Here is a 72089-nt window from a genome sequence, read left to right on the forward strand (position 1 = left end):
ATTTTGAACGGTTTACCACAGGTAACAAAAAAACACACATTGGACTCTTTCTTTTAATGCAAACAAATGTATGACTTAAGATTAATTTTAATTGAATTACATGTTTTTAATTTTTTTTAATCTTTAATAGTATGTGTGTCCACAGTCTTGGTTGAGGACAGAAGACAGGTTTATGAAACGTTTTTTTACAAAGCCACGCAAGCCAGTGCAAACTGTCCTTTACATGGCTTTTCACACATTTTGGAATGTTTTGTGTTGGCTTGCTTTGTGTTGTGCAATGCAAAAACTGTGCCTTTGATTGCTTTGTGAAGCTTTGCACTACACAAACACAAATCAAAAATCTGGGAAATTGGCCCAGGTTTTAAAATATTATATAAATATTTTCTTGAAGTACTCAATGTGGACATATTAAATGTAGGAATTATTATTATTATTTTTAGTAGTAAGTAGTAGTAGTAGTAGTGGTAGTAGTAGTAGTAGTGGTTGTAGCAGTATTGATATTACTATGTTTATTATTATTATTATTATTATTATTATTATTATTATTATTATTATTATTATTATTATTATTATTATTGTTAGCACACAGATACCCAAGTAGGGTTTCCTGGTTCTGAGCAAGAGACGTAAAAGCAAATTACCAATCTAAAATATCTAGGTCTTCAGATTTTTATGAAAAGCAGGTAAAGGTGGGCAGTTTCTCAGGGCAACTTGGAGAGAGTGCCAGAGTTTTGGACCCAAGACTGAGAAGGAGCTTCCACCCATCCGAACCAATTCAAACCTGGGCACAGTGCATAGAGCCAGATTCTATGATCTCAGTAAACATGCAGGCTGATGGGGCAGCTCCAAATCCTGTACATAATGAGGGCCGGTTCCAGCTCTAGCTTTACATACATAGCACAGCACTTCAAACTGAATGTGCTTTGTAACTGTGAGCCAATGAAGCTCTTGAAAAAGATAGGAAACAGAAACATGCTTCAGGAGGTGAAACAGAAGTCTTGCCTCTGCATTCTGTCTGGAGGTGGAAGATGGAAGCTTGTCCTATTCCTAAATAGAGGATATTACCATAGTCCAATCTGGACAAGATTAGGGCTTAAATCATTGTCTTTTGGGCTGACAAGGGAATCATCCAGATGATCTTTTTCAGCCACTTAAGCACAGCGAAACAAGTGGTCACCTTAATCACCTGAGGCATCAACAACAGATTTTCAACCAGTACAAAGCCCAAATTCTTGACCTTGGAGGACAAGGAGGGAAGAATCAGTATGCAAGGGGGCGTGGCTAGGACGCCACCTAAGATGGCTGCCTGATTGCGGAGCTCCTTGCCGCATCGGAACTTCGGGAGGCTTTTCCCGATTTTTACTGATTCAATGGATCAACCTAAAACATGAACACTGGATGGAGTGATGCCTGCAATAACTTATATTGTTTTTGAAGCGCATTCAAGGTATTTCTGACCTTAAAAAACGCAGTTTTGTTGCTTGAGTGACTTTATTTTTCTGTCACTTCATGAATGCCTTTTTCATTATTTAACGCTCTGACATTTATGTTCCTTCATCATGTTTTTAAATTTTTTACATTTATAATGGATATTTAAAGGATGGATATTTATTTCTCTGATTTTTCTTGAACGTACACTGTGCATTTTTGGATGAATGATTATTTTTGGTGAACTTGAACCTTTTCTCTTCAAACTGAGTCGGGGGTCTTGTTGGTTTGTCTTTTACGTCATTTGCTTTGAATTTTTCTTCAATATTTGACATTTATGGGAAAAAGCAAAAAATGTTTGCAACATACTAACACTCCCTTGAATATTGTCTTGGGTTTGGATCACCCTTTTATGTTTCCTTTGATGGAGGCTTTAATTTCTCCTGCTGACATGGCTCAAGCGAATTCTCCTCGTCCAATGATTTCTATGCTTCTACTCTCGAAGTTGTCATTATCGTCTTTGGCAAATAAAAGGCATAAACACGATCCTCCTTCCCCTCTGAAGTCTACATCTCTGGTTTCCCTTGATAATATACTAGAGGAAATCAGGGCCTTACAGCCATTTCTTGAAGAAACTAATGATCAAATTCAAAATGTGGATGATAAGTGGTCCTCTATGGAGTCTAGGATGAGTTTAGTGGAACAAAATGTCAGCTCTTTGCAGGAATCCTCTTCTCGAATTGCATCTCTAGAGATAGATGTATCAGCGTTGAAGAAACATGCTGAAGATCTTGAGAATAGAAATAGACGCAATAACTTACGTTTATATGGTCTTCCAGGGAACATTGAAGATGGAGAGCCAGTTTCTTTCTTCACTTCTTTTCTACCAAAACTGTTGGATCTACCTTCAACTTCTACTTTGAATATTCATCAAGCCCATCAGTTGGGCCCCTGACTCACTTCTTCCTCAGCCCCAATAAGACCTCGGGGTGTGATCATTTTATTTTTGAAGTTCACAGACCTTTTACAAGTTTTAAATGCTGCCAAAATGAAAAAGCAACTTATATCGTCTGGAACAAAATTATGTTTGACCTAAGATGTGTCTTCTGCATAGAAAGGATTTTCTTGATCTTCGTCCTGCATTGCGGTCTTCAGGTGCAAGATATGGGCCCTCATTAAAACCCTGGCGGTCAAAGACCGCCAGGGCTGTTCTGGAGGTTGTACCGCCAACAGGCTGGCGGTACAAACTTGGCCCTCCCACCAGTAGGAACCGCCATGAAAAGGTTGGCGGAAAGGGGAGTCGCTGGGCCCCCTGGCACAGCCCCATGAAGCTTTTCACTGTCTGCATAGCAGACAGTGAAAAGCGCGACAGGAGCAACTGCACCCGTCACACCGCCGCAACACCACTCGCTCAATTTAGAGCCGGCTCCCATGTTGCGGGTAGCATTCCCTGCGGGGCTGTCGAAATGGGCACTGCGGGAGTGTGGCTGCATTGGTGGCCGCACGGCGGTTACAACTTGGCAGGCGGTGGTTGCCGCCCGTCAATGTTGTAATGAGGGCCATGGTTTGTTTCATCCTCAAAGTTACTTTCCAGAAAAACACATCCTCTTTTGAAGATCCTGCGGACCTCAGAAAATGTATCCATTATTATTCAACAGACTTGATGGACATTGCAGGCCCCTCAACTTCAAGATGAATTGATTTTTTATTCTAATTGTCTTTATTCTTGATCCATATGTTTTAGATTAATATGTATTAATGTTTATTACTGATTCAACCATATTTCTTTATTCTCTTTACAGAACATTGTGGTCTCATGTCGTTGTGTACCGTGTGCTCCCATGTGAAGTTCCAGTGTGGCCCGTTCTTCGTGTTGGTTGTGCTGTCTCCTGTGTGTTACCACTTTCCATTTCCTTCTTGTTTTCTATAAGGTACATTGTTCAGTCATCGTTTGACAGATACTGTCATCTCTCATTGTATTCAATTCCATTTTCCTCCCTTTTTCTCTTTTCTTTTCTTTTTCTTATTTCCTGTATTCTTCTCTTTTTCTTTTCCTCTTTTTCCTACTCCTGAAAGTTTTTTGTCTTCATTTACTATTTTTGCACTTTTAAGGGTCGTGCAGTTTTATCTTTATTCTCTGTCGGTTACATTCAAGGTAATATCTTGGAATGTGAAAGGATTTGTTAATCCTGTGAAAAGACATAGAATCTTATCTCATCTTGCCTCTTACAATCCAGATTTAGTGCTTTTTGTAAAAGACTCATCCTACGGAAAAGAAGGCATTAAAACTCAAGCGAAATTGTGTGGGATCAGTTTTGGTTTTTCCCTCCTCTACTAAGAAAAATAGAGTAGTTGTTCTATGTCACAAAAAGTAAAAAAAAATTGTTGTGTCTCAAGAAAATGATTCTGAAGGTAGATGGTTGTGTGTAAAATTACTTATAAATGATATTCCGTTAACTTAGTGTATATGGCCCAATTCAACCAGATCTTTTGTTCTGGTGTAATATTGCTAAGAAATGTCTTCAACATAAAGATGTTTTTTTTATTTTAGGTGGTGATTGTAATCAGATTATAGACCCTTCTATGGACCGAAGGTCTCAAATTCGTTTTCTTCCAAATAAGTCGCATAAGCAATTCCACTCCACCATTTCCCAGAATTCTTTAGATGATACGCGGAGATTATGTAATCGCACTGTTCAAGAGTATTCATTTTATTCCCCCACACTTGGTTCTCTTTCTCGCCTAGATTATATTTTTTTTATCAATTCCTTAACACAGAACCTTATCGCCGCCTCTATTGAACCTATAGTCATATCCGACCATGTCCCTGTTGTTGCCGATTTAGATCTGGTTCGATCATATCCCAAATCTCCTAGATGGAGATTCAATAATGCTCTTTTGTTGGATCCAACTTTTCCTCTTCCTTTGTCTCTTTCACTAATGGTTTTTGTTTCAAACAAAAATATGTTTTTGCTCACCAGCAGAAACTCTTACTATCTAATATTAAATGGTTAGAATATACATTTTATTCAGATTCTTTGTTACATCAACTAATTCAGGCAAAATTAGCTTTTAATAAAACATCAACTGATGAAAGCTTCCTCCGTAATTTTACATAGTAGTGCCCGTTATTATGGTGATCGTAATAGATCAGGAAAACTTTTAGCCAATTATTTGAAAATACGTAAGAAGCACTCTTTTATTGAATCTACTCATCAGATGGGAGACTTTTATATAAAGAGGGTGACATTTCAACTGAATTCACAAAATTCTACAAAAATCTATATACTTTGGAACATCCCATTCATTCTACTTCTATTGATTCCTATCTTAACTCTGTTTCTCCTTCTTCCCAGCCTTAATTGATTTATGATCTTATTGAAGCTGATTTATAAATTGTAGAATTACTCAAAGCCCTTAACTCGATGAAAAAAGGGAAGTCACCTGGCCCAGATGGGTTTACTGAAGAATTTTATTTATAATTTTCCAGTCTTTCGATGCCTAAACTTTTACAGCTCTTTCAATTTTATTTCCTTACTGGCAAGGCTGGTGCTACGTTTCAGGAAGCTACTATCTGCTAATACATAAAGATGGATGAGATCCTACACAATGCAAGAACTATCGCCCTATATCTCTTGTTAATGTAGATTATAAAATTATTACCCAATTATTAGCCCTTCATTTTTAATCCTTTTTGCCCATATTAATTGGTAGAGAACAATATGGTTTTGTTAAAAGTAGATTAATCTCAGATATTTCTCGTTTCTTTTTTAATGTATTAAATCAAGCACCTTCTCTTTTATATCCTCTTGCAGCTATTTCTATAGATGCTGAAAAAGCCTTCGACAGAGTAAGCTGATCTTTTTTACGCAATGTTTTGAAATGGTATGGCTTTGGACCCAAAAAGATATCTCTTATTTACTTGATTTACACAGATCATCAGGCTGCAGTATTAATTAATGGTTGTGTATCTCACTATTTTTCCTTGAAACAAGGGGCTCATCAAGGTTGTCTTTTATCGCCTCTTTTATTTGTTTTAGCACTTCAACCTTTCCTCTCTCAAATCCGTGAAAACGCCTCTATATCAGGTTTTCAGTATGGTGATAAACATTTAAGGCTATCTGCTTATGCAGGTGATATTCTTCTTTTCCTTTCTAATCCTGATATTTCTATACCTGCTTTACTTAAAGAAATTTCAAGTTTTTCATCTGTATCTGGTTACAAAATTAATTCAGAGAAGACCGAAATGATGCCCCTTACAAAATGTTGTACTAAGCATTCCTTTGACTCCATTGGGTTTCATTGGAATAATTTTCAAATTAAATATTTGGGTATTTGGTTTACTAACTCCGTTGTAGAATCTGTTAAAATAAATATGAAGGATTTTATCAATAAAATTGACAAACTATTGCCCTCCCGGAATCCTCTTTATTTATCATGGTGTGGTTGTAAGGATTCCATTAAAATGATGATTATTCCCTTTGTTTTATACATTTTATATATGACTCCAGTTCATATACCAGATATTTACTTTAAACAAATTGACTCACTTCTCTCCAAATTCCTCTGTAATAAGAAAAAATCTCGAATTTTCCTTTACTTCTTAAAAAATCTAAGGATAATGTAGGGGTCAACTTTCCAGATTTTCAGACTTATCATAAAGCTTTTTGTTTGAAACAAGGTACCAAATGGGTTTCTTCATCCGGTAACCCAGTGGTGCCAGGGTACACCCAAAGACCTCGGGTACTTTCCTGATTCAGACCACAGAAACTCAGAGTCTTCTAGGTGAAGTCAAAGATCGAATTTATTGGCTGCAACCAAGTAACAAGCGTCCTAGAAGTACAACAGCACGGTTTGTATGTTCTCAGGAGACTGTGTTTCAATGCAAAGTCAGGTTTCCTTATATACAGTTTTTAAGCTTCAGGCAAACATTCTTGACATTTTGGTTGGTCATTCACATGTTTTCACTACAAAGGAAAAAACAGTGTCATGATGAAACCTCATATTTCATGTCATCCAACCCATAATAAATTACCCGGCAAGGCCTAGTATTTTACATCAGATAAGTGTGGACCCCCAATAAAAACGGACACCTCCCCCTCGTAAAGTAAGAAGAAGAAAAGAGCAGGTGCAGGTGTGAGCAAGATTAGGCAGGGTGTGTGAGCGATAATAAGGGTTTTATGGCATGGTGTGCCTTGATGCTATCTGATTCGGCCACTGGGAGAGGGACTGACCAAACAGGTTTGGCCTGAGGCAATGGTTCCAGCTTGCCCAGGTCAGAGAAAAGTCAATCAAGGTGTACGTGTCCTTGGAATCAAATCTGACTGTATTATAAGCCTATGTGAGGGCAACTTTTAAAAATGGCTGCCGTGTATAAAATGGGAGCCACGAGTGCAGGACGAAAATGGCGATTTCGAGGTGAAAACGCTGCTGGAATTGAGCGAAAATGCTCATGCTTAGTGTACTAGTCATTATCGGTCTTTTGATACTAAAATCGTACTGCTGTGGCAAAGTAAATTACATGGGTCCAGAATTTTTAGAACCACAAACCCTCCTTTTGCCCTTACATAGGCAATAAACCTATTCTCATGCTAATCTGAGTCCAGGTCTATGTTTCTAAAGTCGTTGAGATGTTGCTGTAACATCATCCTAGTATTTAGCTCGTCTCTTGGTGCATGTTTCCTTATGCATGATGTAACACAGAGGCCACATATGGCAGGACAAAGTAAGGAATACCTCTATCTGCAGTAGGTGGCATAAGATCACACACCCAACAATTAGTGATGTTCACTACTAACTAGTGTTGATGCAGAAGCTGTACAAAAGAATTGCTTACGAATTCTGATCTTCTAACCTGCTCATGTTCAGGAAAAGGGTGAAAAGAGTGCAAAGAAACAATAGTAGGAAAAGACATAGGTTGGGAAGTGGGTGCAGAAGTCAATTGAGTAGAGAAAAACAATCCCACCCATAAATGACAACGTCATGTTTAAAAGACACTAGAAAACACGTTATTAAGAACATATAGACAACGGGAGAAAGTAGTGACCACTATTACAAATGAAATAATAATTTTTCACAACCCTAACCAAAAAGCAAATCCTAAAATTATCTAGTAACATTTTTAGGGCTCCTCTGCATTTCAGTAATTTTGGTATGTTCAGGTGGAACAGTGGTGACTCTCATCAATGCTCTAAGGTGAAAAGGGGGTACTCTTTCCACAGAAAATGGACTTTATTCTGCTTTTACTAAACAGAATAGTACTTTAAAACAATGCCAGCAAAACAATCAGTCTCCTAACACCTAGTCTATACAATCACACGGAAACCTCTTGTGAAACCAACTATGCCCAGAGTCCGTTCAAAAAGCCTCTCTGGCAGGCTTCTATTGTCCATCAAATTTTCTTTTGTTGTTTTCTTTCGCATGGGTCTCTCAATTCAGGCCTCTTCGTGAGAAAAGTACTGCTTAGTTGGAGTGCCCTCCTGGCAAACACCCACAGCTCACTCGAAAGTCTCAATGTCTTAAAGCAATGCACCAGTGTCTGTCCTCTGTGGCAGACACTACAAACAATGTGCTCTTCATTGATCAAGGGCACAAATCATCTCGTGCAGACCCAAGCACCATTAATTGGGAAATAGCTCAAGCTCAGCAGCACTTTCAGACTCCAACACTCATTATTTAGTGTCAGAGGACGCTCATGCTGCTCTTTCATGGGCACCACAATATAGTGCCTTTTTCCTAACTTGAAATCTCCGGTGCACTGCCCTTCTTCCTTTGGAGCAAAGAAAAGGGGGTGTGTGGTCAAAACTCAGGCCAAGGGGCTCAAGGGATTGCACACTGTCAGAGGTTACCAGCACATGACAGGTAGAGAAATGAAACCTCAAAACAGCTCTGCCATCAACAACAGGAATCCTTCTCTTTAGCTCTTTTACACTGAAACTTTGGTTTTGTGATGTCCAACGCCGTCTGATGGAGCAAGTACGATACCATGCGCTGGCAATCGCTGTCCAGCTTTGCTACTTTCTGGGTGCTGAGACTGTAGGGCCAAAACGTCCGTCTTTCATCTGTAGCTGTCACTGATGGGAATTAGGCTTAAATCAATGTCCTGCAGGTTATTATGACTTGATACCCGCAGAATCTAGTGACGTAGGAAATGTGCCACAGTTGTTAGTTCCCTTCAATTTAGTACAAAAACAGTTCATGGTTTTTAACAAGGGGACTGTAAGCAGGTGGTCTGCAATCTTCAAAGGAGTAGCCATACACCATGGGCATAAAATACAAAGACAAAGGCAGAAGGGCAAAACAGGGTCTCTAGCATCTTTAATTGGGTTCTCTCCATTATTCTCTGCCATCTATAGCTACATGAGAATTCTATCTGAATGGATTTCCTCACACAGTGGCATTGTCTAATGGGGTAAACACATATTTTCCTCAATGATTAAGTCTAGGTGTTCCTCCTTATCTTAGAACATCTCAATAGAGAAATCACATGATACCGATTATCAGGGACATGTAGAAACCTTCCTTTAAAAACTGTGCATCAGGTGCACTATGCAATACACAGGCTAATAGTCAAATGTGCAAACAAAAAGACAAGAACTAGAGGGTCCTGATATTTGCATGATTAGGACACATCTGATCCCACCAAAAATTAAAGTAGCAGGAACAGAAGGGAACCGAAAACCAAATTAAAATAGACATTGAAAATTCGTCATGTTCAAAAAGGTAAACATAAGATATCTCCTATTGAGATGGAAAACTTGTCTTACTATAATATTGAGTCAGTTAACCAGTCTATCGCTACCCTGACAGTCAGGCTGGAAAACATTGAAGCAGGCCTAAGGCAAATTCTTGAAAACCAGTCTGGTCATACCAAAGGGAATTATACATAACATGGGGGTCCCTGGTACATCACTGCAGTCTGGAAATGTGAACCTGAACAATACATCGATAATAATAAAAGGTCTGACTGGTGAAAGGAATTTGAAAAAGAGAAACGGGACTAGGACATAGCTAAAATCTCAATAACTAAGCATGATGCGACATTGGTCAGGGGAAGTAACAAAAGAAAAAATCTATAGGAAGAACAAAAAAATTATTTGGGTGATAGTCAGGCATGTGACACAACACCAAGAGTACGGGTGATACACAAAGGCCAAAGTTACACAAATTTTAACTCTACCGTTGGTGACTACACCATATACGGTACTCCTAGCTAATGTTTCAGTTCCTTCTTCAGGAAAAAATGAAAACCTGGTTTTATTTTAAGGAACAAAAGCCATATGCTACTTAGGAAACAGAACATCATTAACTAATGTAATATAGAAATTAGGCCACCTTGAGTCACAGATCTATAATTTCATCCTTAGGTCCAATCAAGGCTACATAAATGTAGGGCTGCCTGTTCCTTTAAGGGAAGGGGCAGTAACGTGACTAACTGCAGGTGACACACTTTGATCCTGTATATCTCTTTTTATTTTCCTTCAATACCATTATAGCCAAATAGACATGCACTGGTGAAGTGTTGTCTCTTATGTTCACAGCATGAAATATCATTATCTGTGGAATTTAGTAACCAGAACAAGTTCAACCAACTGTTGCGTAGCGATGGGCATCGTCATGACCATCCCCTCACAACACAGGGGAGCTTGTAATAGTATCAAAAGCAGCAACAAACATGCAAAAAAAACAAATAAAAAATAATAAAAACGCACAAAACGTCAAGCTATCATATATACTTGCTGTGTATCAAACACAAAAAGCATAGACAAAACAATAGCATGTGTGAATAAGCGGTGACACACAACACCATGTCATGTACTTTATGCACTATAAACCTGCAGCCCAAAACCCAATATTTGGGCCTGTTTAATGTGTCAGGTTTAAAATCCTTACCCTCCTTTTGACAGTAGATCACCAGGCAATGGAAATCTGCTGTCAAATATAACTTTACTGTTTCTCTTCTAACATACAGGACCAGCAAGAACAATTCATGATAGGACCAAATACACGAAAATAAATTTCCATTACTTAACTGTTACCCTCTTGTCAGTTACTTCGCAACATCAAGCCACCTTAGTTTTACCTTTCTAAAAGTAAAAATGTTTACACTGACACTCCATATTAATTTGGCACCTACAATTTCCACTGTGAAAAATAAGTCTTAATTGGTAAATCGTTCTCATTAAGGCATGTAGCCTTCAAAATTTTAGAAAAGGGCTGCATCTTATTTTCTGTCTAAGACTTAATGCAACACTTCGTTTTCTGTCAAATAAAAGCAACTAGCAGGCATCATTTTATTTGTTTAGAGCGGAGACACAAATGTATCAGTTCTGCAGAGCATTTAACATGATGTTGGGACTTTCGAAGAAACCCCTTTTTTCTATATTTTCCCTTTGGAATTAAGTTCTTTAATTGTATTGATGTTCTTCTGGAGAAACCAGAAATCCCACTTTTAGAGGCCCGGTAGGGTCATTCTGCATTTCACAGAGACAAGGCCCTAATTTAAAAGGTCACAAGTGTCAACATGACAGCCTCCTCCATTGTTTATGGGAAAACTAAAGATAGCATCTCAGCAGTGTGACTTGAGCCAGCCTCTGTAGCTCTCCTAGCTTCTGCCACTCTGAATCTGTCAAAGACAGTAGGCCTTCCTGTTTTCCTTCTAACCTGCAATAATTCACTCTATTTAAAAAAAAAATAATTTTCCTTTTTAGGCGCTAAAAAAAATGATCTCTATTTCCAGATTATTAAACTACATTTACTGTGAATAATTCACAAACCTTAATAACACACATACCAGTTGTTAGAATAAATGCTTGTTGCAATCCCATGCAATGGTACATATTTCATCAACCTCGAATGAATGAACGTCTCAGTAGGCCCAGCTGAAGTTAGAACCTTCAACCTCGATATTAAAACAAGCCTTTGTACTGGCACATTGACTCATTGAATCATAAGAAGGCACAACCTGCAAATATATATCAAACCTAAATGTATGCATTTACTGAAGCCTGAGACACTTTAAAAAGTACTCTGAATGAAAGAAAATGCAGTTTAAACAGTGCTTTTGCCCAAAATCGACTTTGATATTTTAGGCATTAAAAATCAGTATCCTACAATTTTCTTGCATAATATGCATTACCAGAATGTCTATTACACAATCCATGAGTCAGCCATTGAAAATATTAACTTATACTTTATAGAAATGAGCTTGTTTGCTCCTGCGCCAAGGGAAAATTGCACATACAAATGTCATTTTAGCAGTGCAACATAACTTAAATTAAATGTTAATGCTAGGAGGTCATAGTATAGGTATTAAGCTTTATAAATATTAAAAAACGATTTTGAAAGGCACTTATTTTTTAAATAATTTTTCCATAATTAATCATTTTCTTTTTTTTTCAAAAAAACCAATTATTCTTTTTTTTGTGATAATTCCACATATAAAAGAAAGCTGCATCCCTTGCCTATTATTTGGGATACATTAACTCACAAGCCTAAGCGCATAAGCCTAACTTGAAATGCGTCACATTTTTGCGCCACTTTCATTTAAAAGGAAGGTTATGCAAAATTCCACCCGTGTTTAACTGGGAAAGTGCTGGCTGAATTGAACATTCCTATCAAATATACTGCAGCTGAAAAGTTTGCCTGTGAACATCTAATACAATGCATCTAAGAAAAATGCTGTAAATGTATTTTATTTTTTGCAAAAATCGATATTTTTTTTTTTTTGGGGGGGGCCCTATTTATATCTATTGAATGTGTTTTCTAATTTATTAAGCATTTAACGGCAGTTTTGTATATGTGCACAATTGCTCATTCTATAAATTAAAGAGCAACATATAGTTATGTTAGCACATCACATGGTTCATTTCTGGATTTATTTCTAAGTTTCTACTTAATATTAATTAACCAACATTTTACTTAACAAACTGAAAACATCAAGAAGACCCACAAACACACATTGAGCTCATTTCAGATATAAACAGAAAACACTCAGGACACACAATACAGCGCGCTTTAGCCATTTTTCATAAATAGCGCCGTCGCAATTTACTTACAGAACCGTTTGCAGATCCTAGTTATAAGTCATATTTACAAGAGAAAAGAAAACTTTTCTCAATAGTGTTCCAAAAAACTGCAAAAACAGCCTCACAGACATTTATTTCCAAGAATAGCGGACCCATACTTTATTAAACGTGATGGGGCCAACTCCGTGCTTCACATATAGTTCATAAGTTGGAGTTCCAATCGGAGGAACCGGACATGAGTCCTCCAACCGGGAGTCCCTTTTACAACCAAGACAAAACAAATTTCCAAGTCTGCTAAGACCAGGCATCTTCGCTCACTAGTCTAGCTTCAAACTTCAAAGGATTATCGTTTACGATAGTCTCGTGAATACACGAGTCCTTCGGCTTTGGTACTTGCAAGTTCCAAATCAAAGTGATCCCGAAGGGATACCAAACCAAATGTCCAACTAAGGACCAAACCAAGTGTCCAACTAAGGACTGGGAGACGCTCCACCTATACTTAACTGAAAATATCGATGACGTCACCAGAAGACTCGTCTTATCGTTTCGCTCTACCAAACATCAAGGGTCCAAATCAGGGCGATAGCCAGGGCAGCAATCCTTCGTAGCCGTCGGGAAGCGGGGAACCTTGCAGCAAAGACTTTCGGACCACGTCGACATGCAGGGGTCGATGAAGTGGCGGCCTTCCTCCAGAATTTTCACACGAAGCTCCCCACGGACCTCAGGCTTGGACCGGTACCACTGGTTTCGCCCCACATTGGGCGCCAACTGAGGTACTGGGTTTTTCAGAACCGGTACTGATCCGGTAACTCAGTGGTGCCAGGGTACACCCAAAGACCTCGGGTACTTTCCTGATTCAGACCACAGAAACTCAGAGTCTTCTAGGTGAAGTCAAAGATCGAATTTATTGGCTGCAACCAAGTAACAAGCGTCCTAGAAGTACAACAGCATGGTTTGTATGTTCTCAGGAGACTGTGTTTCAATGCAAAGTCAGGTTTCCTTATATACAGTTTTTTAAGCTTCAGGAGAACATTCTTGACATTTTGGTTGGTCATTCACATGTTTTCACTACAAAGGAAAAAACAGTGTCATGATGAAACCTCATATTTCATGTCATCCAACCCATAATAAATTACCCGGCAAGGCCTAGTATTTTACATCAGATAAGTGTGGACCCCCAATAAAAACGGGCACCTCCCCCTCGTAAAGTAAGAAGAAGAAAAGATCAGGTGCAGGTGTGAGCAAGATTAGGCAGGGTGTGTGAGCGATAATAAGGGTTTTATGGCATGGTGTGCCTTGATGCTATCTGATTCGGCCACTGGGAGAGGGACTGACCAAACAGGTTTGGCCTGAGGCAATGGTTCCAGCTTGCCCAGGTCAGAGAAAAGTCAATCAAGGTGTACGTGTCCTTGGAATCAAATCTGACTGTATTATAAGCCTATGTGAGGGCAACTTTTAAAAATGGCTGCCGTGTATAAAATGGGAGCCACGAGTGCAGGACGAAAATGGCGATTTCGAGGTGAAAACGCTGCTGGAATTGAGCGAAAATGCTCATGCTTAGTGTACTAGTCATTATCGGTCTTTTGATACTAAAATCGTACTGCTGTGGCAAAGTAAATTACATGGGTCCAGAATTTTTAGAACCACAAGCTCCTTCTCTTTTTACTTCATTGTGGTTTGACATTGAACTAACATTAGTTGCACTTTTCTCTAGTAAGTAAATTTTAATGTTTTCTTAAAAAAATAACATTTCCTCACCGCTTTTTAAACATACCTGCTGTTTATTGAGTCCTTATTATCAAGGAAAAATCTCATCATGAGTCACTTTTTTGCAATCTCAACTTTGGTATAACAAACACATAACTCTCAATAATAGACCCTTATATTGGAAATCTTGGAGAACAAGGGGAATTATCTGGGTTCAAGATCTTTTTGATGGCCTCATCGTACCTTTCCTCAATTCCAAGTGATTTTTGACTGCCCTTGATCATTTTTGTCCAAATTTTCAATCCTTATGGAGGCAATTTTAGAACTTTTCTGTTTGTTCCCATTAGAGTCCATACCTCTTTCACCTTCTCCCTGAGATTCACTTTTACATTTGTTCTCTCTTAACCCTGAAGCATCTTTTCTATACAAATAGTTTCGATCAACTGATCGTTTTCGTCCTAAAACCAAAGTAGAACTTTCTTGGGAAGCTGATTTGGGTTGTGATTGGACCATTCTTTTCTGGAACAAAATATGTTCCAGAATCTCTAAAGTTTCAAGATCAGCCTCTACCACTCAATCTATGTTTTTTCTTTATCATAGGCTATATCATACACCAACATCCCTAGCCAAATTTGGTATCACGTCTAGTCCTGCCTGTTAGTCATGCCATTACTCGAAAGGTGATTTGCTCCATATCCTTTTTGTATGTCCCCCTACTGCCATTTTGTGGCAAAAAGTCTGGGCCCACCTCTCAGTTATTTTTAGAATAAAATGCCCAATGTCAATTATCTCAATTGTTTTAGGTAGTCTTTCAGATAAAATTGAATTATATGCCCATGACAAAGGATTATTTGATCCTATGTTAGCCTTAGCTTTTCAACAAGTTACAACTAACTGGAAATCCTCCTCTAGCATATTCTTTGCAGCTTGGTGGAATAATGTTTGCCATTATCTTGTTTAGATACTATTTTTGCTTCTGTTTGTAGACCTCTGGTGAATAGTGATTTGCATTGGTCCACATTAATGAACTTTCTCAATAATAACATTAAACAATGTGACCAATCCATTAGGTCAGACAATTTTAAACCACCGTCTATTTTTTTTATATCTGTTCTTTTCTCAGAAACATGGCTCTGATTTTTCTCAGTATGTTTATATATTATTATATCTAACTTCCTAGTCTTCAAATGTTGAATTGCATTTCCCTTCCCCCTTTTATGTCCTTTCTTCTCCCTTATAATTATCAAATTGTAAACAGCTTTTCTCTTTATATTACTTATCAACTTTGTACTGTTACTGTTTCCTGTGTTGATGGAATTTTGTTGGATTTTTTATATATTCCATAATAAAGCTGATTGAACTTAAAAAATAACCAGTATGCAAATCACCATGAGTATCCTGCCTAAAACCTGGCATAATTGCCCAAAATCGTCCAACCACTGGAGCAACCAGTCCAACCACCCTTTATCTACATCTTGCTTTACTCCTTTCACCAATTCATGTAAAGTGTCAATATGGGACTGAATAGATTTAGAGTGGTCTGACAAATGAAAACAGCACATGCTTTCAAATTCTGAATAACCATGATCATGCTTTAAAAGTAAATAGTTAATAGCAGATCTGTTTTGCAATACAGCTTTTCTAGTACCTCTTATCTCTAGCAATAATTCAGCTAAACCAATAGAAGTATGATTGATATTTTTAACCATTAAACATGCTAACTTATTAATCATTTGAGTATTATAAACAGGTAGTCTGGGTACGCCTACAATAGAGAGACTCAAGCTTATATATTCTGACTGGGATAGTAATAATTGAATTTCAGAGTCACAGTCCTCACTTAATTGAATGGTGTCCCTTGGATAGTGAGTATGTACGGAATGAAATGTAAACATCATGAGTCCTGATCATGTAAAGGTTCACAGTACACTAGTTATATTGGCAGGAATGTATGTGAAAGTGATATTTCCACAGGAAAATACCCATCCCACTGGTAGTTTGACATGTTTGATGTGACTAGCGGCAGTCAGAAAGTGATGGCAAGACATGTATCCAGATATTTTTGGTCAAGTGCAGTAAAGGTGGCGATCGGCGTGGTTGATCAATCATTACAGAGTTGAGGGCTTTTGGTCCCTCCTGACCCCACATGCACATGCCCGAAAGGAGATCACAAAGCATAGCCAGCACACTGACACCTCGTAGTAAGATCTGTAAAAGAGATTAGCATGATCATTCTCGCAAATAACTTTTGTCAGCTGGTACATGTTCCTACTTCTCTTTCCCAGGCTTCACAATTAACAATATGTTGCTCTTCCTCTTGGCAATGATTTCTGCTGGTTCATGATGATGAAGGGGGTTTCCACCCACCCTTTAGCACCATGGGTTTTGTCAGTTGACCCAAAACCTCCCTCCGCATGCACTGTAAGAAGGGTTGGGGCGTTCCCCTTTTTGACTATTCCTCCATACACTGGAATAATTATCATTTGGGCAATCCTATCTCCAGATTGTATCATCAAATCAGTGTCTCAACTATTTTATTTGAGTTCATTCGGTCTAGAGATCTAGGCCATTTCGAGTAACAAAGATAACAATCATACATGATAAAATAGTATTTGTTAAAAAAAACAAGATAACAATATAAAAACAGTAATAATCAGGACAGTATAACAATAAGATCAACAAGACTAAGTATTTGATTGTAGATAAAAAGTACAATAAATAAGACATGGCTAAAATGTTAAGAAGAAAAAGGATAAAAGCTAGGATATAAAATTCTGTCTAACATACCAATGTGTGCAATTGGTTTCCCGTAACACTGACCCTCGTCAATCCTCATATAGAGGCAAAAAATAACAGTTGAGACTCCTTCTGTCGACTAATGTCGGGATGGCTCACATGCCTTTTGAAACAATAAGCCTACGCCGGATGTACCAGGCCTCAGCTAAAAATGTGGTAACTGTAATAGCTACCACGGAGGATGTCGTATGTACAGATTCTGGTGGCGTTTGCTCTATCATGTAATGACATATTTTTGCAGAGGGGAATGATCCACCTCCCTCTGGGACTTTTATACAGAGGGCAGAAAAATAGTATATGCTCTGTTGTTTCTTTACAATTTTGGCAAGAGATACATCTATCATTTGAAGCGATGTTAGATGACCAGTGAGCCGTAAAACCATTAATAGGCAGTGTACCATATCTTAGTTGGAGATATAAAGCACGGGCGTACGGAGGCATGGGAAGGTTCAAGAAGTTCTCAGGCCAGGGCTCATGCTTGAGTTGGAGAAATTCCATTGTTAGCCTGCCCGCCCCTTTTTGGTGCAAGGAGTCTTCATTAACTTTCTCCCAATATCTTTTTGTGACAAGTTTCTTTGCATTGTCGGGGATTTGATCCGGATAGTTCCAGTAGGAAGGAAAACCTATTTTGACCCAGGCAGATTTCATTTCCTTCAGCCATGGGATTTTCTCCAGTGCCTGGGGGGTGGCTATGAGCTCTCTTATAGCCAGCCTATGTGGTTCGAGTTCAACAGATTTCCATAAGCGAATCCAATAGGAGAGAGGCCTTAGGGCTGCTGTGGTTTTGATACTGTTTAGACCTAGGTCTAGCCTTAGAGGGGTCATTGGAGAGCCCATACCTAGCCGGGCAATCTGTCTAAGGAAATGGTTTTCCTTGGTTTGCAGAGTATCAAGGTTTTTGTGGGACCCCCAAAGTTCCGCTCCATAGAGGGCCGCTGCTCTGATTTGGACATTGTAAATCTCTGCAAGTATGTTCAAGGGGGGACTCGGAGCCTTTCTCGATCTACGGACAAGGGCCCCACCTCTCTGGCTTTTAATGAGAGCCCCTTTGTCAATGGCTGCCATCCATTTGCCTGTGGTCGATAGTCTGAAACCCAAGTAGTCGAACTCATCTACTTTCTCCAATGGAATCGAGTTCATTTCTATGCTAACGCGCAAGCGTTTCTTGGAGGTACTATATATCATGAGTTTTGTTTTCTTAATGTTTACGTCCAGACCATAGTCACTACAAAAAACACAGAATTGGTTGATCAGGTTTTGGATTGACATTGGCGATTTAGATATCAAAATTGTGTCATCTGCATATAGCAGACACGGGATTTTTTTCCCAACCAATTTGGGTGAATCATTTATACAGTTCTCTAAGTAGTGGATGCAATTATTGATATATAGCAAAAAAAGAGTGGGTGCCACAACACATCCCTGTCTAACTCCTTTTTTAATAGCTACAGGGTCAGTCAACTCGCCCCCCTGGCCACATCTAATTTGAGCGAAAGTATTTTCATGCAGTTGAGCAATGAGTTTCAGGAGACCAGATGGTACTCCCATGTTTGATAATGTTGACCACAGCAGGTTCCTGGGGATCAAATCAAATGCGGCTCTGAGGTCTATGAAGACCACATAGAGATTACCCCTCCCCAGGTCAACATTCTTCCATTTTATTGACATGAATCTTAGGGCTTGGTCAACTGTACTCACTGCAGGTCTAAATCCTGCTTGTAGGTCAGAAAGAGCTTCGGACTCCATAATCCATTCCTCAAGATGGAGCAAAAGATGCTTTGCATAGATTTTTTGGGAGTTATCAAGGAGACTAATCAGACGATAATTGGCAGGGATGTTCGGATTTCCTTTTTTAAAAATGGGTACTATTTCGGCCCCTTTCCAAGTGGGTGGAGCGGGGGCCCCTGCTGCAATAGCATTGCAGATAAGGTTGAGATATGGTGCCCATATATCTGGTCTTGATTTGTATAGATCGCCTGGAATCTTGTCTGGGCCAGGGGCCTTTCCCCATTTCAATGAGTCTATTGCTGCTCTTGTTTCGGTTAGAGAGAATGTGATCGGGGTGGTCTCATGGTTTATTGGGGCATCAGGGGCCCACAAAGATGCTTCAGAAGGCCCTTCGTATAGTTGCCCAAAGTGCTCTACCCATGATGCTGAGAGAATTGAGGAGCCAGGTGCGGCAGGGGGGTTGCTACAGTCATCAGTTATTAGCTTCCAGAACCTAGATGTGTCATTAGATTTAGCAGTCTCCAGAATAATAACCCATCTGGCCTCTTCCCAACTTCTGCGTGCCTTAGAACATTCCTTCTTATAAACTTTTCTGGCTGTTCTTAACAGCCCAACATGGCCATCTTTTATTGCTTCCAGGAGAGACAGTTGTGCTTCTCTGCAACAAGTGTCAAACCAAGGAGTGCAGTGCTTTTTGTTAGGATTATTAAGAAACTTTTTTGTAAAAAGATGCTTTAAAGATTGGAACAAGTCAGTGTGGGCTGCTAAGACTCTGTCACCCTCCCCATTCTCATTTAGGCGGATCATACACTCCATCTGGTTGGCAAGCAGGTTGTAAATAGATGCCAGGTGTTTAGGGGAAGAATTAACAGATTCCCATTTTAGGTTGCGTCTGTTATTAGTTAGAGCCAGCTGGGAGGCATGGCTCTTGGAATAGGGCACAGTAAACAAAGGAAAAAGTCCTCTGGTCGATAAAATCAACGGGTCATGATCGCTCTCAATTTGCTTTTGGACCCTCATATCAAACATGTGGCTCCACAGTCGGATGTCAAGAAGTATATAATCAATACGACTGCTGAGCCCTCCGCGTCTAAAGGTAGCTTGTAAATATACATCCGAGCGTGAGCGACCGTTGCAGGCTCGGAGGCCATGGGCTAGTGTGATGTCGGCCAGTTAGCGCGCAGATTTATTCAGCCTTGGTCTTTTGTTGGAGACTAGCTGAGGGATGCCCCAATGGGCATCCTCTTCTTTACATATTCCTTGGACTAGAGGATTAGGTTCAAAAGTGACATTAAAATCCCCTCCAATCAAAACAAAGAAGGAGGGATTGTTTTTAAGAAAACTGTCCAAAATGGACAGGACATCAGAATCAGTGTGGGAGCTCACATTCCTGTTATAGATATTAATTAAAAGTAACGGTCTCTCTTCAGAAATCATTATTAATAGGACTTGCAAGTCAGGGCAACCCGTATCTATTTCTTCTATCTTGCACCTAAGAGAAGTGTTGATCCACACAAGCAGCCCTCCCGATGGTCTCCCAGAAGAGGACTTGCGTGCTGGAACCCAATAGCTTTTAAAGCCTAGTCTATATTTGGGTTCTAATGCCCACATTTCTTGGAAGAGGCAGATCAGGTGATCATCAATAAGACTGCCCCATCCTGGTTTTTGTAATTTGCTTTCCAACCCTGCTATATTCCAGCTGAGTACCTTATCGAGATCCTCTGTTTTTATGGACCCTGCTTTATTCTGAGGATATTTCCTACAGGGGGAGGAACTGCTAGGAACCATACTAATTCCCTCAAGTATAATAGGACCAGTGGCTTTCTCGCTATGTGCCATGTGAACCTCGCTGGATGTGGCCCCAGCTATATAGGAATTAGGTAGGTTGGGCATAGGAGTGGACCCCAGAATGTATGGAACAATTGACAGGGACGGAATACATTCCTCGCTGACTTGACTCGTGGTGCTTGTGGGTGGTCCCTGGTTAACAGGATCTGCCAAGGTCGAAGGGGCAACAGAGTTAGAGATGCTGAGGGCAGTAGGGTGAATGTCCTCGGCCTCACCATTGCTCGGAGCCACTTCCGAAAGGTCATCTCCTAGTCAGTCTGTCTCAGAAAGAGATGACGAAGGGCATCTGGGGCCAAATAGAGGGATAGACTGTGTGTGGATAGCCGGGGGAGCCCCGTATAACGTTGGCAGCTGTCTACTCCAAACTGGCTTGGGAGGTGGATAAAACACTTGTAACCTGCAAAGGGAGGCTTTTCCAGTTATAGGATAAGGTCTATTAGCGTTTAAAAAGAGCCGTTGGACAAGGTCTGGAGAATTGAAGTTGATAACTATGCAGTCCCCTGAACCGATCTTCGCTAGGGAACCCACCCACCCTACCCTTCTCACCATCAGTATTGAGGGTGTCATGGAAAAAGCGAACCCTGCATTCACGTGCAACCAATGAATAACCTTGTTTTTAAGTTTGGTAAAAGATTCAGTGGAATGAGGTTTGAGTTCAGGAACATTCGATATAATGAGTACATAATGACATGATTCTGGTGGCAAATGGAGCACTTTTGGATCTGGCAGACCCCTGATCTTGTCCCTCTTCTGGTGTTCTGTTTGCAGGTGCTCCCAAGTGAGGTTGCCATCTCTCGGATTAGTTACTGGGTTATTCCATGGGGCGGTTCCTTTTAAAAGGGGAACTGGAACCATATGTGGCTTATTCATTAAAATACTAGCTGTTTTGACGGAGCTGGACCAATCTTGGTTTAAAGAGGAAAAAGGGATTTTTGCTATTTGGCCAGTGGGTCTGTTGGCAGTGATGAGGTCATGGTTGGCAAGGGGAAGGGATTGAATATCTACGGGAGGAGCAATTTTTGATGGCTGACTATTGATAAGGCTTTCCAATTTGTCCTCAATCGATTGGAGGCAGGTTAAAATTGGAAGAAGTAGTTTGGAAAGCTCATCTCTTATGAAATCCCTGGTGTACTCATTTGTATGACACTCGTTTGTTTTGTGTGAGGGGATTGATACCGTATCCTTGTTAGAAGGTTGGGCCATGTTAGAGGGGCTCAAAGTCCTAGATCGTTTGTTTTTAAAAGCGGGTTCCCTTCGTTTCCTTTTTCCTTTGGTATTGGAATCTGCTAAGGTGAGGGGGCCTTCGTTTGGGGGACTCTGGGCCAGCAGAATAGGTGCAGCACGGGTGGTAATTACAATTGGGGTTTCGTCCTGATTCTCCTGGGAGTTTTTAGAGGGGGAAGGGAAAGGGTAGTCAGTACAGACTGTAATTCTGGTCGCGGGGGCTGTGGGGCTGAGCTATCATGAACTAGGCTGTTGGTTGAAGAAGGGGGGGCAGCTAAGCGTCGCTGTACTAACTCTATTTCTTTTTCAAGTTCCCCTACAGCCTTTTGCAGAAAACCATCTAAGGTTCTGTTAGAGTGCTGCTTTCCTTCCAACCCACCCCCACGTCGGCGGCCCATTATTCTTTAAATCAGGGGCCTTTAGTGAGCCCCCGGCTTATAGGGGTGTGTAGGCCTTTGGGACCCAGCCACTGACACTATAGTGTGATTAATAAGCTTCTCAGACCCTACTGTTAACAAATCCCAAAGACAAGACCACAGTAAGACGCCCAAGCGTATATATATAAAGCCTGGCCCAACCACTTATCGGGCACAGACAGGCGCAGAGCGGGTAATGAATTATGGGCTCCTGCCCTTGGGAGAAGAAGAATGGTGCCGCCTCCTTCCACCTTCCAAGAAACGTGATTCAATAAGCAGTTATATGATGAACTGAGATAAATTCAGCTGAGTACACGGAAAAACCTGCAGGTATCCGGTTTAGGTTAATAGTTTTCCACGTGCTTGATGGGGCCTGGGGCTCTATGGGAGGACTGCCCACGCACCGAGCAGAGGAACTTGAGATCTCCTTCAGGCAGCCATAGACAAGTTTGCTGTATGGTCCACGTCTTTGGGTAGATGTCAGGGGGGTGGCCCTGCCCTGCCTCTTCCTGGCAATGACGGGCAAGGACGGGCCCGCCCTTGGCCCGGGCTTCGCCCGGGCGCCGCCCGCGCGCGTCCCGCGAAGATAGTTTTAAAGGGCTCCTGCCCCTGTGACACACCTCCCGGCAGCAGAACAGGGCTTCCCGCGACGGCGGGAGCACGAAGATAGTTTTAAAGGGCTCCTGCCCCTGTGACACACCTCACGGCAGCAGAACAGCGCTTCCCGCGACGGTGGGAGCGCGAAGATAGTTTTAAAGGGCTCCTGCCCCTGTGACACACCTCCCGGCAGCAGAACAGTGTCTCAACTATTTAGGAGGATAATCTTAATCTCTCTGTGGTAGTCTGCATCGATCACTCCCCCCAAGACCTGAATACCTTTGAGTGCCAACCCAGATCTGGGAGCAATCAATACGAAATGCTCCAGGGGAATCTGTATTCCAACACCTGTCTCACAGAGAGCAATGTCGCTTGGTTTCAATGTGTAAGCTTTTAATGCATTTACATCAAGACCTGCAGATTCTGGTGTGGCTCGGTAAGGAGCTAGGGCTCCTGGTTTTATTTTGCAATACATGATGGTGTTGGTCGCTACATGAGGTTGTATCTGTGATGCCAGAGTTAACATTCGCATTAGTGGAGCCTCTGCATTTGTCAATGGTCTGTTATTCAGAATTTGGTGGGCTTCATTTAGATGCTCTCTCCAGTTTTTCAAGGTTCCATCTGATAGTTTTCCTAATTGGGCTTTCAGCAAGCTGCTCATCCTCTTAATTAGTCCTGCAGCTTGCGGATAATAAGGAATGTGATAAATCCACTCAATATTGTGTTGTAAACAATAGTCTTGTACCAATTTTCCTTTGAAATGTGACCCATTGTCTTTCTGGACCTGGAGTGGTACTCTATAATATGACATTAACAAGTTCAGAGTTTTGATTGTATTATACTGAGTGGCACATTTTCAAGAGATGACAATGAGGTAACCAGAATAAGTGTCCACTACTGTGCAAGCGTATTGACACCCGCGACTGGTCGATAGTGCCCCAATGTAACCAATTTGCCATATCTGCCCTGGTAACTTCCCTCTCTCCAACTGACCTCTAACAGTTTGAGGGACAGATCTTTGTTGTGTGTTGACAAATAGGACATTGCATGATCACAGTTTTTATCAAGTCTGTGTGAATGTGCATCCCTCTAATCTCTGCCCACCTGTAAGTAGCTTTCTCTCCCAGGTGTCCACATTTTTGGTGCGCCCATTTAGTCATCCCCACTATCAGATTTCTGTGTCCCCACCTCTGCCTCTGAGAATTTGGCTTTGTCATCTGCAGGGGAATTGAACCAGCATTCCAGTGAATCAGTGGGACAGTGGACATCTACCTGATACACAGTGACAGTACTTTGTTCTACCTTTTCCCAAATTTCCTGCCACAACTTTTTGCCCCACACCTCCTTTGAATGTATTTTCCAGTTATGTGCATGCCATGTGGGAAGCCAGGTGGCTAACCCATTGACAGTGGACCAAGAATCAGTATAAATGTGACAATTCCAGGTAATTTTTGTTTCAATGCCTGTTACACAGCATACAATTCGGCATATTGACTACTCTTCCCTTAGTGGTCAACAGCATCTTGGTGATTGGGTCGTATGATACTGCTTTGCAATGTCTTTTGGCCTCCATATACTGGGCTTAACCATTGGTAAACCATATATGATTACTATCCTCAGGGGTCAAGAATTCAAATGGCTCACCCATCTCACTGGTGACTCTTTTATTTGTGGTACCTCCTGCACCCTCTCCTCATCCTGCACAGTGACTTGTGACACCTGTTCATGGAGAGCTGCTGTGCCTGCTGGTCTCACTCAGGCCCTATCTTGTATGTAACATTTCAAATGTATGATACTAGCTTCTTGTGCATGTCCTCTGCGGTGAGTTTTAGGGAACCTCATCACCACTATATTATTGGAATCTCAGGTCTCAAAATCACATTATGACCTAGGGTAATTTGCTCAGTATCCACTAGAGCCCAGTAGCATGCAAGTAACTGTTTCTCAAAGGGAGTATATCGCTCTCCAGCATGAGGTAGCTTTTTAGTCCAGAAACCCAGGGGCACCCTCGTTCTTCCCTGTTTTTGCCACATGCTCCAATTTGCATATTGCCCCTGAATGGTTACATGCAACTCAAAGTCTCTTTCCTGTACTGGCCACAAGTCTAAAGCCTGTTGAATCGCCTCCATTGCCAAATCAAACATACACTGCTGCTGTTCACCCCATTCAAACTCATGCTTTTTTCGTGTCACTTTATAGAAAGGGGTTCAAATCTGATTCAAATGAGGAATATACTGTCTTCAAAAACCAAACAGTCCAATGAATTGCTGTGTCTTCTGCTTAGTGCGGGGAGTGGAAAACTCTAAAATCTTTAGTTTTTCCTCTGGAAACACCTCTCTATGTCCCTGATTCCACTGAAGTCCTAGAAACTTCACATTCTGAGAGGGTCCCTGTGTCTTATCTGGATTAATTATCCACCCTTTACTCTGCAAGAGTTCTACAACCTGCTCCAACCTAGTGTGCACCTGTTCTTGTGTCTCTCCTTGAATCATCACATCATCAAGGTAATGGATCAATTGCATCCCTGGAATGACAGATACTTCATCCAGGTGCTCTGCCACCAGCCGGTGACAAATGGTGGGGTAATGTATATACCCCATAGGTAAAGATAACATTCTGAATTGTCTGCCACAATGTGAGAAAGCTAATTGTTCCTGACATTCAGGGGCCAATGGTATGGAAAAGAAAGCATTAGCAATATCAATGGTGGCATACCAGGTCCTTGTATGCTTCAGTGTTCTTTCAATCAAAGTGATGATGTCTGGGACCGTGGCTATCGAAGGGGTGCATGTTTATTCAGCTTACGGTAGTTGACTCTCATTCTATAGTGCCCATCAGGTTTACGCACGGGCCACAGGGACTTTTTCCATTCAGTGGTGGTTGGAGCTATCACACCAGCCTGAATCAATTCTTGTATAGTTTTACTTATTTCCCCATGCCCTCCTGGAATGCGGTACTGCTTCAAGTGGATTACCTTGATTGCAGGGGGCACCTTCACTGGGGGTATCTTCAGATGGCCAACCCTCATGGCTGCCACTGAAATGTATCTCTTTGATCCAAACTGATAACAACTATCATTCAAATACAAAATCATCCCCTTTAAATGTAAGTTCCCAGTATATATTCTAGAAGGGGTGCAATCAAAACAGTATATTCTCTTTTTGGTGTTCTTCCTATTTTTAATTGAACTGTAGTCTGCACGGCAGGGGTTTGCTTTCCACCCAACCCTGTGATGGAATAGTGCTGACCGGAAAACATTGTGGGATTTCTGTAAATTAAAAAGGCCTCCGCTCCTGTGTCAACGAATGCTCGGACCTTCTGAACATTTTTGTGCTTCTAGTGTATTTCTAAATCAACATGGGGTCTGTTCTCTTTACAAGCCCATCCCTGTACCTGAGCTTGGCCTGTTTCCTAATCTGATTTAAACCTGTCAACTTTTGCCCAAGTCAGGTCTGGATATATGCTTTCATATCTGCGAGTGGATTCTCCTCCTTTCCTGCTCAGTTAACCACTCACTGTCCAAATCTTCCTACTCTTTCCCTTGCGAAGATAAATTTTTCTCCCTTTCCTTTCCATTCTCCTGTCTCTGTGGCTGACTCTGAGTTACACGTTTATTATTTTGTTTGTTAACTCACCTGCTACCCTCTTTTTGGTCCAGACCGCTTTTACGGTACATCTCCTACAGGCTTGTGGTATCTATTCCATCAATCTGCTCCTTACTGACACCATCCTTCAGTAATGCCATAAACATGTCTCTCCTAGATACTCAGTTATTATCTGTGCAACCCTCAGACCTCAAGGCACTCTTTGGTCTGCTCCAGTCTCCCAGCTCTCCTAGCTCACGAACTGCCTCCAGCACCTCTTTTATTCTCTGCCCTGTCTGATTAATTAGGAGAGTCATTATTACTTGCTTGTAAGCTGGAGGGGCAAGGCGAATTATCTTATTTCATACTGAAATGATCAGTGGAGTCTCTAACTAATTGTGAGCTTCGTCTAATAGAACAGTAGTTTTCATGCTTTCTTCTTTAATTCTTTGCATAGCATCTCTCAACATATACCAAGACTCAGTATGATATTTTTCATTATATCCCATGACTGCCAATTGCAACCAATTAGATGCTCCTTGATTCCCATAACTCCTGAATTGTTCTTGTATTAGGGGGTCAGTGCTAAGAGTACAAAACGTCCTTGAATCTCCCACATCCAATGTCACTCTTGAAGCTTCCGTGTCAAACAATCCACCCATCCACATAAGCAATGCTTCCCCACTTTTCTTTTTACCCTGTCCATGGTGTCATTAACTTCTTGCTAAGTGCAATCTTAGAGATAATGCATTTCAACTCTTCCTGTGTTCTGTGGGGTGCCCTGTATTTTCCATCTAAATATAGGCCATCCGTGAACCATTTTTGGCTCTTCTGACTCAAACTGGCCCCCACCTTTCTTAACCTTTACATCACTAGTATTTGAAAAATCAGTACTATCCCAAATATTCATGTCCCATTCATCCAGATTCCAATCTAACCCTGCTTTGGTAATTGATAAATTAACTTTCTTTTTACTTATTTTACCTTTACGTTTATGAAATCTGTTCTGGGTGACTTTGACAGCTGCCCTTTCTGTGACAGACTAATAGGTATCCACCTTAACTTGCAATAGCTTATTCTGAAAAGACAGCATAGTTACAGTATTTTTAGTTTCAGGAAGCTGCCTCTCTAATTGCTGGTTCTCTTGCTCTAACTGCTTACATTTTTCATGCATGTTTCTATAAGCCAACAACAAAATCCATCCTCTTGAACCTAAAGCAGATAAATGACCACTCTGTTCAAAATGTACCTTTTGTAAACATGTGAGAACAACCTTAGGTTCAGCGTCACAAAGACATTCATACCAGCACTCTGAAAACCCAGAGACAAAGGACCACTCTTTCACCAAAACATTATAAGGTTCTTTATTCCACCCTGGAATCTCACATGCAACTTGAGAAATGGTTTGTGAGGCTGCTTTTGACTTCTTGCCAAACATATTTCACTTTAAAATCTTGCACTTTTCAACTTTTGCCCCATCCAACTACACCAAATTGTTCTGTGTTACTACACTAAGAGGAGACAAAATGAAAGGCATGCCAAGAATGCATCAGTCTGAGTAATTAATTTACTAAGGCACTTCCCCAGGTTCGTACAGGGAAAAAATAACGTGAATTTTATTTCAAATACATCCACACGTGCAATTCTGAAAATACTCACAGCAGTAGAATAATAATGATCATAGAAACATGAAAGATGCATTACTTCAAAAATAAGAATTAAAAATGCATCACCATGGGGCTTGACATCGACATCATCCCTTCATCTGCCAGCGTCAGGCTGAGGAACCCTCACAAGTCCTCAATTAGACAGCATCCTAAACTACATTTGAGGTTATCTAAATGAATATTAAGATCCCCCAACATCATTAAATGTCCCTAGCATAACCAGGCAGCTTATAGATCAGGGCCCTGGATAAGGTAAACTTGGATGTGATAGAAAGAGAGAAGAGCAGGGCCTCACAGGTAGGGAAAGTAAATGCTTTATTTTGCATGTACATGCCTTCTTGAACGTTATAGCAACCCCACATCCTGGCCTGCCCTGTCTAACTCTCCTAGCAATGGAGTGGCCTGGTGGCAATGTGGCAATCACATCAGGTATTGAACTATCACGAATCAAAATCTGTTAGAAACAGAGCATCGGGATTATATGCCCTCAGCAAGTTAAATATATTTTGCTGATGTTTTGGGAGGGGATGGCAATTAATACTGAGAAAGTAGAATTCAGTCATGCCTTTATTCCTTAGGTGTGTTGTGTAATTAATACTTTTTTTGTATTTTAAAAGGTAATATTTCATTTTAATATAAATTGTTAAAAACCTGCATGGTAATGGTATGAGTGGTAATGCCATACATTCCACCTAGCAGACAATCAAAAACTGAATTACAAGACAAACAATAAACACATGTAGCTGAAAAGTGTCCAGACTAAAGAAAGCTCCTTTGGAGAGATGAATAAAAACCTGAACATGTCAAAGGATCAGCATCCTACTGTAAACCAGACACAAACACCATCCCCAGGAGGAAAAGTTAACCCACTCCCACATCCAGAGTTTACATTTCCACAGAACAATGCAGAAGTCCCAGGTACATTGGTTAGCTAAAACGTAAAGGCCCTCATTATGACATTGGCAGTAAATTCCGCTTACCACCACGGTGATGGCCGCCAACATACCGCCGGGCAGCGAATATCCGTTCTCCATGTTATGACACACACACACACCAATCCGATAGAATACTGCAACGTATACAAATCCGGGATCCATCTGTCAGATGGAGGTACCTGAACCTGGCCTTCAGGAGGCCGAAGGTCCGTTCGTTTTTCTTCTGGTTTCGCCCATGTGCCTCAGTATAACGGTTCTCAGCCCCTGTCCTGGCATTCCTCACAGGGGTCAGGAGCCACGATAGGTTTGGGTAGCCAGAGTCACGTGCAAGCATTGATGGACAAACATTAGCCTAACAGAATGGTAAGGGGATAACACCTGAAGGCATACACTGACATAGAGTGGGTGGGGACTCTGGCTCACCTATTAACCACACCCTGTGCCTCTGTAGTTGGGCCATCACATTTGGGGTGCTGCTATCCTCAGGGAAAAGGCGTCATGCACCGACCCAGGCTACTTGGCACTGATGTGGGAGATGTACTGGTCCACCAGGCAAACCATTTGCACAGTCAATGAGTGGAAACTGTTCCGATTCAAGAACACCTGTTCATTCTGGTGGGGGAGGACACACGCAATATGTGTACAGTCAATCACCCCAATAATATTGGGGATATGCCCAATTGCATAGAATCCTGCCTTGACAGTGGCCAAATCTTCCACCTGGGAGAAAAAAATGTAGCTGCACATGTGTTTCATCAGCGCAGACAAAACCCTTTCCAGCACGATTGAGAACATTGGCTGTGACATTCCCGCTGCCAAGCCCACTGTCACTTGGAAAGAACCAGTAGCCAGGAATTGGAGCACTGATAGCACTTGCATAAGAGGGGGGAATCCCAGTGGGATGACCGACAGCTGATATCAGGTCAGGCTCAAATTGGGCACACAGCTTTGTAATTGTGGTTCTGTCCAGTCTACAGGTGAATATAATGTGCCTGTTCTCCAGTGTAGCCAAGTCCACAAGGGGTCTGTACACAGGGATTTGTCTACTCCTCCTATTCATCCACAGCAGTAGGTATCTAAGGGATACAAGAGTGAGTAGGTTGTCACAATTTGAACAATGGAACCACAACCTCAGTGTACATACAGCATCAATGTGATGGGACAGTGGGAATGGCAACGTATGTACAATTTTAGGCAATGATGCAGTTTTGGTATATCTGATCGTTGTCCACCACCATGAAATGGCAACTGCCTGCCGTGTATCTTGGGGCAGGTGGAAGTGAGGTAACTCCGCCGACGTTGGGCATTGTGGCAGACGGCGGTCTTGCACCACCATGCAATTTCTCATTGGCTAAAATAGGGCTCTATGGAGTACAGTGGCCAATGGGGATCAGCGCTGGTGGTGAGGGTGTACACCGCCGCTGTGGTGATCTCCATTTATCCTCACTTGTTTCCTGACTTTCCACAGGACAGCACCTAGAATGCGTGTGCTGCTTTGACCTGTGTCTGGAACCTACCATGGCCCGTGTGACTGGGGGAAAGGCCCCTGCCTTCACTTCAGAGTAGTTGGAGCGACTGGTGGATGGGGTCCTACCCTAGGATGGACTTCAGACCAACAGGTGAGTACACCCTGGGCATAATGCATGTGGGAAGGAAGCATGCAGATGTGTGTGCAAGCATTGTGTCATCGGGGGGGAATGTCTGGTGGTAGTGTACATGGTGGGCGCTGGACGATGTGTGTGCCAATGATGATGGAAACGGGATTGGTGGGCCATATGTGTGACAGGCTGGATTTTATGTGTAATGGTGTCCTCCTGTCCGCATTCCCTCTACAGGTCAGCGCCCATCAAAAGAAGGGATTGTGGCATGCCATTGCCAAGGATGTGCGGACCCTGGGGGTCTACAGCAGGTGGAGCACCCACTGCAGGACACAGTGGGATGACCTGAGACGCTGGGCATGGAAGACTGCAGAGGCCCAGCTGGGATGGCCTCCCAACAAGGAAGGGGTGCCCGTCGGAACCTGACCCCCCTGATGGCCCACATACTGGTGGTGGCCTATCCAGAGCTGGATGGGTGCTTAAGAGCATCACAGCAGCCACAAGGGGGTGAGTACAGTGGGCGTTACTATAATAATTGGTAGGTGGCATGGGATCCGGGTAGTGAATGTGAGTTAGTGGGTGCCCCTTAATGCCAGGCCAGACATTGCAGCGTGATCCATCTCAAGGGTACTGGGTGTTTGGCAAATGCAGGTAATCTAGCTTGTTTGCATTCCATGTCAGTCAGGGCTTTGTAGGTCCCAGGAGGTGTGCATCTGGCAGTGTTTGGCCGTCATCTTGCTGTGGCATCTAGCCAAATCAATGCCAGTGCAATGAATAGTGCTCAATCCTGATCCCTGTGTGTGACGGTGCTGTGTATGCCAACTGTGGTGTGGGTGCTGTAATTGACCCAGTGTTCGTTTTCTCTCTCCCTCCCTTTTTCCTTCTGTCATCCTATCCATGTGTGCATTAGCATCATCTGGCAGAGGAGCAGGGGCACCGATGACAGAGGGCGATGCATCCCACAGGACCCAGGAGGCAGAGTCCACCCACGCCGAGGGAACCAGTGGAACAGAGGGCGGGGGAGCACGACGGCAGAGAAAGGAGGTGAGAACACAGACTCAGATACCTCCTCTGATGGAAGCTCCCTGGTGGTGGCGGACACCTCTATGATCACCTAAGCTGCAGGTAGAGCCGCCACCCCGTACCAGCACTGCCCTCCTATTAACCCGTCAACGAGTTGTCCGTGCCCGCTCACCGAGTAGGGTGGGCATCTCCTTCAGCCCAGGCACCTCAGGCCCTGCCCCAGTGAGCCCTGCTGTCCTGAGTGAGAAGGCTATCGACCTCCTCAGATCCATCTCTGTAGGGCAGTCAACCATTGTGAATGCCATCCATGAGCTGGCATCCCAGATGCAGCAATGCATTCCTGGAGGGCATCCACGATGGATTAGCGGCTCAGCAGAGATCGATTCCGGCTCTGGCCTCCTCTCTGATGGCAGCCATTGTCCCTGTTCCTACTGTCCCCCCTCCAACTACAACTTCCCAGTCCCAGTCTCCTCAACCCCAACCCATCCCATGCACACATACAGACGAGCATGCACACAAGGCAACACACAAGAGTGGCACAGTCAAACACAGGCACCACACTTCATCACACAAGCACTCATGCAAACACCAGACAGTTGCACACACAACCACATCCACTGCCTCTACTGTGTCCCCCTCCTCCTCCTCCTCCACCTCCCTCACAGTCACGTCCATACTCACACCTGCATGCACTGCTTCAACAGCCACCACCAGCATCACCACACCTCACTAGCAGACACAGCCACAACATCCATGCACGCATCCCCTATGTCCTCTCCCACCCTGTCTGCCCCCCTAAAGGACATAAACTCAGGCACTCAGACACCCAACAGCCATCCACCTCACATCAGCACACTACCCATGCACCTGCACCCAAGTCCAGCAGACGTACTCCTCCAACAACCACTCCTTTAATCTCCACTCCCATCCCTCCTCCCTCATCCTGCCCCACTGTCCCTAAAATGTTTTCCCTTGCCCAACTTGACCTCTTACCTCCCCCTTCCCTCCCCTGTCCTGCCCGAAAGAACACGACCCAGCCCAGCACCTCAGCCAAACAGTCCACGGGGACAGTGGAGGCACCTCCTAGTTGTGGAGGCAAGACAGTGAAGGAGCCCACTCCACCAGCCAGGAAGGGTAAGGATCCCTCACCACCAGGCAGGAAGGGGAAGGATCCCACTCCACCAGCCAGGAAGAGGAAGGAACCCTCACCTCCTGCCATGAAAAGGAAGAAGCCCCCACCTCCTGTCATGAAAGGGAAGAAGCCCTCACCTCTACCTGAGAGACAGCAGCCCTCGCCTCCAACAGAGGCTGTGCAGGAGGCCCCTTCCCCTGCTGAGACACAGCAGCCCTCAACTCCTGCAGAGGCTGCCCAGGAGGCAACTTCCCCAATTGAGACACAGCAGCCCTCACCTCCTGCAGAGGCTGCCCAGGAGGCACCTTCCACAGCTGAGACACTGAGGCCCTCACCTCCAGCAGAGGCTGGCAGGGTACCAACACCACCACCACCAGTGGTCACGGAGCCCTCACCTCCAGCAGCGGACATACAGTCCACCCTCCAGGGACTGCTGTACAAGGAGCACCCTCCAGAACCAGTGGGCATGTCCCCCACCTCAGAGACTGTGACCTTACACTCCCCAGCATTGGAAAATGGGCATGGAGCCCCCTCCAGAAGCAGTGGGCATGTGACCTTGCACTCCCCAGCATTGGGAAATGGTCATGGAGCCCCCTCCAGAAGCAGTGGGCATGTCCCTCACCTCAGAGACTGTGACCTTGCACTCCCCAGCATTGGGGAATGGGCATTGAGTCCCCTCCAGAACCAGTGGGCAAGTTCCCGACTTCGGCTGAGGTGCCCCCCACCCGCCTTCCCCCTGAGGTGCCTGCCCACTTCAATAATGATTCCCCTGCACAGTTCTGTGAGGATGTTGTCAGGAAACAAGTTGGGCCTTGGACTGTGCCCTGTGGCCATGTGAGCCCTTAGTACTTTGGACTGGACATTGGCCCTTTGTGGACAATTGTACATATCTATGTGTTTTCCTATTGGTTCATAAGGTGGCTTTTGCCTTGCAAATACATTTTCAGTACTTCCGAAATCTAGTCCTTGTATTATTCTGCTGTGTGTTGTGTGCCATTGTTTTTCATCTGCAGCTGGTTGTGTGTATGTTGTGTGTCTGTCTGGTGTGTGTTGTGCGTGTGTGTAATTTTCCTTTTCCTCCCGCCCTTTTTGTGCTAGGCGGCTGTACTCACCGTCATCGTCTTCGTCGGCGTTGGTGCTCCAGGTGGAGCATGGCATAGAAGAGCATCTGGAAGACTTGCAGTTCTGGTTCCACAGCGACGTTGTTCATCTCTGTGTCTCTGATGGTGAGTCTTTGGTCTTCTGTGCAGTGTTTCTGCTAGTCTTTTGATGGCATTGGTTGTGCCCTGGAAATCGTGGCTGATTGCAGTGTCATAATATGGTGGGTGGTACCTTGTCTTCCGCCTGGCTGTTGATGGCTACCGCCGTGGATCCTGGTGTCAACGCTCTGGCGGACGGTGTGGTACAGTGGCTGTCTATGGGACTTCTCACCGCCATGGTCTTCATTTGGCAGTCATTACCGCCAGCCTGTTGGCGGTATTTCCGCCACTTTATCACTCACCACAAATGTCATAATGACCACCAAGGTCTTGCGGCTCAATCCACAAGGTTCTAGAATAGAGGAACTAAACTCAAAGAGCCACACTATTTAAAAGAGCAATTATAATTCAAGCATCAGATAATATTTGAGAAATGATTCTTTACCTATACCAACATATTCCCTTTCCTCTAACTATCAAAATATTTTATCAGAGGTGCCATTACACCTTGGCAAATAAGATGTTACCCCTCCTTCATGACTATTGTGATTTGAAGAGCAGTAAATGCCTGATACCAGTCAACAATCATGGATCACCAATCTCAAACATGATACTTTAACCAGAATTAAAGAGACTTAAACATATGGAAAAAAGGTAATGACAGGCAAGTGGATTCCTAACCACACCACTGACCCTGAAGGTTTGTCAGAAAGGTCTAACAGAAGGATGAGTACCTTTCTACAAAACGTGTACACTTAACAAGGCCTTGGAGGGTTACATTAAAAAATGCTGTCTTGTCTTCATGTATTGCCCACTGTACATACAGAACATAGCAGCAATAAGTTAGCCTTGGAGGCAACACACTTTGAATGCTGGAACCCCATTTGGGATTGAAATACAACACCTGACTGGACTAAAACTGCCCAAAGAGTATGATTTTTTCCTTCCCTCCTTTTCAGCCCTTCACCTACAAAAAAAATTAACACCCCAATCAGCCTTCCATTGCCCACAGTATTCACAGCAATATGTGGAGCAGCAAGGCACTGGCCCACCCTAGGACAGTAATTCAAGCACATCATTACTCAAACACTCTAGACATTTTATTATCTTGAAACAGCGTTATCACTAACCTAATGAAACAAAGTTCTTAGATCATCAAACTTCAACATCAACACAGAGGCACGCCTCTGCAATTAAGACGTTTCTGGAAAAAATAATTGACCTAGAAGTGATTTATTTAAACTTTGCTCCCACAGAAATATGAGGAATAGCAAAGTTCCTGCTCACTCCACAAGTGTAATGCATGAAAACCCCCTACATTTGCAGGCACCCAACAAAGAATATTCAGATACACACAAAATCAGCACTATTTGCAAATATATAATGTGCATTTTGCTGAAATATTAACATGCATCATCACACTTTGAATTTTTATTGATCAGTGCAGATTTTGCTCTGGGCCTGACTTAAGGTTTGAGGACATAGTACAGTGCATCAGGGTGGTGGAAGACATTACCTCTACCACCCTGACTGACTACCAACTACCAAATTTAGAAATGATCGCCACCCCACCTGACATCTCTGCACATTGGAGGGAACCACAATCACAGCAGTTCCTTTCAATGTACAAAAGGTTTGGTGGACTTCCACCCTTGGTTTTGACAGCCATCAAAAAAATGTTTTTATTTATTTTTGTTTTTGTGGAACAAGCTTCTAAAGTGGGAATGAAAAATGAAAAACAAGACACCTACACTATGGGGGTGATTCTGAACGCGGCGGACGGCGGTCGCCGCCCGCCAAGCGGTTCCCGCCGAAAGACCGCTCTGCGGTCAAAAGACTGCGGCGGTCATTCTGGCTTTCCCACTGGGCTGGCGGGCGACCGCCGAAAGTCCGCCCGCCAGCCCAGCGGGAAACACCCTTCCCACGAGGAAGCCGGCTCAGAATGGAGCCGGCGGAGTGGGAAGGTGCGACGGGTGCAGTTGCACCCGTCGCGAATCTCAGTGTCTGCAAAGCAGACACTGAAATTCTTTGTGTGGCCCTGTTACGGGGGCCCCTGCAGTGCCCATGCCATTGGCATGGGCACTGCAGGGGCCCCCAGGGGCCCCACGACACCCCATACCGCCATCCTGTTCATGGCGGGTGAACCGCCAGGAACAGGATGGCGGTATGGGCTGTCAGAATCCCCATGGCGGCGCAGCAAGCTGCGCCGCCATGGCGGATTCCCATGGGCAGCGGAAAGTCGGCGGTACACCGCCGGCTTTCCGCTTCTGGCCGCGGCTGTACCGCCGCGGTCAGAATGCCCGGCGGAGCACCGCCAGCCTGTTGGCGGTGCTACCGCCAACCTCCGCCATGGCGGTAATTACCGCCAGGGTCAGAATGACCCCCCATGTGTTCTTTCCAGTGTGTGGTCATTATTTTTTGTTTTCCTGTCACTAATTGTCAGGATTTTCCTGGTGGTGACTGACAGAAAAAAGACACTGCCCCATCTTCACTAAATAGGGTGGGCAGTGTAATGTCCTTCCCTTGAAAGCCCTATTCACTAGTGCCATTGGAGGAAGTATTCTGTCGGCAGAGCCAAGAGGGGGGCTCCTTTGACAGAATACTTAAGGTCTTCCTATCTCTAAATGGGGCTGGTGAACCAAGAATGTGATGTGTAGAATCCCCTGCCATCCTTGTGGTGGAGTACCCTGTCTGCTAAACTCTAAATTGGGCCCTAAATGCAAATAATGTGGATACTACAAAAAAAAGCATGTCCAAACCTTTTCTGTGCATCACTCTCCAATGTTTTTTTCACAAGGGTAAATCAGAAGCAAAAATATATACACGACCTAGTGCAAATGTTTTGTGCACCAGGATGTCTTTATGCCCACAATTTACACCTGGAATATCACTGACCAATAGACAATACTTTGTTTCAGGTTTTCATGATTAAAAGGCATCTGGTTTGCTCTCACCAAATGCAGTGAAAACAGCAGCAACAGCGTCAAGGAAATCTTTGCCATAGGGAAAACCGTCACTTTTCTGGTAGCAAGCTCCCCCTGCATAGCCCCTTTTTAGAACCTCTGCATCCTCCTGTCCCCATTCTTCAGCAACAATATGATCTGCTTCCACGAAGACTTTGAGCCCCAACTGCACCTTTCCTCCTTTTTCAGCCTTCCTGCCTATCACCATCAACACCCACAGGATAAACCTGACCACCTGGCCTGCCATCTCCACTCACGAAAAAACCATGAAGTCCATAAACTTCAGAGTGCGGTCAGACCCCTAGCTTCACCACATCTTTATCAAAGGACTGATCCCCATCAGAGCAGCACAGCTCTCACACTGATTGAGAATGAATGAATCATCGCAGCCACCTACCTGGACATCTGGTAACACGCTACCAAGCTCCCTCTCCTGAAGAAACTCTCAGCAGACCCAAAGATGTCAGCCAACCACTGGCCTAGTTCCCTGCTACCGTAACTGGAAAAAGTAATGTAAACGATAATAAATAAATGCCTAGCCACCCTCCTCACTGAAAACCATCTCTTCAGCAGACTCACTTTGGATTCAGGCCGAAGCACAGTACAGTGACTGCACTCCTCACCACCACGGAAAACATCCTCATGATTATGTACAGAGATGACTCTGTGCCCTTATGTTAGTTGATCCCGTGGCAGCTTTCAATACCATCTCATACCCCATCCTTATCCAAAGACTGCACAAAGCTAACATTCAAGGTCCCACATATTGCTGGATTTGCACCTTCCTGACAGGCACACCCAGTTGGCCAGCCTGGCCTCCTTCACCTCAGATGCTCTCAATCTCACCTGCCACATTGTACAAGGATCCTCACTCAGCCCCAAGCTGTTTAATGCCTAAATGACCCCATCACCAGCATTCATTTTAACCCACTGAGTCAACATTATATTCAAATAACAAAGCAAACTTCCAGACTAGGTTCTTCGCCTGCATGAACATAGTTGTCAGATGGATGAAAGCCAGCTGTTTCAAGCTGAACACAGACAATGCAGAAGTAGTAATCTTTGACAAAGGCACGTCGTTCTGGGACAACACATGGGGGCCTACCAAACTCAGAGACACCCCTCACAGCAACCTGCACAAGGTACCTCGGAATGGTTATTGACAACCAACTCACCATGACTGGCCAAGTGAATGCAACCTCTGTATCCTGCTCCCACACACTCAAAATGCTCAAGAAGATCTTCAAATGACTCTTCATCAACATTTGCAGAACCATAGCCCAAGCCTCAACAACACAGCGGCAACACAATATGCTGAAATCAGTGCTCATCTCACCTGAAGACTCCAGACCATGCCAATGTCTTCAGCCAGGCTCAGCCTCCCACCCTCCACTAATATTATCCCTCATCTCAAAAGACCAGGACACAGGCAGCAGGCACTAAATGGTCAGGACAAGAAAATGCCACCTTCTAAAAGTGTCATTTTCAGAGTTGTGAATAAAAAAACGACTTTACCATTGAAGAGTGTTTAAATATAAACATCATTTTCATATCTCCCCTGGCTTCCAATTCACAAGGAGCACTCTTCAAACTCGTCACTCAGACATGCAAAGCCTTACATAACTTTGGCCAACATACCTCAACAACTGCATAAACTTTCACAAACATACCAGACACCTTCACTCAGCCAGACGCCTATGTGTGCACAACCCCATATACACAGAACCAAATGCAATAGTCACGCCTTCTCCTGCCTCACTCCTAAAGCCTGGAAAGACCTGTCCCAGACATCAGAGTTTTCTCTGCTCTTGAATTCCACAAGAAACTGAAGACCTGGCTCTTCACCTAGCCCCGACAATAACTCTGCCCACACAGCTTCTGCATCAGTGCCAGGATACCATCTCGGGTTAGTTGGGCGCTATAGAAATACACATAACTTAACATAACGTCTTAGTCATTAACCAAAATGTCACCTAAGTAAGAAAATATTTCTGCAACATTATTTCATTATTTTAATAAAATGAAAGAAATGAAAACGTATGTGATAACAAATTGCTTGTAAAGCATTTAGACGTAAAAACATTTTTTTTAAAGTTGTTCATCGGTTGACTCCACGGTTACGTTTCAGAATCAATGCTGAAATAGTTATTTTGACTGCATAAAATATTGCAGACAGTGACTGAAACACATTCATATCCAAAGTCGCCTTCCTACAAAAATGAAATAAAAAAGCGGCAGAAAAAAATTTGGAAAGGTTGTCCAAATAATGTTATATTTGTGGCTAGGCTGGCTTTGGTATTGACACCATACAGCTGAAGTGGATTTAATAGCAATGTGGATTAGGTCTTCAAATATACCCCGCAAAGCACATTATGTGATTGCTTTTGTCTTCTTAAATGCACTGCTTTAAAGTCTGACTAATACTTTTTGTCGGGAAATCTTCCATACCCTGCAGACGTTTCCATGTGATTTGCTTGATAGATTGGCTACATGGAACGTTTTATAAGATATTTCGTAAGATAACAAGAGCAGATAAAAAGAACATTGTTGAAATAACCCTTGTGTTCTTGGTTTAAACTTTATTGCCTTGCAAAAACTTCAAAGTTCAATTTTTAGGATTGCTTCACTGCACGATGCCACTTACAATAACCTGGCTCGTTCATCTAAACATGGCACTTGCTATCAATTTTTGCTCAGTATCAGATGAAGTCATATTTCTGCAGACACAGAAAAGCACATAAAAGCCATTTCTGTACCAAAGAAGGACAGTATTACTTTAGCAAGGACAAATTAAGTACTTTCATCCAAAACTGTGTATTGTAGTTAAATACACGTTTCATTTCAAGAAATTGTATATTTGACTTTTCTGGATAACAGAGCATCCTACTTTGCAGCAATTCCATTACAAATAAACAGGGCCACTAGAATTACGTTGCAGGGGAGGAATAAATTATGGCAAGTGATAGCAAATTATGCGGCGAAATTCGGCACACGTTTGTGATAGAATTATTTCTTTATTTTGTCTTTTTTGTACACGTTTTAACACTGTCTGGGTATGGGGGTATATTTTTATTAGAACCAGGGTAACCTCCAAAGATGTCGATAAGCACAGGAAAGTGACCAGGAAGTCTCTAAACAGGGCCTACCACTGTGCGCAAGACCTGTCGCCATCTGTTTTGCAACTTGTGATATGCTCGAGCTAAAAACAATCTTGTTTTCGTTAAAATGTGTAGTTTTTTGCAGCAGCAGATAGATTATGTGTAAAATTTGGCAAATCCATAACTATACACCTGCTAGTGCAGGTGTTTTAATTAGAAATTATTAATGAGTGTTTATGTATTTTGAATAATGAGTTATGTAGAAAATGAATAATGTAGAAAAATAATGCACGCATTTGAAAATGTGACCTCGAAGAATGGCCACCAGTGTTCACGAAATGTACTAATTTATGATTAATACTTATGAAATATTGAAAATTTACTAGATTAATGTAGTAATATGTCATATTAAGGGTTATAAAGTGTGCTCTAGCTTTATTAATTGTAGGCCTTAACTCAGCGAGTGTCTTGGCCTAGTCTTGGCAGGCCTCATGCAGAAGCTGTATTTCTTAGCGGTTAATAAGAAATGCTGACCGAATGAATTAAACTTTGAAATGTCCATTGTCTTGTTAAAAATGCTTAACAGAAGCTTTTCATGAGAACCGACTGCAAGGAAATGATGTTCCTGCTAGTGTAACAACTTATGTGTAATGTGTGTGAGACGTACTTTCCCAGGACGAGAACAATGAAGACACTGACTGGAGCTGAAGAAGCAACGATATTGTTACCTGACAAGCCGGATGATGAGGACATCATAAAGTGAACCAATCAACTGCATGTGAATAGAGAAATATTAGAATTCATAGATTCGTATAGAAATATTATTGGGTAAAGTGTGAACGTACGATTAACTGACCAAAAGGGAATTAGGGGATAGTTTATGTGACTTTGATAAAACAATGCGGCAGAGGAGAATTATTCAGACTTATTCAGAAGGAGAGAGAAGAAGAGACTTGAGGAGAGATTTGAGATTCATTCTGTCATTCAGTTCATATCAACTGATGACCTGAGGACGAAGACTGATTCTGCTTTGCTGACCCATACCGAGGATAGGTAGATATGATGAAACGTGACTGTTATACATTTTATGCCTTTTCTTTCTAGGTACCAACTGCGCTGTTTTGACAGATCCATAGTTAGATGTTTTTCCAAATTCATGTTTCTAAATAGTTTTGCATGAAGCCCACCATGCTGATGCTAATCCGACATTAGTTAAGTGCCATCATAAATGACTGACAATTACAGGGATTAATGATTGATAAATTACCTTGCTGGATTCGATGTATGTTATAACTTTGTTGCAACTGACTCTGCTATTGATTTGCACTGTAGCTCTAGAATGTGTTGTGGTTCAAGCTTTGATTAGATTGCGTTTCTTCCGTCGCTTTGGACAACCAGTGTTGTTCTTATATGTGTTTCATTTTATTTTCAGATTAATCTACATGACTTTAGCATTGTTAATATAAGGGAAATAAACTTACTAACCTTTCATTAAAGGTGTGGTTATTCATGGCTGAAAGGTCATGGTGCGTGACATTTACTGACTCCGTTGATTATTCATTTATTGTTTACTAATGATTGGTAATTATCGTATATTGATTATGTACTGGAGCTATGGTAAGAACTTCTTAATTATGAATCAAAAGGTTCATAGACATATTTGCGTCCCCTTGTAAGTTTTTTATTTATTAAGGTCTGACACGCTAACACACCCACTAAATTGCAGAATTCCAGGGGCCTTGAAAGTAGGTAATAAGTGGCCTTTACTCGGAGTTGTCAATATATTTTTTTTATACTAGTGTTTCCTTGTGAATTTTCCTATTTGTTGGCCTACCCATAGCCCGAGGAGTTTTCACAGCTGTGCACTTGCATAGATTTCATGCAAAAGTATTAAGTGACACTGCTAACTCACAAGCATTCTCCATGCAAGAAACCACCTTGTTTAGCTTTACCTTGTAAGTTACTCAACTAAATCACTCAGAAAAGTCCCTTTTTTAAATCCAAATTCCAAATAGCGTGGAATTTCATAACCTTTGCATAGTTGTGTAGTTTTTATGAGAAATATTTGAGGTTTGCTGGAAAATCAACTTCACAACTTCTTCCAATTGTGAGGATAGGAAAGATGTTTTTTGCGCCATGGTTCATTGCATTCACAAATCCTTTGCAGAAGGAACTGGACTAGTTTAAGAAAGATTTGCTCTGATTTAAGGTAGAGGGTGTGCAGTCCATTCCAGATTTAAAACCTCTTTTTCCTGTGGTCAAAAAATGTGCCCTTGTTCAAATCTGAACATGCTAGGGATGTATTAGAGACTTTCTTGTGCAATCAGAATTCATGGATTTACTTGAGTGTAAATACTCATGAATATTGTAAAAGACAGCTATGGTGACTTATATCTCAGTAATTTCCAGTCCAATACTTGCTCTATAAGTCGCCTTACTGAAATATGCCTGGTGTGTTTCCTATCCCTCGATTTTATGTCTATTTGCAACCTACATTTCACACCACCTGGTGATTGCGGCCTGTAAATTGCAACTCGGTTTTCATGTTCTAAGATACTGAAGGCCATTTCCCGCACTGGAGTTACCACAATCACATTAGGAATGAAGCCAGGAATATTGAGTATTGCATTTCTATGGGCTGTATAGTTAGTTTAACTCTAAGATGTAAAGGCATATGTGACTACATAGATCTTACCCCATAGCTATCTTTCTACTCAAACTTCAGCAGTGCTTTTTACTGTCAAAATCTGAACTAGAACCAATGTCAGGCATACCCTTATTTAACTTGGAACATGGGTTTACAGTAAAAAGGTAAAGAGGAAACAATGGCTCTGAAGCATTCATTCTGTTGTCACCTTTCAATAGTTTGTACAATATGGTGTTGTGTATCGAACATATTGAATGTGACACGGGCCCGAAAAACAAGGAGCCTTCACAGTCATGGAGGAGTCTCTGCACTCTTGTGGAATCTCCACACTGCAGTTTCTCTTTGCAGAGATTCCACCACGGCTGAGAAGCTTCTGCCACAATTGCAGAGGCTCTTTGTGAATCAGGGCCAATTTCTCTTTCTTTTTTAATGTGGTGTGAATTTAAAAGAATCATTCAGGAAGGCAACAAGAGGAGGAACTATCTGCTTTTATTATGTACCTAAGCACATATTTACAAGAAACTGCCACATCAGTGGTGATGTGCCAATTTTCTTGCGTCGACCCTGCCCCACCTAATAACACCATGTGTGTGCCATATTTACCCCCTGGCGCACGTTAGGCCAATAGCATCAACATTTTTTATGCCATTGTGGCACTTTGCTGAACTAGCACCAACCTTTTTCATGCTAGTGCAGCAAAGTGCTAGGAGCCCCAATGATTAAAATAGATGTGTCACTTTAACGTCTGCTTTGAGCAGGCATTAAAATTTTTGCCAAAAATGGTGCAGTGAAATCTTCAAGATTTCACTGCACCATTTTTGCGGGCCTCCTAATGCCGGAACGTCCCCCATGCATACATTATGCCTGACGCAGGCATAATGTGGTGCAAGGGCTTGCCAAGTGGCGCAATACATGCATTGCACCACATTGTAAATTTGACATATGAAAAATGCCTCCTTGAGCCACATTAGCATAAAACAAATGATGCTAGCGTGGCAAAAGGAGGCACTGGGCTTTCTGAATCTGGCCTAGAGTATTATTATGTGACATCTTTATACATATCACGCAAATAAGTCAATTAATTTACATTTACTTTAGTATCACAGAGTGCTGATGGCACAGTGCACATACATTGAGTGAATGCAGCTGTCGTGCAAGGTATAACTAACTATGATGAAGAAATATTGAGACAATTAAGTAACACAGAACACTACTGTGAGAAGTGGATTATTAGTTGGGGTAGGTGGTAGTCCGCCATAAGTAATACATTTTTCTAATCTTGTTAGGTCCAGTAAAGGTTTCTGTAATTTAAATCTGAGTTCAACCCATGGTAGCTATCGCACAGAGCAGATTCTTTCAACTTAAAAAAATGAAAATCCCACTCCATTGTTTAAAAATAGAGAATAATTTAATGAACAAAATGACACCAAGATGACAAAAAGCCAGTAGGGGGAAAAGAAGTTGAGAATTTTAAATGTTTTAAATAAAAATAGCATCAAAAAGTGTTAAGCGCCAATCGCGGTCATGTGATTGTTACCTAAGAATGACTGTTACCTAAGCATGGTTTGAGGCTGATTGTAATGGGCCATGGTTCATACACAGCAAACAGGTTTGTCCCAGTCAAAAGTCCTAAATGGGTCAAGGCAGCAGGCCTTTGCTGAGAAGAGCTCCACAAGGCTGAAGCTGTTGATTTTTGGCAGGAAAGATCAGAGTGGAAAAAATGCATAGTCTGTGCAGAATTTTGCCGGTGGGATTCTTTTGCCACCTTGTTCTGGTGAAGCATTCTACATTCAGACCCAGTCACTTTTTTGAAGCTTGGATTCCTCCAGCTGGGTAAGGCTGCAAGTTGTAGCAGACCATCACTGCACAAGGCTGTATACCCTTTCCACGACAGCCCGCTGAAGCAGATTTGCTGCTGCTGAAAAGCTGTGAATGGGAGCAACCTAAAACTTAGTCCCAGAGGCAGCTCACCTGCATCAAATTGTTTTGGCAGGATTGTCCCAGTCCTCCGGAGGTCTTTAGAGCCATAAAGTTGAAGTCCCATGTTTTTCATTATGATAGGAGGACTACAGTTTGACACAGCCAAGTGTTCCAGGACCACACAAACAGTACTTCTGCTGTAACGTAAAGCCCTGGAGGTCCGGCTCCATCTTATGTAGGTCGCAACTCCATCTTAGTTTAGGGAGGCTGGCATCTTACTTATCTTAGAAACTGAAGTCAACATATTTCCTGATTTTTTGCAGAAACATTGTTAAATCTGCCCTTAATTGCAGATGCCACCACACCTTATCTTTCTAGGAGCTGTGACAGCATCAAGTTCTTTGATTAATGACATAGATACAATATCTAATGCAACATTTGTCTGGGTCAAATGTCTACTTCTCACCATGTTAAGGTCAAATTAAAACACATACAGACATATAATCAAAATAGTCTGAATTGACATTCTTTTGCTGTATATATTCATGCTGAAATGTTTGGGATGCATACCTCGATGTACATAATTTATGTCAGACATTCCTAAACTTATGTTAGAAATTCCAATTTCTGATAAGATTTAGGATGTGAGGACTGCCACTTGACTACTTGTTGGGAGAGGTCCTTTGCCCAGGTTATCGCCCGAGATTCTGACAGACATGGTCCACTTGCTGCCAGCATACTTCACACTTATTACCTGAAGACTGAAGCTGATATAGTTAAGTCCCAGAGGAAGGCTGACTGACTGCTACTGTAGTAGGTGTTTGCCCTTTGCAGAGAACACTGACTTCGCACCTTGATTGAGAAAGACAGTCTTTGCTGCCAACACGGTATGCAGTGCATTTGTTCTCCGTGAGAAACTCTACATTGCATGTTGCTCTGCTTTTCATGCCCTCATAGTATAGGGCATATAACTAGGTTTAACCCCTACGGTGCCCTGGACGAGGTTATCTCGTCCAAGGCACCGGTTCCTGGGTGCCTTGGACGAGATCACCTCGTCCTTCACCCGGGAACCGGGGGGAGCGCTAGCGCTCCCCCCATGTGCTCCCCCCCAGCCCCCCAAGGCAGGGATGGAAGGGGAAGCCCTTCCCCTTCCACCCGACCCCCCCCACACCCTCCTGTGACTTTAGCGCGCATCGCGTGCTGACAATCACAGAGGGCCTCCTCCCATTGCTCTGGAAGCTCAGCTTCCAGCGCGATAGAAAGAGAAATGCAAAACATTTCTCTTTCGATCACGTGGGGGAGGCCCAGAGAGGCTTCAAAGGGAAGGAAAGAAATTTCCTTCCCTTTGAAGTCTCTCTGAGCGTTTCAAAAGCAGGATTGCTTGCAATCCGGCTTTTGAAACGCCCACTAGACACCAGGGATTTTCTTTTTTTGTGTGAAATTGCCATGAGGGAGCGACCCCTTGGGCAAGGGTCGCTCCAGGGGGGGGGGCATTTTTTTGGAAGGCCTTTTCTGCCCCCCGGGGGCAGTAACCTCTAGGCACCAGGGATCATTTTTTTTTTTTCTTTTTGTTTTGTTTAGTTTTTTTGGAGGTGGGGAGCGACCCCTTAGGCAAGGGTCGCTCCCCCAGGGGGCAAATTATATTTAGGCCATTTCTGCCCCCCTTGGGGGCAGATTGGCCTATTTTTATGAGGCCAATCTGCCCCCAAGGGGACAGGAACCACTAGACACCAGGGATTTTTTTTTTTTTTACGTGAATTTCACGCAAGGGGAGCGACCCCTTAGGCAAGGGTCGCTCCCCTGGGGGGGAATTTATTTTAGGCCATTTCTGCCCCCCTGGGGGGAAGATCAGCCTATTTTGATTAGGCCGATCTGCCCCCAAGGGGGCCAGACACCACTAGGCACCGGGGATTTTTTATTTTTTTTGTTTTACAGACGGAGAGGAACCCCTTGGACAAGGGTCGATCCGCTGGAGGGGAAAATTTTATTTAGGCCATTTCTGCCCCCTTTGGGGGCAGATCGGCCGATTTTTGCTACGCCAATCTGCCCCCAAGGGGGGCAGAAACCACTAGGCACCAGGGATTTTTTTTTTGCGCCAATGTCACGCAGGGGGAGCGACCCCATAGGCAAGGGTCGCTCCCGGGGGGGAGAGTTTGGGGGGGCAAATTTATTTTCGCCCATTTCTGCCCCCCCTGGGGGCAGATCGGCCTATTATTAGGCCGATCTGCTTCTAGGGGGGCAGAAACCTCTAGGCGCCAGGGCAATTATTTTTTTGTGTTTTTTTTTTTTTATTGATGGGGAGCGACCCATTAGGCAAGGGTCGCTCCCCTGGGGGACAAATTGTATTTAGACCATTTCTGCCCCCCTTGGGGGCAGATCGGCCAATTTTAGGTCAATCTGCCCCCAAGGGGGCAGAAACCACTAGGCACCGGAGATTTTATTTTTGCGCCAATGTCACACAAGGGTTAGCAACCCCGTAGGCAAGGGTCGTTCCCAGGGGGGTTCGGGGGGTAAATTTATTTTAGGCCATTTCTGCCCCTCCAGGGGCAGATCGGCCTATAATTAGGCTGATCTGCCCCCGGGGCAAAAAAATGTTGTGTGTTTTTTTTTAGAGATGGGGAGCGACCCATTAGGCAAGGGTCACTCCCGTGGGGGGCAAATTGTATTTAGACCATTTCTGCTCCCCTTGGGGGCAGATCGGCCGATTTTATCTGGGGCAGATACCACTAGGCACCGGGGATTATTTTTTTGCACCAATGTCACGAAAGGGGAGCGACCCCGTAGGCAAGGGTTGCTCCCGGGGAGGGGTTGGTGGGGCAAATTTATTTTAGGCCATTTCTGAAAATTCAAAATTTTTCTAGCCGGCTGAGCTAGAGGCCAAAATCCACAGGTAGGCACTTTGCAAAAAACACCTCTGTTTTCTGTCAAAAAATGCGAGGTGTCCACGTTGTGTTTTGGGCCATTTCCTTTCATGGGCGCTAGGCCTACCCACACAAGTGAGGTACCATTTTTATCGGGAGACTTGAGGGAATGCTGGGTGGAAGGAAATTTGTGGCTCTTCTTAGATTCCAGAACTTTCTGTCACCAAAATGAGAGGAAAAAGTGTTTTTTTGGCCAAATTTTTATGTTTGCAATGGATTCTGGGTAACAGAAGCTGGTCAGAGCCCCACAAGTCACCCCATCTTGGATTCCCCAAGGTCTCTAGTTTTCAAAAATGCACAGGTTTGGTAGGTTTCCCTGGGTGCCGGTTGAGCTAGAGGCCAAAATCTACAGGTAGGCACTTTGCAAAAAACACCTCTGTTTTCTTTCAAAAAATGGGATGTGTCCACGTTGTGTTTTGGGGCATTTCCTGTCGCGGGCGCTAGGCCTACCCCCACAAGTGAGTTATCATTTTTATCGGGAGACTTGGGGGAACATAGAATAGCAAAACAAGTGTTATTGCCCCTTGTCTTTCTCTACATTTTTTCCTTCCAAATATAAGAGAGTGTGTAAAAAAGACGTCTATTTGAGAAATGCCCTGTAATTCACATGCTAGTATGGTCACCCCGGAATTTAGAGATGTGCAAATAACCACTGCTCCTCAACTCCTTATCTTGTGCCCATTTCGGAAATACAAAGGTTTTCTTGATAGCTATTTTTCACTCTTTATATTTCAGCAAATGAATTGCTGTATACCCGGTATAGAAGGAATACGCACTGCAGGGTGCAGCTCATTTATTGGCTCTGGGTACCTAGGGTTCTTGATGAACCTACAAGCCCTATATATCCCCGCAACCAGAAGAGTCCAGCAGACGTAACGGTATATTGCTTTAAAAAATCTGACATTGCAGGAAAAAGTTACAGAGTAAAACGTAGAGAAAAATTGCTGTTTTTTTCATCTCAATTTAAAAAAAAATCTTTTTCAGTTGTTATATTCTGTAGGAAATCCTTGTAGGATCTACACAAATGACCCCTTGCTGAATTCAGAATTTTGTCTACTTTTCACAAATGTTTAGGTTTCTGGGATCCAGCATTGGTTTTGCCCATTTCTGTCACTGACTGGAAGGAGGCTGAAAGCACAGAAAATCGTAAAAATGGGGTATGTCCCAGTAAAATGCCAAATTTGTGTTGAAAAATTGGGTTTTCTGATTCAAGTCTGCCTGTTCCTGAAAGCTGGGAAGCTGGTGATTTTATCACCGCAAGCCCTTTGTTGATGCCATGTTCAGGGAAAAACCGCAAGCCTTCTTCTGCAGCCACTTTTTCCCATTTAAAAAAATAAATAAAAAAAAATCACTGTATTTTGGCTAATTTCTTGGCCTCCTTCATGGGACCCCACAAAGTCTGGGTACCTCTAGAATCCCTAGGATGTTGGAAAAAAAGGACGCAAATTTGGCTTGGCTAGCTTATGTGGACAAAAAGTTATGAGGGCCTAAGCGCGAACTGCCCCAAATAGCCAAAAAAAGGCCTGGCACAGGAGGGGGAAAAGGCCTGGCAGCGAAAGGGTTAAGGGTCTTAGATTCTAGATGACATTTTAAATGACATTTGAACATTGCTGGTAATGTCCATTTTTTCTCATTATATAAGTCTTGCTGATGTTTTCTTTATATTTTGTGTCAGTATTTTGGATGTACTAGGAAACCGGTTGTCCTTGCAGTAGTCAATACATTTAACTAAAAAGTGTTCATTCTTCTTAGTACAGTGTATGTGATATTGTGAATAATGAAATAAGGTTTTTTTTGCTGTTTCCACTATGCCTCTGATCCCTTTATGGGATTGTTAAGAACCCAAAGTCATTACTTTTATGTCAATTACACACTGAATTGTGTTTTGCAGGGCTACAATAACTTGTCTTTAACATTCATTGCTAGTGCATTGACCAAAGTTCACCCCTAGCACCTGTGGGTGGAAAAGTACACCTTGTAGAGTTATGCCAAAGTCATAACTTACGCAACAGGTCAAGGCTCATTCTATCAGAAGCTACTAGCAGGGTCCATTTGAAACTGGTGAGCTGGGATTTTCAGGGAAAAGGATTTCAGCATCTTGTTTAGTCTCTTTAGTTTAACAGGAGATCATCCAACTGACCCTTGGAGTCCATTCTGTTGTCCCGGGTACAAATGGGAGCAGGTTCAACCTTTTAGGATTCCTCACTGGTCTCAATAGCAGGTGCAGTCCTCTTTCTGTTTTCCACAGGTCCAGTAAGAATCTAAAGGGGTGCCCAGGGGTGCCTCATGTATGCCTGGCTCTAGCCTGTGGGTGCAGTTGACTCCTGGCTCCTCCCTAACCACAAGGGAAAACATTCCCTGGGGTAACCCTACCCAATGTTGCAGCAGTTCCTGTGTACCCTATTGGAAACACTCCGAAAGTGTCCCTCTCCAACTAAATTCAACATGGCAGAGCCTTTCCTTGCACAGAGCTCCTGTGCCCACCCCATAGGTGTTGTTACTTTAAACCACTTCTGAAGGCAGCTTCTTCCCCACTGGGATTGGTGTTTGTCTTACTAGATGGACAAAAGAGGGCCTTGCCACGATGTCAGCTAACATTTGCTTGTGAAAAGCCTTGAAAGTTAATTAAGTTTCTGTGCACAGGCCAGGTAGTCCTTCTGCCAGAGGATCAGAACACCTCCTCACACCAAGGCCTTTGTCTCAGCTCTGGGAGCTAATTCACACCTGGTCAAGGGCCTATTCAGCTCTTGGGTGTCAGATGGACGCTCATACAAATGGGCTTATAGAGGCATTGGGCAGGGCAAAGGTGACATTGCAAAAGTCACATTTTGTACATGTTAGAAATTGGGTCTCTAGTTGGCAGTGGTATGCACCCTGTCCAAGTAAGGACTACAATCCTAGTGAAAGTAAGTCAGATACACTCCCTAAGTTAACCTATGCTCACCCCCGGTAGCTTGGCACAGAGCAGTCAGGCTTAACTAAGAGGGCAATGTGTAAAGTATTTTTGCTACACTTAATTGCAGTAACACAGTGAAGGCCACCACAAAAAGGCTCAACATGAGGTTAGAAAATTAGAGAACATGTATCTCTTTCCAATAAGACCAAAATTACAAGAATCCAATTAAATAGCTCAAAGTTATGCAGTATAAAATAAATAAGCAGAAGGGGTCTGAGGATCCCAGAGAGATTACTATTAACATGACTCTCAATGACTGGAAAGAAATATGTTTGGTACAGTAGTACCAAGATTAATAGTGTCTGTGAATCTGCGTTCCCTTGAGGGACAAATTTGTTGAGGAAATCATGTGGGGTCTCTCTTTAGGGGAAGTGTGGCAATCGGGAGTGCAGTGATGGGTTGGGATTAAGTCACTGGGACAGCCCATATCCACAGTAGCAAAGGCAGCTAAAGATATGAGGCACTCCTGTTAGGAGAATTATGGTTTTGTTCTCTCCACGGCCGGCCTGGACTGTTGAGTGTGGAAAGAAGCTGATGCGGCCTCGTGGCCCAAGGTAGACACTCCCTCGCTGACGCACAGGTGAGCCCTGCCTTCTCCGATATTCCTTCGGCCTCGGTCACTGGGGACACGTCGCCTGATCCTGAGGGCGCAACACCTCCCCAGGGCTCTGCTACTCAGTCACTGGTGATCCTCACTGCACTGAATTTAAGATTTCCATTCCTATGTTTGCTATGTTAATGGAGAGTAAACTACGTTATACTCAAAGGGACAGACGCTGCAACATGGCCTCATGGAGGTGGGGGCACCCAAACCTGCTGATGTTGATTTCAGCGATTTCTTGCACAAGGCCCGCATTTTTCATGGGGAGCGGACGGCAGCCCATTGACTAGCGGCCAGATCAGTGGCTCCGTGGGAAATAAGGATGCACTCTTCCTCCTGAAAATAGGGGAATGTGCTCCGACAGCAGGTGGTGTGCTGTAAGTGGCTGATGCGCAAGCGGGGTTTTGGATGTCCCAGATACCTCACACAGAGCTGGGGCAAGCCCTTGTAGACTATTGGGGGAGCAAAGACAGTTAGAAGAGTCTAGTCCTTCTCCTACAAGACAGAAGAAGCAGGCAGCAGGTGAACACACAGAGCAAAGAGCAAGGTGGCAGTCCCTTCTACAGTCCAGCACACAGCAGCAGTAGGCCAACACAGCAATGCAGTAGCAGAGTGGCAGTCCCTCCTGGCCGCACAGCAGTCCTTATTCCTGGCACAGTGCCATTGTCTGAGTAGAGTTCTGATCTGGTGGGATTTGGGCTCCAGCATTTATACTTTGGTTCTCAAATTCTGGAAGATTAGAGAAACTTCCAGACCTCCCTTTGAAGTCCCAAGGGTCCCATTCATGCCCTCCCAAGCTCCAGACACTATGCAGGGGGTTATACAGCCCTTTGTGTGAGGAGAGGCACAGACCTATACAGAAGTGTCAGTTCTTCCTTCCCACCTAGCCCAGGAAGACCCGTCAGCCTGGTGATGGGCCATCAATATGCAAATGCCACACCCAAGTTGCCTTTTTGTGACTGTCTAGTGGAATGCACAAAGCCCATATGTCACCTACCCCATACTTGTATTCAGGGACAGGCAGAGGCACAGAATGGTTAAAGGAAGAAAATGCCCACTTTCTAAAAGTGGCATTTCCAGACTTACAATTTAAAATATGACTTCGCCATAAGTTGTGATTTTAAATTGTGAGCCCAGGGACACCAAACTTCATAGTTCTACCTCTTCCAATGTTGATGTTACCCTTAAAAGATGTTTGAGGTAACCCCAATGCTATCCTACGCGAGAGATAGCCCTTGCAATAGAAGTTTCCCACTACCTGGACTTATCAAACTTCAGAGTACATGCCCACCTTTTTATATGAACTGCACCCTGTCCTTGGGGCTTGCTAGGGCCTACCTTAGAGGTGGCATACATGTAATAAAAAGGAAGGGCTGGGGCTGGTAAGTGGGTAAACTTGCCAGGTCAAAATGACAGTTTAAGCTACACATACATCCTCTGCAGTGACAGGCCTGAAACATGTTTGGGAGGCTACTGTAGGGGTGGCACAATTATGGAGAAGCCAATGTTACAATGTTTTATAGGACAACGCCCCTGCACTTTAGCACTGGTCAGAAGTGGTAAAGTGCACAGATCCCTAAAAGCCAGCAAAAATAGGTCAGAAAAACAGGAAGTCAGAGGGCAAAAAGTTAGGGGAGACCACACCAAGGATGCCAGGTCTAACAGTACATATGTGTAACAAATCCAACTTTACAAGTGAATTGAGCTTGAAATCCATATTTTGAAAAGAAAACCCCAAAATGTATTTTGTAGTTGTTTCCTAGGTAGAGATGACATGATATTGAATCCCACTGTTTTCCAGAGGCGCAGTTAGCCTTGCTACAGTGAAACTAGCTTGTGGGGGCCTTGCCACTGCAAGGTCATGTTTAACATTAAACTTTTACATGTCCTGCTTTATAAATACTATGCGCCTTGCCTTATGAGCATTAAGGCTTACTAACAAGGGCCGAAGCCTTTCAAAAGGAGTAATTTTGACAGTTTGAATTTGCAGTTATAAAACCACATAGACAGGCTACAGTTGTAGGCCTGCAGTCATGTTTGCATTGCCACTGTAGTGGGTGACACAATGGGTGCTGCACTCCACTAGTGACATTTAACTTACAGTACCTGGGTAGAAATTTACCATACACTAGAGAACTATAGGGAAATTAAATATTTCAATTAGAAGTATAGCCAATTATGATATTTTTAGAGGCCAGGGCACATGTCCTGGGACATGGTTTGCAGAATCTGGTTTGCAGCACCATCAGTCCAAAATATAGGGGGGTCATGCAAAACGAGGCATGTTCGTACCACTAAGAGAAACCCTCTGTCAATCGCCTGTCTTGCCTACAGAATTAAATAATGGAGCTGATAGAAGTAGCCATGAAATATAACATTATTAGTATGCTCGAATATGAATTTCTAAACAATATCTAATCCAATATTGGGACGGGTAAAGGCAGACTTGTATCAGGACATTATCAGTGACAATAATTTCAATTACCATACACCTGTGCCCTATATATAACCCCAAAAACATGAATACCCTGTGATACCTTTGAGCAAACGATTGTATCAGGGTGTGGTTCAGTTCTTAATTCTTTGGGTCAGTTTACTGATTCTTTTTTCTAGCCCTTTGTCTCACAGATTTCATCATACAGGGAGTGCAGAATTATTAGGCAAATGAGTATTTTGACCACATCATCCTCTTTATGCATGTTGTCTTACTCCAAGCTGTATAGGCTCGAAAGCCTACTACCAATTAAGCATATTAGGTGATGTGCATCTCTGTAATGAGAAGGGGTGTGGTCTAATGACATCAACACCCTATATCAGGTGTGCATAATTATTAGGCAACTTCCTTTCCTTTGGCAAAATGGGTCAAAAGAAGGACTTGACAGGCTCAGAAAAGTCAAAAATAGTGAGATATCTTGCAGAGGGATGCAGCACTCTTAAAATTGCAAAGCTTCTGAAGCGTGATCATCGAACAATCAAGCGTTTCATTCAAAATAGTCAACAGGGTCGCAAGAAGCGTGTGGAAAAACCAAGGCGCAAAATAACTGCCCATGAACTGAGAAAAGTCAAGCGTGCAGCTGCCACGATGCCACTTCCCACCAGTTTGGCCATATTTCAGAGCTGCAACATCACTGGAGTGCCCAAAAGCACAAGGTGTGCAATACTCAGAGACATGGCCAAGGTAAGAAAGGCTGAAAGACGACCACCACTGAACAAGACACACAAGCTGAAACGTCAAGACTGGGCCAAGAAATATCTCAAGACTGATTTTTCTAAGGTTTTATGGACTGATGAAATGAGAGTGAGTCTTGATGGGCCAGATGGATGGGCCCGTGGCTGGATTGGTAAAGGGCAGAGAGCTCCAGTCCGACTCAGACGCCAGCAAGGTGGAGGTGGAGTACTGGTTTGGGCTGGTATCATCAAAGATGAGCTTGTGGGGCCTTTTCGGGTTGAGGATGGAGTCAAGCTCAACTCCCAGTCCTACTGCCAGTTCCCGGAAGACACCTTCTTCAAGCAGTGGTACAGGAAGAAGTCTGCATCCTTCAAGAAAAACATGATTTTCATGCAGGACAATGCTCCATCACACGCGTCCAAGTACTCCACAGCGTGGCTGGCAAGAAAGGGTATAAAAGAAGGAAATCTAATGACATGGCCTCCTTGTTCACCTGATCTGAACCCCATTGAGAACCTGTGGTCCATCATCAAATATGAGATTTACAAGGAGGGAAAACAGTACACCTCTCTGAACAGTGTCTGGGAGGCTGTGGTTGCTGCTGCACGCAATGTTGATGGTGAACAGATCAAAACACTGACAGAATCCATGGATGGCAGGCTTTTGAGTGTCCTTGCAAAGAAAGGTGGCTATATTGGTCACTGATTTGTTTTTGTTTTGTTTTTGAATGTCAGAAATGTATATTTGTGAATGTTGAGATGTTATATTGGTTTCACTGGTAATGAAAAATAATTGAAATGGGTATATATTTTTTTTTGTTAAGTTGCCTAATAATTATGCACAGTGATAGTCACCTGCACACACAGATATCCCCCTAACATAGCTAAAACTAAAAACAAACTAAAAACTACTTCCAAAAATATTCAGTTTTGATATTAATTAGTTTTTTGGGTTCATTGAGAACATGGTTGTTGTTCAATAATAAAATTAATCCTCAAAAATACAACTTGCCTAATAATTCTGCACTCCCTGTATGTCAGGGACGATAGAGATTTTAAAACTAATCTAAAGAGCTGTGCCCCCAACGCAGAACATGAACATTTACTACCATTGGACTTCATTTCCCCCCTTACCAATATTCCACAACAAGCTGCAATAGATGTGATGAACCAACTCTCGAGACACGGAGCCAGATGTGCTAAGTCTTTTTATGCCTGCAAACCTTGTGATTAACAAAAACACAGCTTTTACAACAACAAAAAGGCATTTTATAATACACTAGGGCCCTTTTACAAGTTAGAAACCACTTTCCGGCTGGTAAAATTACTTTTGAGGCTTCTTATGAATAGCTAATAGGAGAACGTATGAAGGGGGTCGCCGTCCTATTTGCAATGAGAACGGGATATGTTAATGCTTTGTGACTCAAATTGCATTTCTAATGAATTTATTAGTTACCGACTAATGAGCTGCCTTAATAGTAAGTGATCCATCCATTGGCCCACTGCCTGCTCCATCCAATGTCTTCCCAACTGGGTGACCTTGTTTTTAAAAAACAGCTGCTATCCTTTTAATGGACACGGAATATATTTAAAAAAAATGCTTGCAGGGATGGGGGTCTTCTGTCCCTTACATGCCTCTCTACCCCTGTATCCCCAGCCAGTCACATGAGAGGGGTCGCAAACTGGGAACGGGGTAATCATTATTTATTTGGAAGCACATTTCGATAGCCCCGGCAAAAAGAGAATATGCGATGTGAGATATTAATGGAAAAATGACATCGCAAATTCAACTTCCATTCCCAAACCTGTTGGTGTGCATGTTGCACATCCCGGGTATGTGAAGGGAAATAGCATGCCGGAAGCCTCGTCAACTCCGATATAAGTATCAACTGAATTCATTGTGAAGTGTGCGGCGATTGCCTTGAAACATAAATATTTTCTTTTCGGGATAGGTTATTATTTACAAGAGACGAGCATTTATGTGGGCCCATATTTCACTTCGAACACTGAGAATCTTTTTGTAGCCAAGCTTGAGGAACAGGCGGTCTACGCTTCCACAAATCCAAATCTTCACATGACAACATAGCACGGACGTGGCACCGATATATTGAGGACATACTTATGGTATGGAAGAAAACAACTCTGATGTAACGAATTTTATTCGGTTCTTGAAAAAACAATGTCCCGAATTCCGTTTTATCTCTCTGTTCATTAGAACACACATTAGGTATTCGGATCTGTTAGTACACTATAAGGATGGCAATATTTATACCACTCTGTAAAAGAAACCAGCATGAAAGGAACGCAATTCTGTTGTATTGTAGTAACTACTCTGTGTGCTTCCTGACAATATTTCATTCAGGCAGATCCTGAGACTAAAATGTAACTGGAGGAATAAAGGAGATTGTTTCAAGGAGTCTGACATACTCTAACAAACTGACCTCAAGAGCGTTCCCCATTGACCCAAAGGAGCTAGAGAATGTGCATATTATTGTCATCGTGGAAAGAGAAAGAAAAATGGCTGACTCATATGTGTCAGGACGTTTTTACCAGTAGCTAAAGACTAAAATGATAATCATGGAAACTTCAATTTTACTGCAAAATGTTACAACAGGTCTTCCACGATTTACCTTTAAAAGAAGCAGAAATGTCTTTCCAACTAAACGACTGCTTACTTCTTTGTACCTAATAAAAAAGACCTGAACAGTCTTCCGGCAACCAAATTGAATACCTCCAGTGATGATGTTCACGGCTAGAAGTCCGAGCCTTCGTTGTCCTTCAGATACTTTTTAGCCTCTTTCTTCAGTGGTCATTAAAGTCTGTCCACCACAGTGCATTCAAACTCTAACTCGCTTGGTTTACCCCAGGGAAATGCCCATCATCATTTTTAAGAGTGCATGATGTGATATACAACGCGGCATTATGCAGACCCTTGAGACCACTGACAGGTCATGCCTAGGCACAAAGAAATAATCAACGCATGAAAAAGATGGATATTGAGTTGAGTAGGTAGTGGATGCTCATGTCTGTGAGTGAAATTTGCACCACGCATCACACAATCCGTGCGCTGTCGACCAATTAGTTAACAGTGAGGATTTGCGTGTCTGTGTAGTTCGAGGTTACTCATTAGGGCATTAAGGTCTCCGCCAATGGCTGTAGGTATAAGGGGAAACTGTATCAGTAATTGTCCCATTGTATCTAAGGCCATATGTGGGGAATACATAGACGCTTATAAAGTCCAAGGTGTGCTATAAAGTAAAGTGGTTTACCTGAGCTTTCTGAATATATAGTAGTGACTATGAAAGTGAAGGCTTGTAGAGTAAGATGTCTATGCCTCTAGACCCTTTTCTTAACCCATACCGGAATGTATCCATTATCACCCCCGGTAGCAAGTACCCAGCAGGGGGGTCTTGCAGCATTAATACAGCCGGGAAGTTTCCACTGGGAAGTTTCACCAAGCAAACTATGAAACTGCTCCTCTCTTAATTTTCTTGTCAAGTCCAACGGCATTACACGTCATTATGTTTGGGTCATAAAATAATTCAGATGAAGTTATGCCGATGGTGAAAATGGATTACCCAACAAAGTGCCTCATACAACCCTTAACAGCTCCCCTCTTGCCCATACATCCACTCGGAAGCGGCATCTAACAAACTTGATAACAAGGTTTAGAAAATGGAAGTCAGCATCACTCAGCCCTCTTATCAAAACATTCACCTTGCTGCAACATAGACTTCACCAACTGCATGACTCATTCACCTTCTATTTCAACCCACTGGACTCACTGTAGGGCATTTATTTTTACCAGGTTCGCCAGGTCCCATCATTAGAATGATTGAGTAAATGCTCGATTGTCACTTGAGCTTCCCATTTGTGTTCCAGCTGTCAGGTAAGGCTTAAATAAGCCTTACCTTTTCGTGCTGCTACAATCTTCTGTTGACCCTCCCCCATGAGGCAGGGAGGTCCTCTTGCTTTGGGATTCTGGAATCCCAGACGTCACCCGACTCTCCATGCTAAATCCTGCCCCATCAAACTCCCTCTACACTCAATCCAATCTCGTAGTCTCTGGGGTTTTGAAGAAGTGAGTCTTTCCTCCTCACATCTCTCTCAGGTTGGATCGATAGAGTAAGGCCTCACCTTTCTTTATGTTTTTTCGGCCTCATCTTTTTTATCATTATAATACATTATTCAGTTCTTAATCATCAATGTAAACAAAGAAAACAATCACATAGTCATACATGTTTCAGAATAAAAAAACAGAAAGCATCACAAATTGCCATAATAAAATATAAAAAGAAAGGCACTTGAATCATTAAAAATTAGAATTGATATGTGGGCCTCCGGGAATGTACACTAAGTAAAAACATGACACTTAATTTGTGAAAAACGTCTATTGAAATATTTCCCCCTAAAATAAGCAATAGTTAAAAACACGATACAGTGTCTGGTTAAAAGGAGAAAAGTACAAATATATGGTTCTAAGAGCATATGTGATTCCCTGCAGGCGAGAACTTCCCTGTCAAATACCCTAGTGAATACACAATCAATTCTCACAATATATTCATTACATTCATGACTAAATAAAAAATTATAGCTTATTTTATCATAAGCAGGGCTTTATTTAAGGTAACAATGGTCCCCAGACATAGTGCAGTCATGCAGGTACTCAGTCCGGAAAGATAATCATTATAAATCTAAAACCCAGCCCAAAGGAATTTACTTTGTACGTTTTTCTACACTGTAAGTGTGTTTGATTAGAGAACCAACATTATGAATCATGAAACTAAAGAGTATAAAAAGCAGCCAGCAAACCAACTAGTACTATAATAGTACAGGGGGGATGCAGTACATTTCAAAAACTTCTCAGGCTTGTGCCAAACATTCAAAAGATAGCTGGACACTGCAAATACAATTGGGCCCAAAGTGTTTGTCCTCATGTTAAAAATGGGGTCTCTGTTTGGAAATCAGTTTACACTCTGTCCAAGAAGGGATCCTCACTCTAGTCAGGGCAAGGGAGATACACACTTAGATAAGCCCTGCTCACCCCCTTCGTAGCTTGGCACAAGCAGTCAGGCTTCTCTCAAAGGCAATGTGTAAAGTATTTGTACCAACACACACAGTAATATAGTGAAAACACTACAAAATGGACACCATACCAATCTAGAAAAATAGGTTATATTTGTCTAAATTATCTAAATGTGTAGTTATCAGCAGCCGCAAGTGGGCGTTGCATCGTTTCTCCAGCTGCAATGCATCGATCTCCCAGCCACGATGCAGGTGGAGCATTGGTTTTAGCCGTGAAACAGGTTACGATGCCATTTTTCTGCTGCGTTGCAGGTAGAGTGTCAAAATTGTGCCAGCACTGTGTTCTGTGCGTGGATTTTAGTCCTTGTTCTGCCAACTTCACCTCTCAAGGGCCCAGGGACTGGATAGGGCACCACTTGGCAGGGCAGGAGTCTCAGCAGAGAGTCCAGGTGCTGGCAGAGGAAGTCTTTGATGGCCCTGAGACTTCAAAACAGGAGGCAAGCTCAGTCCAAGCCCTTGGAGATTCTTCACAAGCAGGAATATACCACAAACTCCAGTTTTTTTCCTTTTTCAGGCAGAAGCAGCAGCTGCAGGCCAATCCATCAAAGCACAGTCACAGGCAAAGGGGCCTCCTCCAGCTCTTCAGCACTTCTCCTTGGCAGAGGTTCCTCTTAATTCCCAAAGTAATCTAAACATCTGTTTTTTTATCCACTACTTATCCTTTTCTGCCTTTGAAGTAGGTAAACTTCAAAGGAAAGTTGCTGTTGTTCATAAGATCCTGCCTTGCCCAGGCCTGGCCCCAAACGCACACCTGGGGGTTGGAGACTGCATTGTGTGAGAGCAGGCACAGCCCATTGAGGTGTAAGTGACCACTCCTCCCTCCACTCTAGCTCAGATGGCCCAGGAGGATATACAGGCTACACCCCAGCTCCTTTTGTTGCACTGTCTAGAGGGGATTCACAAACAGCCCAACTGTTAGTCTGACCCAGACAGGGAATACACAAGCAGGCAGAGTCACAGAATGGTGGGATCAAGAAAATGCCCACTTTCTAAAAGTGACATTTTCAAACACACAATTTAAAATCCAACTTTACCAAAAGATTTATTTTTAAATTGTGAGTTCAGAGACACCAAACTCCACATTTCTACCTGTCCCAAAGGGAAACAGCAAATACAAGATATTTAAAGGCTTCTCCCATTTTAACCTATGTGAGAGATAGGCCATGTAACAGTAAAAACACTTTAGTACATGTCCCACCTTTAACATACACTGCACCCTGCCCACGGGCTACCCAAGGCCTACCTTAGAGGTGCCTTACATGTATAAAAAGCGAAGGCTTGGGCCCGCAAGTGGGTACACTTGTGAGGTCGAATTGGCAGGTTAAAACTGCACACACAGACACTGCGGTGGCAGGTCTGAGCCATGTACAGGGCTACTCATGTGGGTGGTACAATCAGTGCTGAAGCCCCACTAGTAGCAATTCATTTACAGGCCCTGGGCACCTTTAGTGCACTTTACTAGGGACTTAATATTAAATCAAATATGCCATTCATGGAAAAGCCAATTACACATACAATTTACACAGGAAGCACTTGCAGTTTAGCACTGGTCAGCAGTGGTGAAGTGCCCAGAGTACCAAAAACAGCAAAAACAGAGTCCAGCACACAGTCAAAACATAGGAAGCAGATGCAAAAAAAAGACAGGGGAGACCACGCCAAGGATGCCAGGTCCAACATGTGTCCCCCCAGCTGAAAGTGGGGAGAACTACCCAACCTCATAGGAGTTCTCATTACTAAGGCTGAAGAATCTGGAAAGAACATCAGCATTGGCGTATTCTCTTCCAGGGCGGTATTCCACCATAAAGTCTATTCCCTGTAGAGACATAGACCACCTCAACAGTTTTGGGTTCTCACCCCTCATCTCCATTAATCATCTGAGGGGACTGTGGTCTGTCTGAGCCCAGAAGTGAGTCCCAAACAAGTACGGTCTTAGCTTCTTCAGCACCCAGACCACAGCAAATGCTTCATGCTCAATTGCACTCCACTTACTTTCCCTGGGAAGTAACCTCCTACTAATAAAGGATGGTCTAGGCAAACTTCATTTAACTGTGACAACACTGCTCCTATACCATGATCTGAAACATCAGTCTGCACAACAAAATCTTTAGAGAAGTCAGGTGCTTTCAGCACGGGTGCCATACACATGTCTGCCTTCAGGGCATCAAAAGCTGTCTGGCAAGCCTCAGTCCAGGTCACTTTCTTTGGTTGTTTCTTGGAAGTTAACTCTGTTACGAGAGCAACAAGGGTGCCATACCCGTTGACAAACCTCCTTTAGTAATCGATGAGACCTAAAAAGGCTCTCACCTCAGTCTGGGTCTTGCAGTGCTCCCAAGCCAGAATGGTGTCAATCTTTGGCTGCAGGGGTGCCACCTGGCCACTCCCCACCTGGTGTCCGAAGTACACCATAGAACCCTGCCCTATTTGACACTTACTTGCTTTAATATTGAGACCTGCCTTCTGCAAGGCCTCAAACATTTTGAAGAGGTGCTGTAAGTGTTCCTCCCAAGTGGAGATGAACACAGCAACGTCATCCAGGTAGGCTGCACTGAAATTATCTACCCCACCCAACACCAGGTTAACCAGCCTCTAAAAGGTGGCAGGGGCATTTTTCATCCCAAAGGGCATCACCCTAAACTGGTAGTGCCCATTTGCGGTAGAAAATGCAGACCTCTCCTTGCCCCATTCAGTCACAGTAATCTGCCAATATCCAGACGTTAAGTCAAATCTGCTGAGGTATTTGGCAGCCCCTAACCGCTTATTGAGCTCATCAGCTCGGGGGATGGGGTGCACGTCTGTCTTAGTGACTGCATTTATTCCCCAGTAATACACACAAAACCGGAGTTCTGGAGTGGCACCAGGAGCAGCAGCTTTTGGGACCAAGACCACAGGGCTGGCCCAGGGCTACTGGAGAACTCAATAACCCCAAGATCTAACATTTTGGATACCTCATCCTTAATGTTGGTCCTAACCTTGTCAGTCACTCTGTAAACTTTATGCTTCACAGGGGGACTGTCCCTAGTGCCCACGTCATGTATACACAAATGATTGACCCCTGGGATCAAGGAAAAAAATGAGGCAAACTGTCCCAACACCTGACAACAGTCCCTTTGTTCCTCTGGGGTCAGTGAGGACGAGAGGTTCGCACCCTCCACAGACCCATCTATCTCCTGAGCAGACAGGAGGACAGGAAGAGGCTCACTCTCTTCCTCCACCCCATCATCTGTTGCTAGGAGCATTGTCACCTCTGTCCTTTCAAAGTGAGGCTTGAGGCGGTTCACATGTAGGACCCTCACAAGGTTCTTAGGAGTCCGCAAGCTCACCAGATTGGTGACACTACAATTGCGCTCCCCCACCTCAAGAGGTCCAGTCCACTTGTCCTGGAGAGCGCAAGGCTCCACTGGGACCATCACCCACACTTTCTGGCTACGGTGAAACTCAACCAGAGAGGCATTCTGGTCATACCAGTGTTTCATATCTTTCTGGCTTGCTTCTAGGTTCTCCTGAGCAAGCTTCCTAAAGCGTGCTGTCTGGCTTCTAAAAGCCAGCATGTCGCTGAATACATCCTGGGGTGCTTACTGGAGGCCCTCTCCAAACCTTCTCTAACCAGACTCAAAGGTCCCCTAATAGGGTGGCCATACAACAACTCAAAAGGTCTAAATCCAAGCCCCTTTTGTGGCACCTTCCTGTAGGGAAACAGAAGGCACTGCAAGAGGACGTCCCACTAATACCTCAAGCGCTCTGACAGGCCTATGATCATGCCATTCAAGGTGCGCTTGAATCTCTCAACCAGCCCATTTCCTTGGGGGTGGTAAGGAGTGGTGAACTTGTAGGTCACCCCACACTCCTTCCACAGAGACTTCATCTATGTGGATTTGAAGTTGGTACCCCTGTCAGAAACCACCTCCTTGGGAAACCCCATCCAGGTAAAACCCCCCATCAATGCTTGTCCCACCACAGGGGCAGTGATTGATCCTAAAGGAATGGTTTCTGGGTACCGGGTCGCATGGTCCGCCAAGACCAGGATAAACCTGTTACCCATGGCTGTCTTGGGATCCAAAGGTCCCACAATGTCAATACCAACCCATTCATAGGGGGTGTTGACAACAGGAAAAGGTTGGAGGGGAGCTTTACATTTCCCCTTACTCTTGCCACTTGCCTCACATGTTTGGCAAGACCTACAGTGTGCATCATTGTGCCTGCACATTTGGAGCCAATAAAAGTGGGTGGCAAGCCTCTCAAAGGTCTTGTCCTGCCCCAAATGACCAGCTGAAGGCACATCATGAGCCAAACTCAGTAGGAAGGCTCTGAAGCACTGGGGTATCACCAGCACAAGGGCTGCCCCAGGCTCAGCAACCTTAGGCTCGCTACATAGGAGACCATCCTCCCAATAAATCAGATGTGAACCAGACTCCTTGCCAAATGCCTGGTCCACAGCCTGCTACCGCAAACCCTCCAGAGTAGGGCATGTCTTCTGTGCCTCACAGAATGCTTCCATGGTGGGTCTCCATTCCTGCTGCCAGTGAGTCAGCTCAGGGAACTCCCCCAGCTCAGCCACCTGTTCCCCTGTAGGCTCCGGGGCATCTCCCTCAGGTTCAGACTCCTCCATGCCCGTGGGAACTTCTGGAGTGGGTTTCCAGCACCGCTTGGCCTTCCTCCTTCTGGCAGACACCTAGGCCACTCCTTCAGACTCCAGGGTCTCCTGATCACCCTGACGGGCTGCCATTGACCGGGTGGGCATGTACACCCACCCAGGCAAACCCAACATCTCTAAGTAAGACTTGTGTTTCACCTCCTTCCAAGGGGAATCCTCTATCTCATTGCCAAACTGACAATCTACAGGCATGGTTAGACTCACAGCTACCCTCAAGTAACCTAAGACCCCCCCCCCCTCAAAGGGAATCTGCAACACTTTTCACAGACGCTCAGATTTGTCTACTTGGTGACGTGCATGTGGAACTACCTGCTCTTCAGACACCAGGTGACTTCTCACAGTAATCACACTAGCTTCTGTGTGTCCCAGAGACTCCACCTTCTGTTCATTGATGGTCAGCCATTGTCTGTACTTTTTAGTGTTCTCAGGCACAAGGTTCCTCTGGACCATCTCATTGTCGACTAGTGAGACAAGGGTCAGCTCAGCTGGCTCCCACCCACCTAGAACCAACTTCTCCCAAAGCACTACACTGGCCAAACCCTTTGACTGAGCACCTGTGGGTGCCGGTGTCCACTTCGGACATTTGGGACCCCCTCTCACATGATCCACCTGGTCAAGTGTAAAGCACTTGTGGGGCCCCTCTCTGCAGGTTTCCCTGTAGAGACCCAAGGTTTCTTTTCAATTGGGGGCTGGGGATCCTTACCCTGGGGACTTGGTTGGGGCCTGTTAGAGAACACTCCCTGTTTACCCTTACCCTCCCACCTCTTCTGATGGGACCCTGCCCATCCTTGGTATGGTACTCCCCCATACCTCTTCTGGACTCTGGTGCTTTCCCACCGGTCCACTTCCTGAGCAAGCTTTCCGGGGTCAGTCAGCTTGCTGTCAATTAAGTACTGTTGCAGCTCTGGAAAACAAAGACTGCACACGTTCTCCCAAGCAATTAAGTTGTGAAGCCAGCAGCATCTCTTTCTCCTCTATGGCCATCCTTCTCTCTTCAATATCCATTTTAGGCTTCTCTAACTCCAACCGTCTCTGCATGTCTGTACTGGAACTCCTCAGGAGTCAGACCCTTGGATAACACACTGCTACCTGCCCTGGAGACCCTCCTCCTAGGCAGAAAAGGTACATCCACTTCCACATTATGAACACTCTGCACCTCCTCACCCTCATCCTCCTCCTCTGTGTGCCCCCCAGCCTCTTTGACGGCCAACCAGGCCCTCAATGCCTTTTGCAGCTCCTCCTTCCTGGCGGAGCACCTGATTGGGCAGGCAAGATCCTTACAAAACTGCTTCAGTAGAGCTACTGTTTTCTCCTCCAGTGTCTCCAACTCAAAAACAGCCTTTGTAGACACAGCTGGTTCATCCCCATATTGAGACATGTTGGTAAGGTTCACTCACAGATGCAAAGATCCAAAAAGAACAGAGTTCACAAGAGAAGTAAAAAAATATCTCAAAAAATATGGAAGCAGAAAAAGTCCAAAAAGAGAAAAAGCAAAAACAAGTAGTATGTGGTCACGTAATAGTCTGCACTAAAAACAGTAGTGTACACTTTATCACTGTATGGCAAGTGCAAATACAAGTCCAATCCTCATCACTGATCACCATTGTTAAAAATGGGGCCTCTGGTTGGCAGTCACTTTGCACTGTTCAAGCAGGGATCCTCACTCTAGTCAGGGCAATGGAGATACACATTTAGATAACCCCTGCTCACCCACTCGGTAGCTTGGCACAAACAGTCAGGCTTATCTCAGAGGCAATGTGTAACATCTTTGTACGAGCACACACACCAGTGAAATACAATACAATACAGTGAAAACACTACAAAAGGGACACCACACCAGTCTAGAAAAATAGGTAATATTTATCTAAATTAAATAATACGAAAACAACAAAAATCCAACCTACACAAGTCAAGATATGAATTTTTAAAATAAAAAGAGTCTTACTCCATAGAAAACAATGGAAACGTTGCTGTTACACAAAGTACTTGGTTTGTGTCAAAAATAAAGTCGCCTGGGTAAGAGTGCGTTGAAAAAGTCAGTGATGTGTCGATTCCTTACTCGCAAGTGAGGCCATGCGATCTCTTTAGTTCGGGTAGGTTATGTGCCATTTTTCTCTCCCGTAAAAGAGCGATGCATCGATTTTCAGACTGGCCACCTCAGATCTCCGTAGGCTTCCATTGATTTTTGACACCCAGCAAAGATGCATGAGAAATCCGGTTGCACGGTGTTGGAAAACCAAGCTGCATGGGGTTTGCGTTGTTATCAGCAGCCACAAGCGGGTGTTGCGCCATTTCTCTAGCCATGATGCATTGACCTCCCCGATATGCAGGTGGATCATTGATTTTAGCTGCGAAGCGGGTGGCATGCCGTTTTTCAGCCACATTGCAGGTGGTGCGTCAAAATTTTCCCTGCAGAGTGTTCTGTGCGTGGATTTCAGTCCTTGTTCTGCCAGCTTCACATCTCAAAGCCCCAGGTACTGAATAGGGCACCACTTGGCAGGGCAGGATTCCCAGCAGAGAATCCAGGTGCTGGCAGAGGAAGTCTTTGATGGCCCTGAGACTTCAAAACAGGAGGCAAGCTCATTCCAAGCGCTTGGAGATACCTGCCAAGCAGGAATATACCACAAGGTCAAGTCTTTGTCGTCTTTCAGGCAGAAGCAACAAATGCAGGCCAATCCAGCAAAGCACAGTCACAGGAAAAGGGGCTGTACTCCTCCTCCAGCTCTTCAGCTCTTTTCCTTGGCAGAGGTTCCTCTCGGTTCCAGAGGTAATCTAACAATCTGGGGTTTTGGATCCACTACTTATACCCCTTTCTGCCTTTGGAGAAGGCAAACTTCAAAGGAAAGTCTCTGTTGTTCACAAGATCCTGCTTTGCCAAGGCCTGGCCCCAGACACACACCAGGGGTGTGGAGACTGCATTGTGTGAGAGCAGGCACAGCCCATTGAGGTGTAAGTGACCACTCCTTCCTCTACTCTAGCTCATATGGCCCATCAGGATATGCAGGCTACACCCCTGCTCCCTTTGTGTCACTGTCTAGAGGGGATTCACAGACAGCCCAACTGTCAGTCTGACCCAGACAGGGAATACCTAAGCAGGCAGAGTCACAGAATGGTTTATGCAAGAAAATGCCCACTTTCTGAAAGTGGCACTTTCAAACTGACAATTTAAAGAACAACTTTACCAAAAGATGTGTTTTTGAATTATGAGTTCAGAGACCCCAAACTCCAAATTTCTATCTGCTTTCAAAGGGAAACTGCACTTAAAAGATATTTAAAGAAAGTCCCACGTTAACCTATGAAAGAGATAGGCCTTGCAACAGTGAAAAACAAATTTGGCAGTATTTCAAACACATCAGTGCATGTCCCACCTTAACATACTCTGCACCCTGCCCATGGGCTACGAGGGTCTATCTTAGGGGTGCCTTACATGTATAAAAAGAGAAGGTTTGGGCCTGGCATGTGGGTACACTTGCTAGGTCGAATTGGCTAAAACTGTACAGACAGACACTGCAGTGGCATGTCTTAGCCATGTTTACAGGGCTACTCATGTGTGCGGCTTAATGAGTGTTGCAGGCCCACTAGTGGCATTTGATTTACATGCCCTGGGCACCTCTAGTGCACTTTACTATGGACTTACTAGTAAATCAAATATACCAATAATGCAAAATCCAATTGCACATACAATTTAGTAAGGGAGCACTTGCACTTTAGCACTGGTCAGCAGTGGTAAAGGTTCCAGAGTACCAAAAACAGAGTCCAGCACACAGTCAAAACATAGGAAGCAAAGCTAAACAAAGACAGGGGAGACCACACCAAGGTCTAACACCTCAATATTTGGTGGGCCTCTAGAAAATATGTAACCCCTAGGGTTAGGCAGATTGGACACAATTATTTATGGTGTGTGTCATGGTATCCTGCACAAACCAGCAAAATATGCTCCACTGCCCCTGGGACCAGAAATGGGACAACAATCTGTAGGCTTGTCTTTTCTCCAGTTTCTGCTAAATGTTTTAAGGGGAAGGCACCCCAATCTAAATCTTTAATACAAACTTTTTTGCCAAAGGTGGAGTAATACTATCTAGAAAAGGTTTGAACGCTGGCATCCGCTTGAAATTCCAAAAACTACTCAGTCAAATGACCCAGGTTGCTTTCCACAACTTGTTGTTCATACACATGTGACCAGTAGGTGGTAATTAAAACCTTTCTATCTGTGCTGCAGATTTGTTCAGGTGCTGGCCGTCATTTAATCAGGCAAAGGGCCAAATTTAAGAAAAGTGGCGCTGCATTATTTGCAGCATCGCTTTTCCTGTGCCCCTTAGAGACCCACTAATGCCACCATGTGTGCACTGTATTTAACATATGGCGTACAATGGCAGTAGTTAGGGAACTAGCATCAAAATATTTGACACTAGTTTGGCGCTTTGCCGGATTAGCATAAAAAATGTTGATTCAAAGTACCTAGAGGCCCATTGAAAACAATGGGAGCCTCATTTTACCACCTGTTCTGTGCAGGCATTAAAAATGTCGAAAAAAATTGTGCAAAGAAATCTTTTAGATTTCTTTGCGCCATTTATTTGGCCCACCTAACGGGGGAATGCCCCCCTTGCATACATTATGTCTGGTGCAGGCATAATGCGGTGCAAGGGGTTAAAAAGTGGCACAATGCATGCATTAAAAGGGGGCTTCCATTCTTTAGAATGGGGCTCTATGTACTCTGCAGGAGTAGCGCCAAAATGTTGTCACTACTCCTTCAGAGTGCATCAATAGCGTCATGAAAAATGACGCTATTGCCCCATACCCTGCGCCATGGTGCACCATATTTTAAATACGGCGAACACATTGTGGTTGTGGTGGGGTGCTAAGAGGCACAGGAAATTGGTGCTGCACTCGTTGCAGCGTCACTTTCCATAAATCTGCCCCCAAAAATCTATCAACTAAATTTTGCAAGCCCATGGGTGTTTTTTTAATTAACAGCAAATCATCTGCATATAGTAGTACTGGGATTCACATGCCATTTAAAGTTGGAGAGTCATTTGCGCACTTCAGCAATTCCTCTACTACATCATTGACTTCACTGTGAACAGGGTAGCTGGGAGTACGCACCGCTGGCGAACCCCACGTGAAATAGGGATGCGCTTCAATTCACCTTTGTGTCCCCCACCCAACCTGCTCATAATTCCTTTCATGAAATCTTCCCAGGAGAGCAATCAAACCATATTTGCTAAGACTCCCCAAAGCTAATCCCGGGGTACAAGATGAAGGCATTGCAAAGACCTACAAAATCCACGTATACATTTTGACTCCTTAGCAAAACAAATTTCCAATAAAGAATGGAGAATTAAAAAACGTAATCAATATTACTAGTTTTAGTGCATATTCCTGCCTGGAGGGGAGACATGATCTGCTTGCTATCAATCCAAGATTGCAGGTTATCAAGTGCATGCCTAGAAAAAATTATTTGTAAATTATCTATTAAGCTGATAGGCCAGTAATCAGCAGGACAACAAGCATCGTCCTCCTTGTAGACTGGGATTATTTAGGCCCCCCTGCCCTGTGTGAGAAATCTCTCCCTCAGCTGCAACCCAATTAGATAGCAGGTTTGCATATGTAGCCCAAAGTTGTGGTTTCGACTTAAATAAATCTCCTGGAATATGATCAGGTCCAGGAATCTTTGATGATGTTAATTTATCAATGGCAGAAAGAGTATCATCTAAGCTAAAAAATACCATGTCACTTTTGCTATCATCTGCATTCGATGCACCCCCTTCGGAGCTCTCACTATCCACACAGGGTGTATTACAGCAGTCTTGTGCATACAATTCAAAGAAATGTGCTTCCCATTTTCTGGCTAAATAGGATACCATCTTGTATTTGCACTCTCAGTACTCCTGTAAGTAACTATATGGCAAAAGGAGTGATTATCCTTCGTTTGGAGAGCCTTCAGCATACTTTGTCAATTACTATCCTCCCAATTACTCTTGGCATTGCTTAGCACTGACACCCAGATCTCGCTGGTCGGATTTCTGAGCAACTGCATCCCCTGACATCCCCTTTTAATACTTATTTCGCTACTTTCCATTCTGGTCTGAACCCTTGGGGTCCTTAGGGGGTGGTGGTTTATGCTTATAATGGCACTCTCTATAAAAACATCCTGAAACAAATTTAAAAAGCGCTAATCTATCTCTAGTATCATAATGTCAACTTGGGGGGCGTGGCTTGCATGTCCCACCCTACAGGGAAACGCTTAGAACACATCTATTAGAGCCCATCCGCATTAACCAGGGCTCCACGGCCTCCAAACAGGTAGAATGGGAGACCCTTAAGGTGGTGACCCGGGGACACTGCATGGGACAAACAGTGGGGATCACAAGGACTTTAGAGTGTGAGCGTGTTCGCCTAGAAAAGCTAATACATGAGAGCGAGACAGTGGAGGGTATGGACTCGATAGCATGGAACAGACTTCTTACAGTGCAAGAAGCTCACTGCCTGGCTGAGGAACAGTTGCGATGACATAGCTACCGGAGGCACCTGGAGGCTGTGCATGCAGATGAGGGTAGGTCGGGCAGGATGCTGGCATGGCCGGTGAGACACCAGGGGGAGGGTGCGCCAATAGCGAGCGCGTGTGGTGCGGGAGGGGTTCGGGGGCATGGACCTACTGAAATAAATGACAAATTTATGTATTACTATAAAGCCCTTTATGGTCGATCGGTGGTGGGCCTACCAGGGGAGCTGGGGACCCACTTGCACTCGCTGCCATTGCGCACATTGAGGCTGGAGGACTGGGAACAACTGGTGGGCCCGGTGACATTAGAGGAAGTCAAGACCGCCATCTCACAACTAGCGGCGGGTAAGACACCGGGCACGGATGGACTCCCCATGGAGTTCTATTAGATGGACTCGGATATTCTGGCACCGATGTTGGTGGAACTCTATGCAGAGGCTGTTCAGCTGGACCCACTTCCCGAGACAATGAGAGAGGCGCTTGTGGTCCCATTGCCCAAGACAGAGTCACAGGAGGCTCCAGTGACCGATTTTAGGCCACTTTCGCTGCTGAATTGTGACTTTAAGATACTGAGTAAGGCTTTGGCCAACAGACTGTTACAACATATCCCCTCCTTAATACACGAGGACCAAAATGGTTTTATACCAGCACGTAGCACGTCTCTTAATCTTAGGAGTTAGTTCACTCTTTTACATATGCCGAGAACTGAGCGTCCACCGGGGGCAGTGTTTCTCTCTGTGGATCTGGAGAAGGCGTTCAATTCAGTGAGATGGGACCACTTGAAGGCAGTGATGCTCAGGATGGGCCTAGGTAAAGGATGGGTGCAGTGGGTCGACTTACTATACAGTGGCCCGATGGCGCAGGGGAGGACGGGCCGGACTGTGTCAGCGGCCTACCCCATTTTCAGAGGCACCAGACAAGGTGTCTCCTGTATTGTTTGCGCTTGCTGTTGAGCCTCTGGGGGCCAGATTTCGGGTGGAGGGCCGAGGCAGGGGGATGACGTGGGGCTTCATGGAGCATAACATTTCACTTTATGCAGATGATATATTAATCTATTTGAGGGAGGGTGATTCTGGTGTCCCAGGGCGCTTGCATTACTGGTGGAGTTTGGAGATTTGTCAGTATTGCGACTCAATAGACGTTCCCTTGGGGGGCAGGAGAGCCCCGGCCACCGTCTTGTCCTGGGGATATAGGATGGGCACCCCGCACCTTTAAATACCTGGGAGTTCAGGTGTTTCATGACCAAGGGGACCTTCGTGATGGCAATTTGGGCAGGGCACTCTGATCTTTGAGGTCTTCTGTGACATTCTGGCGCTCTCTTAAACTAGCCACAATGGCATGGATATCCCTCTCTAAAATGATTATGTTGCCTCGCCTTCTCTATTATTTCTCCAACCTACCGGTGATGGTCTTGGCGGGTTGGTTCAGGAAATTGAGTGCACTGCTTAGAGAGCTAATATGGGATGGGGGTCACAGGCGGACTGCCCTGTCTGTCTTGCGTCACCCTGTGGAGGAAGGTGGACTGGGAGTCCCGGACTTTGAACTTTACTACTTGTCGAGCCAACTACAATGGATGGTCAGATGGTTTGCAGGGGAGGGAAGATTGGACAGGGCCACTGCCAGGGGAGAGATTGGGGAGACTTGATACTGGTGCGAATGATAGACAGG

This window comes from Pleurodeles waltl, chromosome 8 (genome assembly GCF_031143425.1).
Source record: "Pleurodeles waltl isolate 20211129_DDA chromosome 8, aPleWal1.hap1.20221129, whole genome shotgun sequence".
NCBI classification, from domain to species: domain Eukaryota; kingdom Metazoa; phylum Chordata; class Amphibia; order Caudata; family Salamandridae; genus Pleurodeles; species Pleurodeles waltl.